The sequence below is a fragment of the Tenrec ecaudatus genome, chromosome 4, assembly GCF_050624435.1.
Source record: "Tenrec ecaudatus isolate mTenEca1 chromosome 4, mTenEca1.hap1, whole genome shotgun sequence".
NCBI classification, from domain to species: domain Eukaryota; kingdom Metazoa; phylum Chordata; class Mammalia; order Afrosoricida; family Tenrecidae; genus Tenrec; species Tenrec ecaudatus.
Window position 1 is genome coordinate 12199594 of NC_134533.1, and position 70280 is coordinate 12269873.

The 70280-nt window shown below is 53.0% G+C and overlaps 2 protein-coding genes and 1 pseudogene across 2 annotated transcripts in view; 2 read left to right on the forward strand and 1 right to left on the reverse strand.

Annotated features, from left to right (window-relative positions):
* FADS3 (fatty acid desaturase 3) overlaps positions 1 to 7242 on the forward strand; it is a 12588-nt gene extending 5346 nt beyond the window's left edge. The window contains exons 2-12 of the mRNA XM_075545628.1: positions 540 to 650; positions 991 to 1188; positions 2105 to 2206; positions 2340 to 2462; positions 2834 to 2894; positions 3358 to 3434; positions 4643 to 4740; positions 5024 to 5120; positions 5244 to 5323; positions 5438 to 5563; positions 6990 to 7242. Of these exons, the coding sequence (XP_075401743.1) occupies positions 540 to 650; positions 991 to 1188; positions 2105 to 2206; positions 2340 to 2462; positions 2834 to 2894; positions 3358 to 3434; positions 4643 to 4740; positions 5024 to 5120; positions 5244 to 5323; positions 5438 to 5563; positions 6990 to 7041 (1125 nt within the window). The 3' untranslated portion in view covers positions 7042 to 7242. The remainder of the gene's footprint in view (positions 1 to 539; positions 651 to 990; positions 1189 to 2104; positions 2207 to 2339; positions 2463 to 2833; positions 2895 to 3357; positions 3435 to 4642; positions 4741 to 5023; positions 5121 to 5243; positions 5324 to 5437; positions 5564 to 6989) is intronic.
* Positions 7243 to 14560: 7318 nt separating this feature from the next.
* Positions 14561 to 46974, reverse strand: FADS2 (fatty acid desaturase 2). The gene is made up of 12 exons (XM_075545630.1): positions 46635 to 46974; positions 33780 to 33890; positions 33164 to 33361; positions 32968 to 33069; positions 29480 to 29605; positions 23566 to 23626; positions 23152 to 23228; positions 17502 to 17599; positions 17228 to 17324; positions 16954 to 17033; positions 16008 to 16133; positions 14561 to 15659 (listed from the first exon to the last, which is right to left on the reverse strand). Exons 1-12 carry the CDS (start codon positions 46839 to 46841, stop codon positions 15608 to 15610), a joined length of 1335 nt encoding a protein of 444 aa, XP_075401745.1. The 5' UTR covers positions 46842 to 46974; the 3' UTR covers positions 14561 to 15607.
* A 15526-nt stretch (positions 46975 to 62500) lies between these two features.
* LOC142446267 (bifunctional purine biosynthesis protein ATIC pseudogene) lies at positions 62501 to 64257 on the forward strand (annotated as a pseudogene).
* Positions 64258 to 70280: the final 6023 nt, after the last annotated feature.

A 70280-nucleotide genomic window follows, 5' to 3' on the forward strand; every position in this document is an offset into this window, starting at 1 on the left:
GCAGGGACCCTGTCAGACAGGGAGGAGCTGCCCCAGGGGGTTTCCAAGGCTGTCAATCATCCTGGAAGCAGACAGCCACCTCCAGTGGAGCGACTGATGGCTTTCAACTGCTGACCTTGCGATTAGCAGCGGCGCGCTTAACCACTGAGCCACCAGGGCCCCAATATTTCGGAGGAGCCCTCTGGAGTCTAGCCACCTTTGAGCTGCTCTCTGGATCACAGGGTTTGGCACACATACCTCCAGGTGCGTTGGGAGGCCCCAGCTCCGCAGGTGGTCCAGGCTGCTCCCCCATCCCCCCAGGGCCCCCAGCTTCCCGGTCAGCCCTGTCAGTCTCGGGTTTGCTGGCCCTCCAGAAGGGACGGCGGCGGCATCTGTATTCCATTTCTGCAACCTCTGAACCACGTGTTGACTTCCTGTCCATCTCTCTGTCTGCCCCAGCAGCCGGCAGTCCTGTGCACTGTACCTTTGCCCGTCGCCTCTGGTGCCGTTCCGTCTGTCTGTCTGTCTGTTCGTCCACCTGACTGTCCGCTCTTCTTCAGGACGCCTTCCACGCCTTCCACCCTGACCTTCATTTCGTGCGCAAGTTCCTGCGGCCCCTGCTGATTGGCGAGCTGGCCCCCGACGAGCCCAGCCCTGCCGGAGTGCAGAATGTGAGCCAGGGCCCTGGTGGAGGCCAGGCCCCTAGGGGGAGCCAGGGATGGGGGTGGGGGGCACGGGCGGTGTTGGTGATGGGGCTGTGGGGACACCCTCCAGGGCACCAGACCTGGCTTGGTCCTGGATGAGCCCCCTTCCTGCTCTGGGACCAGCTTCCCCTCCACTGTGAGGGGAAGCTGGTCTCCCCTGATCTGGCTTCTCCCGCACCCCACAGCCTGCTCCCCAGCTCACACCTGGTCTGGACATCCTGTTGGGGTCCCTGGGCCGGGCAGGGGGAGCAGGGTGGGGCATGTCTGGGGATAGCACCCTGGACCGATGGGCCCTTTGTTGGTGCAGGCACAGCTGGTAGAGGATTTCCGAGCCCTGCGGCAGACGGCCGAGGACATGAAGCTGTTCGAGGCCAACCCGGCCTTCTTTGCGCTCCTGCTGGCCCACATCCTGGCCATGGAGATGCTGGCCTGGTTCCTCGTCTGCCTCCTGGGCCCTGGCTGGCTGCCCAGCACTCTCGCTGCCCTCATTCTAGCCCTTTCTCAGGTGATAGCCAACAAATACTCACCCCCCTCCGTGGACATGTTTGCCAGGTGGATGGATGGATGGATGGATGGGCAGAGGGATAGGTAAAGGGAGGGGTGGATGGGTATATGAATAAGTGAATGGTAGATGGGTATATGGATAGATGGATGCAGGGGTGGATGGATAGATGGATATAGGTAAATAGATGAACAAATGGCTGAGTGCATAGCTAACTGGATGGATGGATAAATGGGTGGGTGGATGTATGGATGTGTAGAAGAATGAGTAGTTAAATGGGTGGATGGATAGGTGAATGGGTGGGATAGGTGAATGGGTGGATGGATGAATAGATACATAAACGGATGGATACATGGGTGGATGGATAAATGAATACGTGCATGGGTGGGTGGGTGGATAAATGGGTGAATGGATGGATGGGTGGAAGGATGGGATAGGTGGATGAGTGCATGGATGGATAATGGACAGGTAAGTGGGTAGATGAATGGCTAAGTGGGTGGATAAATGAATGGGTGTATGGATAGAGGGGTGGAAGGATGGATAGGTGGATGGATGGATGAATGGATGGATAGCAGGTGGGTGAGTGAATGGATGGATGGATGGATGGATAGATGGATTAATGGATGGTGGATAGGTAGATGGATGGATGGCCAGGTAAATGGGTAAATGAATGGCTGAGTGGATGGATGGGTGGATTATGAAGGAATTACATAAAATAAGAGCAAGAGGGCCCATGAATGAAGGAGTGAATGAGCAGAGAGAAATACTTGAATGTCCTGAGTCCCACCAGTCACGTGTTTGTGGGTCAGACTGCTCTTTAAATGAGCCCAAGGGTGTGCTTTGTTTAGGGAAGGGAGTCAGAGGACCCCTGAACACCCACACTTCCCTCTCCCCACCCGCCCCCACCCCACCCCCCCAGGCTCAGAGCTGGTGTCTACAGCACGACCTGGGCCACGCCTCCGTCTTCCGCAAGTCCCGCTGGAACCACCTGGCCCAGCAGTTTGTGATGGGGCATCTGAAGGTGAGTGTGGGCCAGGTGGGTAGGTGGACGGATGGACAGGCAGCCGGGGGCCTGAGGGGGAGCAGTGAGCATCGGGTCTCACTCCCAGCCCTGAGCGCCCCCTTGTCCCCACCCCCGCTCTCGCCCCCCACAGGGCTTCTCAGCCCACTGGTGGAACTTCCGTCACTTCCAGCACCACGCCAAGCCCAACATCTTCCACAAGGACCCGGATGTGACCGTGGCACCCGTCTTCCTCCTGGGAGAGTCGTCCGTGGAGGTGTGCGGTGGGGAGTGGGCACTCGCAGCCACCGAGTCCCTGCCCTGGTCCCCCCCACACCTGCTGGAAAGATGGTCCCTCTGTTAGCGTCTAGAGTAGCCTTTGAAGGTGCTTGACTGCGGATCTCAGGTCGGCTGTCCGATCCCACCAGCTGCTCCGTGCAGGAAAAATGAGGCAGCCGCTCCCATTAAATGTGAACAGCCTGACTCTGCCCTGAGGGGTCCCCAAGAGTCAGAATCCACTTGAAAGCAGTGAGTTTAGAGTTGCCTTTGACCCTTGGCCCCAGCTGGTTCCCTAGAACTTCTGGGGGGTAGGGGGTGCAGCGGGGGCATGGATTGCTGCCCGAGCCCAGCCCCCACCTGTCTCCACAGTACGGCAGGAAGAAGCGCAGATACCTGCCCTACAACCACCAGCACCTGTACTTCTTCCTGAGTGAGTGTCACGTGCCCTGTGGGTCACGCCGGGGCAGGCTCCCCCTGCCCACACCCCCAAGGGCCTGGGCTGCCCCACATCAGGTCCTGCTACTATGCTGGCCCTGCCCTGGCTGCCTTTCTGCCTGGGTGCCTTTGGTTCAGCCATCTGTCCCCGCCCCAAACCCCAGAGGGTCTGGTGCGGACTCCAGGCATGAACAGGCCAGCCAGGGCCCTGACTATGATATTGGTGACTGGCCTGTGAAGGGGCATGGGATGAAGTGGGGTGAGGCATCTCATGGGGGGCTGGGACTCAAGGTGGAAAGTAGGCCAGGTCTTGTGGGGGGGGGTACAGGTTAATCCCAACTGGACAGGACCCACCTCAGCACCCTACTGGTACTCCTGGAGTGACAGAGGCTTCCCTCCAGCTCCACCCCACCCCTAGGCATGGGGCCCTGCTCCTGAGCCGTCTGTCCCCTCCTCAGTTGGCCCGCCCCTGCTCACGCTGGTGAACTTCGAAGTGGAGAACCTGGCGTACATGCTGGTGTGCATGCAGTGGACGGTGAGTGCGTGCCCGCCTCTCCATTGCCGCTGACAGGTGTGCTTCCTGTGCGCAATGGTGCGTGGGTGTTTGCGTGCAAGAGGTGAGCATGCGTGTGTGTGCATGGGGTGTGTGCGCGCGCATGTGTGTGCACAATGACGCGAATGTGCATGTGTTATAGCAGTGTTGTGCATGTGTATGCAGGGTGTGTGTGCACATGGGGCATTGTGTCCATAGGCGTGTGTGTGTGTGTGTGTGTGTGTACAGGGGAGTGAGTATATGTGCGATGATGTGCATGCACAGTTATGGAGAGTGTAGCAGATGCGTGTGTGCAGAGGAGTGAGTGTATGAGACGATGTCGATGCCTGTGTGTGTGCAGAGGAACTGCGTGTGCACCGGGGTGTAGTGACTGTGTACCAGGGGAGTGTATGCATGATGACGGATGGTGTGGCACAGATCCCTGTGCAGGGGGAGGGGACATCTATGTGTGTGTACGGGGGACGTATGTGTGTACCGTGATGCATTGAGTTTGTGTGCAAAGAATGTGAGCGTGAATGCTGGTGTGGTACACATTTGTGTGTGCAGGGGGCGGTGGGATCCGTGTGTACATGATGATGTAATGTGTGTGTACAGGGGATGTGTGTGTGTGTGTGTGTGTGTGTGTGAGCGAGCGCACCATGATGCACTGTCTACAAGGGGAGTGGGTACATGAAGTCTGTGTGTGCAGGGGGAGGTGGGATCCGTGTGTGTATGATGTGCAATATGTGTGTGCAAGGGACATGCATGTGCACAGCATGATGTACTGAGCGCCTGGTACAAGGTGAGTGGGTGTATGAATGCTGGTGTGGTACACGTCTGTGTGTGCAGGGGCGGTGGGATCCGTGTGCAGGATGTAACCTGTATGTGGTGGGGGAGTGTGTGCATGGGGCTGTGAGATCGGTGCGCGCATGCACGCATGATGACGTTACATGTGTGTGCAGTGGGAGAGTGTGTATGGGTGGGGGGAGGATGTGTGGGGCACGGTGTGGGCCTCACCACCGGGGTGCCTTCCCCCAGCTCTGCCAGGCATGAGTCTCCTAGGCAGGGGTCCAGAGAGACAATGGGCACCCCACATGGCCAGCCAGGCAACTCAGGCAATGAAACCCAGAGAGCTCTTCCTCCCTCCCTCCCATTCCCAACACCTGGCTGCCCGGACACTCAGTCTTGTCCCGCCCCCCGCCCCTCCCCAGGACTTGCTCTGGGCCGCCAGCTTCTACTTCCGCTTCTTCTTGACCTACGCCCCGTTCTACGGCGTCCCCGGGGTGCTTGTGCTCTTCGTTGCCGTCAGGTATGGCCAGGCTGGGGGAGTAGGGAGCAGGGGGCCATAGGCTACAGGGTCAGCCTGGCTGCAGGCTCCCCAGCCCCGCCCCATGCTGGGGCCTCCATTTCTCCATCTGCACAGGGCTGCCCCATTTGGCCAGCTGTGGCAGAAGCCGGGGCTGTGGGGCAGTGGAGAGGGAGGTGGGGGGTTCCTTGCAGTCCCTGTGCCTGGGTGCCCACCTGCGCTGGCTCCTCTCCTCACGGAACCCTGCCTTGAGTGGACACAGGGCAGTGCCAAGCCATCCCCACAGGGTCCTGGAGAGCCACTGGTTCGTGTGGATCACGCAGATGAACCACATCCCCAAGGAAATTGGCCAGGAGAAGCACCGAGACTGGGCCAGCTCCCAGGTGGGCCGTGGGGGCGGGCTGAGCCGACGGGGGGGGGGTAGAGGGGGCTGGAGCAGCCAGCAAGAAGGGGCGTGGTGGGGCTGCCAGGCCTCCCCACCTTCCCCCTCTCCCCCCTCCCCGCAGCTGGCAGCCACCTGCAACGTGGAGCAGTCCTTCTTCAACGACTGGTTTAGCGGGCACCTCAACTTCCAGATTGAGCACCAGTGAGTGCGGGCGGGCAGAACCCGGAGCCCCCTTTTGCCCCCCCCCCAACAGAGGTGATGAGTGGGTGGAGCGGCTCCCCACCTCAGACACCAGCATGCACTCCTCTCCCCCAGCCTCTTCCCCACAATGCCTCGGCACAGCTACCGCAAGGTGGCACCCCTGGTCAGGGCACTGTGCGCCAAGCATGGCCTCAGGTATGAGGTGAAGCCCTTCCTCACAGCCCTGGCGGACATTGTCAGGTAGGCTCCTTGGCCAGCCCCTCCTGGTCCACTTCCCTCAGAGCCTCTGTCCCCCGCCCCAGGGCCCCAGCATGCTACGCAGGGTGAGCAGAGACCCTGCCCTCTGGAACCGGGACACTACAATGTGGTGACCACGTGACAGATGGTTGGGCTAGCCGACAAGAGAGGAGGGGGCGTGGGGGCCAGTGTGGAATGGGGGCAGGGGAGCAGAGGCTTGGAGGAGGAGAGGACACTGAGGTGGGTGTTGGGGGTGCAGGGGAATGCTCCAGCCATGGGGAATGGCCAATGCAAAGGCCCTGGGGCAGACTGCATCAGAGCTGGGGAGGGGTCTGTGAGGACTCCCGAGTGATGCGGGAGCCACGGCGGCCCTGAGAAGGGGGCAGCATTGCCTGCCTTGGATGCTAGAAAGACCCAATGGTGAGAATGCATTGGAGGGGTGGGGCTAGGGGGGGAGAGGCTTAGCTGGAAGCCAGTGGGGGCTCCATCCGTGGAGCAGGTGAGGCATGCTGGGGCCCAGCCTGGAGGAGGGCTCAGCAGGAGGATGGGCAGAAGTGGGATTCTGGGACCTTGGGGGCTTAGCACATGCAGTTCCCTGGGCTTGGATGCCCTTCCTTGTTCTGAGCTGGTGCTCAGGCACCTGCTTCCGCAACACCTGGCTAGCCTTCAGGGCATCTGGCACATAGGTCTGCCAAATTCCCGGGGGGGCAGGTACCCTCTCGACAGTCTTGGGGTGGCAGCACCAGGCCAGAACCTGTGTGCAAGGAGGCGGGCCGTGCACATGCAGGCAGCCAGGGAAGAAGGGCCACCCTGCCCCACTCAGGCCTGGTTCTGAATGCAGCTGCCCCCTGATCCCTCCCTCCCCCTCTCCCTCCTTCACCCCACCTCACTCTCCCCCCATACTGTGCCTCCATCCTCCCTCCCTCTCCCCTCCCAATTTCCACACCCTCCCCTCTGCCACTCCCACCTTTTCCCATGTCCCTCCCCTTATACAACCCCTTCCCCTGGCTCCGCACACCAACACCACCACCACCACCACCCCAGTCTACCCATCCCACCTCTGGTCCAGGCTCCCAGGCCGGTCCCATTAATGAGCCAGCCTAGCAGTTACACATTGACTACGACCCCAAAGATCAGTTCAACACCACCCACGACTCTGAGGAAGGAAAGCAGGACTTTCTACCCACAAACAGTTACGGTCTTGGAAAGGCACAGGGGCCCTTCTGCCCTGTCCTGTAGGATCGCTTTGAGTCTGGCATCCGGCTCGAAGGCAGCGAGTCTGGTTGAGTTTGGTCCCAACCCATCTAGTTACCTGCCCCAGGGGCACAGGATGTCCTGAGGGAATGAACACCACTGACCTTGGGGGAGGTGGGATGTGGCTTCCAACAGGCAGGTGAGTCCCTAATACTCCCTCCACACTTGCCTCCAGGTCTCTGAAGAAGTCTGGGGACGTATGGCTGGAAGCCTACCTCCACCAGTGACAGCAGGGCCAGACTCCGGCCAGCAGCCACCGGCAGACCAGCGAGTCCTCCAGCCAGGGCCCCCCGCCTGTCTAGTGGTGGGATCGAGGGTCTGTTGGCACATGAAGCCACCCCGCAGCAGCCATAGCGTGTTTTCCGAGAGCAGAGATTTTGGGGGAAGCTGTTATTTTTCTATTAAATCCAGATGTATGGGGAGCATGAGCTTGGCCTCCGAGTCTCTTTGGGGGCCAGAATGGTGACCTTTGTCCACTCAGCCTTGATCTAGGGCCAGGCCGTTGGGCCTACCCTCTGCAAAACAGATGGGGCTGGTCCCAGCAGATCAGGGCAGAGGGACAGGTCAGCGGGCATTTCTCCTGACCCGTGCGATCGCCTCCTGGGACCAGGGGCCCCAGGACCGAGTACAGGCCACCTGACCACATCAGGACCTCACTTCACATAGTTCTTCCCCACGGTGAAGCCTGAGCCCTGGCTCTCTGCATTCCTGGCTCCTTGGAATCTGGAGCAGCCTCTGTTGACCTCCAGTTGGCCTGTTCCCTCAGGTACCTGCCCCACAGAAAAGGGCGTGGCGCCTCCTGGGGGAAATAGGTGCAGTGGATGGGCCCCGGGGCTTGGCCCCGGTGGTCTGGGTGGGGCTTTGAGTTACCTTTTGGGGAAGCCTCAATGGGAAGAAAAGAGAGCCAAGCACACGGCCCTCTTTGCTTCTTCAACCAGAGCAATGCTGGTCTGTGTTAAGATGTCAGAGCTTCAGAACAATGTCTAAGCCGGGGGCCTGGGGCCTTCACCCTGGTGGAGTGGGTGCTCAGCCCCCACGCACATTGTCCTGCCAGCACTCCGATGCCATTGAGGGGTGGATGACAGGCTATAAACACGGTAAGCCTCTTGTTTCGTGTCCTGGACCCAGGCTGGTCCCAAGGGGCTGAAGATTGAAGAGGAGCCAGATGTCCAGCTTTCCCATGATGCTGTTCAGCGCCATTCCCACACCCCCACTCCCCCCCCCCCCCCGCCCCCACAGCACAGTCTCTCAGTTACCCAGGTCCTATGTATCACTGGGCCGTCACAGAAACTCATGAGACATTGAGAAATGGTGCGCGTGGTGGGGGGTGTCGCTCAGTCCAAACTCCAAGGGTCAGGCGGCAACGAGCCAAAAGCAGGGTCCAGAGCCAGACGCTGTCCCAAAGCCACAGCGGGCCCTCTGGCTTCCAGCAAGACTCAGGCAGGAAACAGGCCTGGCTTTCCGAGTGTGGCGATGGGCGGGTGGAACTGTGCGGCGCACCTCTGCATATCCCGGGAAAACAGTGTGTCCCAGCTCAGAGATGGGATCTTAAAAGGCGTCATCAAGGGAACAGTGATCCCCTCCTCCCCCCTACGCCCCACCCCCACCGATTCACACCCTCCACTGAAGTCAGGTCTTAACTTCCATCCTGCTCCTGCTCAGACTATGTCCTCCACCAAGGAAGTAGGGCCACAGGCAGATAACAGCCAACACTGACATCACATCAGGGCTTGTGGTGACCAGGGCCATCGTACCAACCACCACTCAGCTGCCACAGGGCAGCTCCCAGACCCCAGGTCCCTGAGAGGTACACACACCGGCCAACACCCTCCGCAGCCAGCCCCAAAGTTGGAAGTTTGTGAGTTCCGACCAGAGGCAACTCGGAAGAAAGGCCTGGTGGTCTCCTTCCCCAAAAGTCAGCCCACGAAGAATCCCTGGGACCCAGCTCCACTCTGACACACCTGCGGGGTGGCCAGGAATCAGAATCAACTCGACAACAAGGGGTTGGGGTTGCTGAGTGGCACAAACGCCTTGTGCTTCTCTGCTGACCTAAAGGTTGGAAGTTCAAACTTGCCCGGTGGTGGTGGTGGTGGTGCAGAAGAAAGTCCCAGCGATCTTTTTTGGTTAGGATGGCAGCTAAGAAACCCCTCTGGGGGAGTGTTAATCTATAACACGGGCCTGGACTGAGCCAAAGCGGTAGGACAGCCACTAACAACAGCACAGTGCTGGCAGCATCCACCACTGTCACGCGCATGTGGGTACATGCTCTGTGCAGGGCCGGGGTGACACAGGCCCCTGGACTCCTGGAGCTCACCCTAGCCCCTGGGGAGCTCCCCCTCTGCACCCTCCCACAAGCACATGGCCAGGGTCCCTAAAACCCTGGTCTCATTCACTGCTGGGGGCGGGGACCAGTCTGGTCATGTGCTTTGGGGGATGGGAGGACAAACGGACTGAGTGCTGTGTCCTGCTTCCCACGCCTCCCCGGGCATCGAGTCCTGTGCCAGATGCAGAGGCGGGTCTTCAGGGAATGGCACCCCGGGCAGGCCTCTGAGTCGTGTCTGTCAGCCCACAAAGACAAGCTGAGCGCCGTCCTCTGTTACCGAATGCAGGCTGATGCTGCACACTCACCCCACCACCGTCCTTGCTCTCGTTCATGCAAACGGCCCCTGGTGGCCTCCAGGTCACTGTCTTTTCCTTCTGAATCTTCTCTACCCGCCTCCAGCAGAGCAGGACCCCCGCTGTCTGCCTTGACCCCATAAGAGAACAGAAAACCAAGCCCCTTGCCGTCAGGACAATTCTGGCTCAGAGCCACCCAACAGGACAGAGGACTGGCTCTGTGGGTTTCAGAGACCTTGCACCTTTATGGAAGCAGCAAGCCTCCTCTGTCTCAGACGGTGTGGTTAGTGGTTTTGAACTGCTGACCTTGTGGCGAGCAGCTCAGCGAGCCGCCCATCAACAAAAGGCCCAAAATAAACAAAACCCATCTTGCTGCCATCTGGTCGGAACTCATAAGGACCCTGTAGGACATGGTAGAACTGCCTGTCCTCGTCTCCCCCACCCCACCCCCCAGTTGATTTTCAAGACTGTAACTCTTGACAGGAGTAAAAAGCCTCATCTTTCCCCTGAGGAGTGGCTGCTGGTTTTGAACTATTGATCTTGCCATTAGCAGCCCAATGTATAAACCACTACACCACCAGGGCTATGAGCCCATGGGAGTTTAGTATGAAAGCATTGCTGAGCGACCTCCACAGCTGGTGGAAACATGGTAACCAGTGGCTCCCAGGGCAGTGCCACGCCTGTCCTATCTTAGGTACATATCTGCTCAGTGTGCCAAGGAAGTGTCTCCAGCTACCATCACTCCCAGACTTGGGGCAGCCAGCCTGAGACCTATAATAGCCTCCCAGTTCAGGCAGAATAGGCAGGAACCCCTCTCCCCCGCCGGGGTGGGGGTGGGAAAGCTGGCAGAGGACAGCTGCTGGGGGGTCTAGAGGTTATGAGACCAATGCACTCCACTCCAGCTTGGCCATAGTCAGAGGGGGGCCAGGTACCACCCAGCCCTGTCCCACCCCACCCAAGGGGCTTGTTCCCTCTCTGGGGTCAGACAGGCCTTAGGCTGTGTGATTCAGCCTCTGAACCATCGTTATTCCGGGGCTGGAGATAGAGAAGGGCTTGCTTCCCTGCAAACCCGCCGCACGCTTAGAAGGGGACTGGTTCATAGGGTGTGAGCACCCGCTGGGGCCGGGGGGCTCCATGTTCAGCCACACCCCTTGTTCCCCCAGGCCCTCTGAGTCCCTGGTTCCTCCTGGATCTTCCTTGCCTCAAAAGCTAACTCCTGAAATCCTCACCTCTGCCAGGAGTGTCCACCTGTCAGTCCTTACTGACTCCTGCCACCATACTTACCTGCCTCCACCCACCCCTCCTCCCCGGCAGGAGGGCCCCAGGCGCCACCTTTCCCTTCCCTGGCTGGTCTCATCCCAGTTTGTCAGCTGTCCAGGCACATGCTGGGAGGAGCTAATCTGGAGCTGTGAACTCTGCCCAACCCAGCGGGAATGCTGAGCCTGCAGCGCCCCCTAGGGCACCTGCAGCGTCAGGCCGGCCCTGCTCTAGGCTGTCCCTGGTGGCGGTTGAGGGCACAGTGGCCGCCCATTAGCGGAATTCTTGCCTGCCTTGTGGGAGAACTGGGTTTGATTCCTGACCATGCACCTACCACTCCTCTTGTTGGTGAGGCTTGTGCGTCGTCACTGAACGGGTTCCAGGCTAAGGTAGACTGAAGAAAGGCCTGGTAGTCTCCTTTCAACCAACCAACCAACCAACCAACCAACCGTGAAAGCCCCCTGGATCTCAATGGTCTGACCCACATTGGTCCTGGGAACCAGGGACCGGGCAGCATTTCATTCCATTGTGTTGGGTGTCATGAGTTGGAGCCAACTCAACATCTTTGGGAGCCTGCCCTAAAATAGCCACTGGGGTCTCCCCACATCGCCTGTAATCCCATCCATCGCTGCTGCTGCCTCTGCAGAGAGGACACCCCTCACTTCTCCTGAGCAAAACACGCTCTTCTGTTAGGGCAAGACCACTTCGGTCATGGTGACTGCTCGTGTGTCCGAGAACTCTGCTGCCAAGGTTGCCAATGGTGGTGCCATGTTGCACGCAGGATGCCAGACAGGCCTTTCTTCTGAAGTACCAGTGGATAAACTTGGGCCACCAGCCTTCCCACTGAGAGCCTGTTGAGAGGTCTTCCTAATCATGCTCAGAACAAGTTCAGGACCACCTTGGCTAAATTTGATGGGGTGGGGACCCTATGGCTCGGGGATGCTGGGAGAGAGTGCCTCAGGGAGTCTGGGAATAGGCGGAGGCGTCTGAGAAGGGTGGGAATTCCTTTATGTGCCCAGGAATGCCCCCCACCCCACTCCCCATAGCCCAGAAAGTTTGCTGCTTTCGTTCAGGTTGATTGACAAGGGGCCCCGATGGCATAATGGGTTACATGATGGACTACTGACCACAAGGTCGGCAGTTCAAAACTACCAGCCGATCCCGTGGGGGTAAGATGAGGCTTTCTACTCCCCTAAGAGCTGTCTTAGCAACTCACAGGGGCAGTTCTAGTTTGCATTACAGGGTCGGGGGGAGTCGGAATTGACTTGATGGCAGTGAATTTGGTTTGGGTTGAGCGTGATTGACATTCACCTGCCTGGCCCTACTGCAGCCTTCTGTGACTGGCATACTCCTTGCAGGGATTGGCCAATAGCCTGTGCAAGCGAAGTGTCTGTGGCCTGTCCCAAGGTGCTGTTGAGTTGGATCTCATAACGACCCTCATATAATAGCACTAGACACCCACCGCCTACTCCTGCACCCTGGTCTCCTCGATTGTTATGTGCGAGTCAGCCCACTGGTGCGGCCAGTGTCCTTCCACCTTGTCCAGTGCCTGCCTTTTGGCTGCTCCTCTACTTGACCAAACAGGGCATCCTTTTCCAGGGCCAGGTCTCTCCTGACCAGACGTGTCCAACGTATTTAAGACTGAGTCTTGCCACCCTTGCCTCTGAGGAACACGTGGATGTACTTCCACCGAGTCAGACTGGCTGGTCGCTCCGACCGTCCGTGGTACTTTCGACAGTCTTCGGCGTCATCATTCAAAGGCACCGATTCTGTGGTCGTCCGTGCCCAACGTTCACCGGCATGAGGTCATGGGAAAGACCAAGGCCTGACCAAGGCGCACCTTAGTCCTCAAAGTGGCCTCCTGGCTTCTCAGCCTGCAGCTGCCCGGGAGGGCAGGCCTAGAGATGGCAAAGAACTTGTAGCTATAAACAGCCAAGCCCACGGAGGCATTTCAACTAGGAGGCAGCAGAGTGGAATCTCCTGAGTTGTGACAGGGCCCAGGGCTGGGACCCTGAGGGGTAGGTGAGCCCAGGAGGCTTCAGAGCCAGCACTGACAGGCCAGGTATAAGGGGTTTGCACACTCACGCTGTAACTGGCCTCCAGCGGTGCACCCCACTCAATATGCCGCTTGGCTGAGGCCTGTGAGCCACATGGTCGTGTAGTCTTGAACCCAGCAGAGAACTGAGTGCCGTGGTGGCTGGTAGTGGCAGTGGAAAGGCCGGAGAGCAGTATAGGGCACCCTCCTCATAGGGACCAGCCTCGGGCACATCTCAAACACATCATCCCCCTGTGCAGCTGGGCACTGCCACTGCCGGCACTCACAGGCACGGTAGCCCAGCTTTGCGACACGAGGGTGGTGCTTGGCAAGGCAGGAGTGAGGTCCAGGGGTCCGACCACCTGGACAGGGTTTGTCAGGCTCCCCTCATGGCTGCAGCATGCCCGCCTAGCCCCTCAAAGGCTCCCCCACCCACTGACCCTTCTGTTCCACGCTCCTCCCTCTCCCCATGGTTTGTCACAAGGATGGATCCTGAACTTCCGGCTGGCAGGGGACCTGAACTTCCGGCTGGCAGGGGATACAGACCTGGACTAGTAACCAGTTCTGTTCTGCCCCACCCGGAGGGCGAGGGTAAAGGTCCAACTCAGGCAGGAGGGATGGGAGGGGTCTCCAGCTTTGAGGGTCTCTGAGGGCGAGGCCCTGTGTTCCTGGAACCTTCTGGTCCAGTTCCTTCACTGGGCTGATGGAGAGACGGAGGCCGGGCAGTGGGTAAAGGGGTTCAGGCCTCACCCAATGCCACAGGGAACCAGTGTGGGGCTGGACCTTTGCCTCTGGGCTGCTCGGCACCTCCAGGGAGTCATACACCTCAGCTGGCCAGCCAGCCCCCAGAGGCTGGGCAATACACGGGAGACTCCACTCCGGAGCACGGCCCAGCCCTGCTGGCAGGAGGTCCAGTTGGAGCAGCGTGGAGGCAAGTTACACTGAGCTCCACCTCATCTCTGTGGGATAACCCTGGCTTTCCCAGGCTGCCTGGATGGAGTGAATGTGGACATGGGGACAGGTAGAAGGGCCCAAAGGTTGGTTGAGATTTTGACGTCTGGAGGAAGCCAGGCAACACTGGCCTGTGGACCGAGTGGGTCAGAGAAGGGTGGGGAGCAGGGGCAGGAGGAACTTAGGAAAGGGGCTTGTGGTAGTTACCTAATTGTCAATTTGAGGCTTTATGAGTAAAGGGGTGGAGTCTAGTCTGTCAATAGATCATAGCCAATGAGGCCTCTGTGTGGCCATGGCCTTCTGAAAATTCTAGGAAATTGGTACTTCCTCCTTGGAGGTGGGAGATTCGACCCCTGGCAGAGTTGAGATGTTTCCAATGCCACTGGATACAAGGACCTTCTACCCACAGGCCTGTGATCTTCTGCATTCGGCGTCATTGCATGTGTTTCGTGAGTCTGAAGAGGACTTTATAGATTGGTATTGGACATACGGGCTAATATTGGACTGATGGACTTGGACTGGGCTGTATATTCAATTGCTCTTGCATATAAACCTCTTTCTTATACATGTGGGTCCATGGATTTGTTTCTCTAGTCCACCCAGACATACACAGGGCCTATAACCACCCTGCGATACTTCCTGCAGTCTGGCAGGCACGGGGTTTCCCTCAGCTGCTGAGGGTCCCCGTGGAGGAAGAGGAGGAAGAAGGAAGCAGGCTGGTTCTGGGTCGGAGAGCATTTCTGGGAAGGGTGTTCTTCAGAGCCGAGGCAGCAGCTCTGGGCAGGGCAACCGCAGGGGGCTGCCAGGCGGCATGGGCCTGGCCTGCTGGTCACCGCCCCCACTCCCACCCCCAGGGTTGCCGCCACTGAGTTAGGAAGCCGTGGGAATAAAATTACCTCTTTTATTTCCAAAATCACACAGGGGTTGGGGCAGCCACGTGATAAAAAGTTCCGCCGGGTCCCCACAGAACAAGCCCCTCCTCTGGGGAAGGCAGGCCGTATCTGGGTTGCCATTGCCGTGAGGATCAGGAGACCTTTTAACACCAGCTGGCTAGCTGCGGGTCCCCCCGAGGAGGCCCCCACTCTGGGCTTGTTCACATCCCCCCTCCCCCAACTCCCTGAAGCTAAATATTGATTAGTGGGTTAGGTTTTCAAATGAACAGCTCCAGCGCCTGAGCTCTCTCCCCTACCCCCCCAACATCGGGGCCCCTGGAGGGCCTGTGGTAAAAGACGGATTGTCACCAGGCCCAGGGCCTCTGCCACCCAGTCAGAAGGCACCCTGTAGCACATGGTAAAATAACAAGAGGGAAGATGGGAGGGGGGCCGGTGCCTGTGGAGCCCAGTCACCGGCTGGAGGTGGGGTCCCCGCGCCTGAGAACGCAGGCTCCCCCAGCCCCATAGGCAGCTGCCTGCCCCCTCCAAGCCCTGGCCTCGGCTAAGCCCTCTCAGGGACCCCCTTCATTTAAGTGCCAGCATTGTGGGTACTGGGGTTTGGTTCGATGGAACTGCATCTGTCAGAGAACACGGTCAGGGTTGGGTGGGGTGGGGAGGCCTGAGCATATTCTAGACATTCAATGGGCCTTGATGGGGCACCAAGGGCAGGCCAGCTGTGGAGTCAGGTCTGAGACGTGGGGGCCATCTGCTTGCCCAACACACTGCCCCCACTGGTGGACTCTGGTCTGTCCAGTCTTTAGGGGTGAAGGGTAGAGGCAGAGACACACCCCTGAAGATGACCTCCCTGTGCTCCTGACTGGAGGCTGGAAGGCCAGGGGGAAGGGGCCGGACTGACAGGACAGACCCCCATAACAGAGGGTGGAGGCAGGAGAGAAGGGAAAGAGGAAGAGAAAACCAAATCAGGGGCCCATGAGCCTCCTGGACACCCCTCAGAATGACACCCCACCCTCCCGTTGGCCCGCACCCCCACAAGCAACAGCTTCACTTATGGAGATAGGCATCCAGCCATAGCTGCCCGGACTTCTTCAGTGAGCTGTGGAGAGAGGGCTGGGATCAGTGGCCGGGGGTGAGGTCAGCTCAGGGCACCCCGGCATGGTCCCCCTGGATCCCAGGCACTGCCTCAGACAAGTTTCGTTGCAAGGAGATGCCCTGGTTGGGGGCCCATTGTAGCAAGCAGGCCTGAGACCCCGAGTGGTCGCCACTGTTGCATGCTGGGGGCTCTGCTGGCAGTTGCTCCCTGCCCAGCCTTGAGCCGACAGGGGTCCGTCCTGGAAACTGCCTCCTGGGCCTCCGCCCCCGCCCGGCCCAGTGCTCAAAGGGGTCCCTGCTGGAGAGCCCCTTCTCAGCCCCTGCCAAGTCCAGTGCCCACAGGGGTCCTCACCTGACAATGTCCATCAGAGCCCTGAGCAACGGCTTCTCCTGGTACTGGATGCCATGCTTGGCACACAAGGACTTCACCAGTGGGGCGATCTTGTGGAAGTTGTGCCGGGGCATGGTGGGAAAGAGGCTGGGAGGGAGGTAAATGGGCAGGAACATGAGGCCCAGGGACCCAGACATGACAGCCAGGACCTGCGTTGGGGTGCGGCTCTCCCCAAGTACTCCCGAGGGCACCTGGTGATTGGCTGGCACCGATGTAGAGGGGCCGTTCATGGACAGGGTGCTTACGCTCTACAGCAGAAACCAAACGCACCGCCATCGAGTCGACTGTGACTCACGGCCACCCTACGGCACAGGGTAGAACTGCCCCTATGGGTTTCGGAGACGGATTCTTTACGGGAACAGAAAGTCTCGTCTTTCTCCGGCAGAGCAGGCTGGTGGTTTTGTACCGCCGACCTTGCTGGTTAGGCTCCTGATGCGTGACCACTGATGCCACCGGGGCTCCTTGGTCAGTCATACTGTCTGGAGAGGGATTTGAACCCACGCCACCGGGAGAGGCTGGGTCCTGAACGCAGTGCCTTAGACCCATTGGCCCTCCTGACTCTGCGCTTCAGGCAGGGGACAGTGGGCCTGGGATGCATGCTCATCCTCCAGAGAGGGAATCAGAGTGGGGGCGGGGGAGGGTTGTAAATGTGGCAGAAGGTGAGACAAAGACGAGGGGCAGCATGGGTGGTGGGGACGTAGCGGGCCTCAGTTTCCCCATTGATCGAGTGGGGCCTCCCCATTCCTGCCCTGCTCCCCCGTGCAAGCTCTCGGTGAACTGTGAAAGGGGTGGTTATCACTGCTTCCCTGGGGACACGGCCCCCATGGGCTGGCTGCAGAATCACGACCCAGCATGGGAAGTGCCCGCCCACCGCCTGCTGCCTCCTGCCCGGCCCGCCCACACTCACTGGTGCTCAATCTGGAAGTTGAGGTGCCCGCTGAACCAGTCGTTGAAGAAGGACTGCTCCACGTTGCAGGTGGCTGCCAGCTGCGGGGAGGGGGGAGAAAGAAAGGGGGGAGGCGGTGAGCAGCCAAAGGCAGACCCATGGGCCTCCGTTCCCCTCCAAGCCAGCCCTGCCGCCCTTCCTGGGCGTTGGTCTCCTGGGACTCCATTTCAGGGGGCTGAGAACATGCCCTGAGGCCTGGGCTCTGAAGGGCCCGGCTGGCTGGCGGGGCCCTCACCTGGCTGCTGAACCAGTCCCGGTAGGACTCGCGGTCGATCTCCATGACGATGTGATTCATCTGCGTGACCCACACGAACCAGTGGCTCTCCAGGAACCTACGAGAGGAGAGCTCTGCTGGAGGTGTGGGCGGACCACCACTGGGGGCTCCCAGGGCCCTGGCCACCACGGAGACCCCAACTCGGGAAGTGGAGCCCCTGGGGCCTTCCCTCGGGTGGCCCCCAGAATTGCCCTCCCCATTGGGGTCCCAGAGGAGAACGACCATGCCCGGGCACCTGATAAAGTTGAGGAAGAGGAGGGCTCCCAGGATGCCAAAGAAAGGGCTGTAGGTGACGAAGAAACGGACATAGTAGCTGATGGCCCAGGCCAAGTCCTGCAGGGGAAACAGGATTAGACGCAGGCGAGCCGCAGCCTCCGTGTCATGCGCCGGATGGGAACCACACGTGAACTGAGGGGCAGTGGTGCCTAAGGAACCCCAGGGGCCTCTGGGAACTTGGGCCCCAGCCACTGAGCAACACTCCCCAGGCCTGTCTGTAAGGAAACACACTGGCTGTTCCAGCAGCAGGTGGGCCAGGTGCTTTGTGAAAGAGCAGAGCAAGCGAAGAGGGCAGGGACATTAGCCCAGAGGACAGCCCTGGCCGGGGGCCAGAGGTCAGCAGCCTCTCCTTCTGAAGTACTGCCAATACCAGCCCACAACAGTGGCCGTCCACCACCAACCTTGGATCCCCTTTCACTACCGTCATAGGGCAGTGCAGGTGGCCAAGGGCAATGGACATCATTGGTCCTCTCAGTGGCCTGACACTGCCGGCCCCTTGCCCAGGACAGAGTCCCTTCTGGTTCCCTCCACTCTATCCTCCTGCCCCTCGCAAGGGACTGTCAGGCAGTCCAAGCTCAGGCATCTTCTCTCTTCCTGGGCAAGCGTCTCCCTCTGGCTTCCTCCACTGTCCCTCCTGCACGGCTCATAGCCCATCCGTCTACCTCCTCTCTGCTCTAAGTCCACATGCTGCAGCTAGACCACAGCCTTGACCTTGGGCCCTCAGAGTCACCTAACACCAAGTCGACCCCACCTCAATTCTCCCGCCGCCTTGTTGACCCGGCTCATGTCCACCTCAGGCCGTGCCTGCTTCCCTGCATCTGGTGCTCAACGTCTGGTCCTTCCAGAAGGTTCCTCCCTTCACGTGGCCAGAAATCTTCCCTGGCTGCCACGGAGCCCCAGTGCTGCTTCAGAATCTCATTGGGAGGTGCCGTCAAGTCGATTCCAACTCATGGTGACCCAGTGCACAACAGAACGGAACCCCGCCTGACCATGCGCCGGCTGCGCAATCCTTGTTGCGTGAACCCATTATTGCAGCCACTGTGTCAACCTACCTCCCTGAGGGCTGTGTGAATCTGCATACTTTAGAGAAACAAATCCACAGAAACTCATGTATAAGAGAGAGTTTGATACAATGGGTAAGTGCACATCAAGAGAACATCCCAACCCAGTGCTGCCCAAGCCCACAAGTCCAACACCAATCCACAAAGTCCTCCTCCATCTCACAAAACACACACTATGATGCCAACTACAGGAGGAAAGCCGAATCAGTGAACATGTAAGCATCTCAGTGCTGGCAGGGGTCTCCACACAGCTGCTCCAGCACCCAGGGCTGCATCGGGTAGGTCCATGTGACTTCTCCTTGAGAATGTCTTGCAGGAAGTGAGCCTTGCCAGCTGAAGCAGGGAACTGGCTAAGGCAGCTGCCCCCTGGTCCAACCATCAGAAAGCAAGAGACCCGAGAACTCCAAAGGCGAGGCTCACCTTTCTGTTTCCGTGCTTCAGTTAACCTCACATGTGCTTATCGTCCAGGTTGGCACAATAAACTAACTCAGGGCCTCCCTCCTCTTCACGGACCCTTAATTCTACCAAGCACGACGTCCTTTCCCAGGACCGGTCCCCCTCCAGACTGTGTGGCCCATGTGTGTGAGGCGAAGCCTTGGCATCTTCGCTTCTATGGTGCACGCTGGCTTCATTTCTTCTGAGACAGATCTTTCTCTGGCAGCCCAGGGTCTATTCAATACTCCAGGCTGGAAGTCAAGGGCATCTGTTCTTCCCCATCCTCCCCACCTACTGGCCAGCTTTCTCAAGCAGGGGAGCCAGGGGTGGGATTCAGCTGGTTTGCACCAGTTTGGCGGAACCGATCCCCGACTTTCTGTTGAGTTCCGTGAACCGGTTGTCAAACTGATATTTGCAACCAGGGTTCTTTGTGCGGTGGGTCCCGGGGCAGCTGCCCAACGTGGAGACCACAAACGACCACTCCATTCTCTTTGCGAACGTCCAGCAGCGTATGCAGAGCGCCCGTGGTAATGTTTGCTCCATCCGGAGGGATAAAAATATTAGACAGAACTAGGCCTGTCATGTCGACTTACTCATTCCCTAAGAGTTGTTATCTGATGAGTAACAAGTTTGATGAAATACTGTTTTTTATTCCCTGGCGTTTGATACTCCAGGAAACAAATGTACTCTGTAAAGACAGAGGGGAAAAAATCCCCAAGGGTGACACACTGTCATTCATTTCAGCTCTGTGTCACGCCCCAAATTCCCACGATAGGGTGAGTGAGTTATGGAATTTCCTGAAAGTATTCAGAGAGCTAAATGTTATTGTCAGACCAATGAAGCAGGAAGGGGTTTTTCAATGGAGAACACAGTACACTCCAATACAGCAAACACAGTGACTCCTGTCTAATTGGGCTGCCTCTAAAAGCACAGATCTGTCTCCCACAATGGAAACATCACACAGCAGAGGATGCTCGGATAAAGGTGAAGGATATGCCAATCAAGAAGCAATACGGAAATTAATTAATTAATTGAATTAAAAAAATAGAAATAATATGGAAATAGTATCTTAAGTAGCAGGGTCATTTTTTGGGGGGGACAGAATTTAATATTTTTATTAACATTTAAAAAAGCGTTCTTATAACTTAATCTAGTTTCGGGTCCCTCTTTTATTGCTCTTCTGTCAGTATTACCTGTAGGACATAAGCAACATTCTTTTGTTATGCTTAAATGGTCATTAGTCACGAACCAGTCGTTAACGTATTTGATGGGAGGTGACTACAAAGATCATCTTTGGGGTCAGGGGCACCCCAGCCCTCCGAGGTCTTGTGCATGCAAGAGCCAGGCAACGCATCATGTGATCTCTTGGCTGCTGCTGCTCTGGGCACCGATGGTGGAGCCAATCGAGTGACACCCTTGTCAGCTTCCACACTGTCTCCGTTCATCAGGATGACGCTCCCCGGGCCACGTGGGAGGATCTGGGCTTCATTGGTGTCGAGATGCCGGCAATGCGGAGGCAGTGCGCCTTGGCCTTCACCGGTGATTGCGTCTAGCCCTCTTCCACTGCAGCAGCACGGTTGGGTCACCTGTGTGTGGAGGTTGGTCGCGAGCCTTCCTCCAATGCCGATGCCGTGTTCTCCTTCATCCGCTCATTTCCTGGAGCGCTTGCACGGCGCCCGGGCTGAATAACCTCGGTGAGGGGGTTCGACCGCGAGGCACCCCTTTGCCCCATCTTCAACCACGCTGTACCCCTTGTTCTGTGTGAAGGATGCCCTCTTGGTCTATGATGAGAAGGGCACCCCCAGAATCCTCTAGGAGGCTGGGCTGTGAGGAAGGTAGACTGGGGACGTCACCGGCCCAACGAGCGGCAGGACGACACCGGGAATGTAGCCACTGGTGGCTGTGCCCCAGCCCTGCAGGCACCGTGCACGGGCTGTGCTCTGTAATGATCCCTATGCAAAGGCTTAGGCTCAACGTTTAGCCTACCCCACCCCTCGGCTTTACAGGGGTGTGGCATTGGGGTGGAGAGAAGGCCCGGTGATCAGCTTCAGCAGAGACTGCTGTTTCTAGTGTCAGTTGCCTTCCAGTCTGCAGGCAGGCCATCTCGATCACCCCTCGGCGAACCACGGCCCCAGCCGCAACTCCACTCTGTACCCAAACTCACGGCGACCACCCAACAGAAAAACAGTACCTTCCGCCTCCCCGCCAACACCCAGGTCAGGATTCCTGAGGGAGGGGCCGGGTCTGAGCCACTGAGACCCGGCTTCTCACTCCACGCCACCCAGCACCAGGGCGAAGTCTGTCCACAGACCAACAGGAGAAAAAACCAGAAACCTGCCCGTTGTCCTCAAGCGGCTTCTGACTCCTGGTACTCTGCATGCAGAAGACTCCATATAGGCAGAGGACCCCGGTGTACTGTGATGTTTGGAAGCAGGCAGCCCGGCCTTTCTTCTGAGGTGCCTCTGGGCTGGTTTGACCCTCCAGTCTCTAGTGCGTTGTCAGGCACTGACCCGTTCCAGCCACCTGGACTCCTGGGGAGAGGTTCAAGCAGCTGCTATTTAAACAGCGAACCCCATTGGCGGGCCTGAGCCTGCTCCCAGCGGTGGCCAGGGCAGGGCCATCAGATTGGCCAGGTGGTTACCTGGGCCCCAGAAGGCCTGAGGGGCCTCTCCAATTCCCCTGGGTCTGCTCAGATTCCTTTGTTCCGACGCATCTCCTTCAGGGCTGTCCCTGTCGTCCGCTTTGTCTCTCGGGGGACACAAGCCAGGAAAATGATCAGAGCAGCCGGGCGCAGGCTCCTGTTCCCAGGCTGACGTGGCTGCTTCCAGGAACCAGGGTGCCCGGTGGAAACAGCACTACCCCGAGCTTCAGGCAGCCGCCGGGGGGTGGAACTGCAGCCCCTCGGCCCGTCCAGATACCATGGGCTGTTGCTCCCGCCCTTTGGCCCTCACTGGCCGGAGGAGTAACTGGCAGAAAGTACTGGCAAACGTTCCTTTGTTCAAACCAGCTCACCCTGGAGGAAGACAGGTCCTTCCGCCCAGTGCTGGCTGCCTTGCATCCATCCGGCCGCTTCCTCGACCGACCCACTTGCTCCTGATGTCCCCAGACTGGGTCCCTTTGCCCAATCTCAGTGACGGTTTTCTCAGCAGCATGACTAATGTGTTGTTACTCCTCTGACGTCAGTGACCACACGCGACAGGGCAGCACCATCCCGGCAGAGAGTCCCATGCTGATGTCTTCACAGGAAAAGGACCTCACACGTGGTGAAAACCAAGCCAAACTCGCTGCTGCCGAGTCCGTTTCGACTCAGAGAGCCTGGAGGACAGAGCAGAACTGGCCCCGTGGGTTTCCGAGCCGGGGATGCTTCACAGGAGCAGAAAGTCTCATCTTTCTCCCTCGACGGGGCTGGTGGCTTCGAACTGCTGATCTTGCCATTAGAAGCCCAGCATGTAATCACTACGCAACCCGAGGAAGACTCGGTGAGAGGGACTGATCCAGTGGCTGTTAACAATGAGCTCAGACACGGTCACAATTGTGAGGGCGGAGCGCAGGACCGGGGGAGTGTTTCAGACCAATTTGATGGCATCTAACAACAAACAGCGAAAATACATTGCTGTCCATGAAAGCCGCTCCCTTTTGATACCCGCAGTCGGGGCACGAAGAAACCAAGATCGGGGGCCTGTCTTATAATCTCAGAACCTCAACATCCTCAGGTGTGAAACAATTAAAAATAAGTAACAAACGGCCAGCCAGGACTAGGAAGTGACTGCTCACTTGTCTGTCCTGTCCTGTGTCCCCATCAGTGACCCAATCTGCCATGCCAGGTTCTGCCTGGGTCCAAGGCAGGGAAGCTAATCCATCTGGGCATGTTCTCCTTTTAGGGGAAACCAGGCCTGTGCACCTTGGTAACCCAGAGACGCCTTGTGTGTGGAGGGCAATGAACTTTCTCAGGAGCTCTGGCGCGTGTGTTGGGGGAATGCTCTTTAGGACTGATGCACAGAGGCATAGGACCACCAGGCACACACTCGCGCACACACACCCCACCTCCCCCAGATCCATTCACGCTGGCCGCCCTCCTCCCATCCCCCCCGCCAGGCCTGCCCCTCCACTCACCACCCAGTCTCTGCGGACGATCATGGTATTGATGATCTGATACTGGAAATACAAGGGGATGAGCAGCGGAGGCCCAACTGCAGAGAGCAGAGAAGGCGTGTTTGCACTGGCTCGCCCGCCTGCCCGCCGACTCTGAGGCTCGGGGAACAGACTGGTGGGTATTGTGCAGGGCTGGGTGGGACGGGGGGGGGGGTGGAGGGGGTCGCGGGGCTGGGGCCCTCTTCGACGACAGGACGATGAGCAGACAGCTTCCACCCCTCCCCTTGCTGCCCACAGATCATGGATCACTCTAGCCTCAGTGTTGCCATCTGTAAAACGGGGCTGGTGGCTGTGGGGCTCCGTTTTGGACTAGATGGGCTATGTCAATAGAGGGGGACGGGCACTTGACGTGTGTGTGGGAGGAGGGGCACTCACTCAGGAAGAAATACTCATGCTGGTGGTTGTACGGCAGGTATTTCAGCTTCTTCTTGCCGTACTGTGGAGAGAGGGGAGACCGTGAGCCCTCGGCGCCCCCAGGTCTTCCCCTCCAGGGAGGAGGCGCCTCTGGCCTTCTGGCCAAGCTGTACCTGGTCTCATTCTGCCCACCCCCAGTCCTCCCGGTGGATCCTTCAGGGGCTGCAGCTCCCAGCCAGTCACTGACTCAGGTCATGCTGGGAACCCCAACCTGGAGCAATGGTCTCGCGACAGCACGAACCCAGCGAGCAGATCCATGAATGAAGGTGCAGGGGCTTGGAACACGCAGGGCACCACCACTGGAGGGAGCTCTGGAGTCGCCCCCTTGGGAACAACCCCACTGGCCCTGTCCCCCTCTAGGCCATACATACCACGCGCCTCCCCCCACCCAGATCAAAACAGATTTAAAAAATCCACAGACGACCAAAGATGACAAGCCAGGTAAGAGCCCTTGGCTTTGCAGTGTGGCCTCCTGCAGAGAGGCAGGATTGGGGGGGAGGGGGTCATTCCCAGTGGGGGCGGGTTTGGGAGGGCCTGGCAGTGTGTCAGGTGTCTCTTAGTTGATTCTGATTCATAGCCAGCCCCTGTGGCAGAGTAGAACTGCACCCCCTAAGGTCAGCTACACTGGATCTTCACGGGGGCAGATCATCAGGAGAAGCCTGGGCGGGTTCGAACCATCAACCTTTCAGTGCACCGCCAACAGTTCACTGCTGCACCACCAGGAGGCCTAGGCACTGCAGGTGCGTCCCTGAAATGGTCAGGCTGGGGGACCTGCAGCAGCTGTGGGGCCCAGGAAGCTTATGGCCCACAGCAAGAGTCCTCAAATGGGCCACATGCATCCTGTCTGGTGTTTCCCAACCCCTTTTTTTAACTTCAAAATAAGACATGTGCAGTGTGCATAGGAATTTGTTCATAGTTTTTTTTAAAACTATAGTCCGGCCATCCAAAGGGTCTGAGGGACAGTGAACTGGCCCCCTATTTATTTTATAATCATTTTACTTGGGGCTCATACAATTCTTATCACAATCCATCCATACATCAATTGTCTAAAGCACATTTGTACATTCATTGCCCTCATCATTCTCAAAATATTTGCTCTCCACTTAAGCCCCTGGCATCAGCTCATTTTTCCCCCTCCCTCCCCGTTCCCCCCTCCCTCATGAACCCTTGATAATTTATAAATTATAATTTTGTCATATCTTTCCCTGTCCGTTCCCTGTCCGACATCTCCCTTCACCTACTCCCCCAGGGAGGAGGTTCTATGTAGATCCTTGTTATTGGTTCCCCCTTTCCAACCCACTCTCCCTCTACGCTCCTAGCATCGCCACTCACACCACCGGTCCTGAAGGGATCATTGGCCCTGGATTCCCTGTGTTTCCAGTTCCTATATGTACCAGTGTACATCCTCTGGTCTAGCCAGACTTGCAAGATAGAATTGCGATCATGATAGTGGGGGTGGGGGGAGAGAAGAAGCATTTCGGAACTAGAGGAAAGCTGTATTTTTCATTGTTGTTACATCGCACCGACTGGCTCATCTCCTCCCCGACCCCTCTGCAAGGGGATCTCCAGTGGCTGACAAAAGGGCTTTGGGTTTCCACTCTGCACTCCCCTCCTGATTCACTATGGTAAGATTTTTTGTTCTGATGATGCCTGATACCTGATCCCTTCGACACCTTGTGATCTCACAGGCTGGTGTGCTTCTTCCATGTGGGCTTTGTTGCTTCTGAGCTAGATGGCTGCTTGTTTATCTTCAAACCTTTAGGACCCCAGATGCTATATCCTTTGATAGCCAGGCACCAGGTGCTGTCTTTACCACATTTGCCTATGCACCCATCTGTCCTCAGCGATCATATCGGGAAGGTGAGCACACAATGATATGATTTTTTTTCTTCTTTGATGCCTGATACCTGATCCCTTCAATACCTCATGATCACACAGACTGGTGTGCTTCTTCCATGTGGGCTTGGCTGCTTCTCAGCTAGATGACCGCTTGTTTACCTTCAAGCCTTTAAGACCCCAGATGCTATATCTTTAATAGCCGGGCACCATCAACTTTCTTCACCACATTTGCTTAATCATCCGCTTTGTCTTCAGTGATTGTGTCCGGAGGGTGAGCATCATAGAATGCCAATTTAATAGAAGAAAGTATTCTTGCATTGAGGGAGTACTTGAGTGGAGACCCAGTGTCCTTCTGCTACCTTAATATTAAACCTATAAATATATGCACATAGATCTATTTCCCCATGCGCATATAAAAATATATTTGCATATGTACATATCTTTATCTAGACCTCTATAAATGCCCTTTATCTCCCAGCTCTTTCCTCTATTTCCTTTGACTTTCCTCCTGTCCCACTACCATGCTCAGTCCCCACGAGGGTTTCAGCAATTCCTCTTGGTTACATTATCATGCCCTGCCAGGTCTCCCACACCCACCTCACCACCAATTTGGATTACTTGTTCCCTTGTCCCTGGGTTTGTTAACACCACTTCCTTTCCCCCCACCTCACCCTCTCCCATATCTCCCCCCGGAACTGTCGGTCCCCGTTGTTTTTTCCTCCAGCTTGTTCATCCAGCCTATCTTATTTAGACAGAACTGTGGAGATAATAACATGCACAAAAACAAGACAGAGCAAAACCAAGCAACAACATACAAGAAAACAACAAACCAGTGACAAAAAAATACCAAAACAAAACACAACAAGAAAGAAAAGCTTGTAGTTAGTTCAAGGATCATTTGTTGGCCTTTAGGAGTGTTTTCCAGTCCAGCTGTTGGGGCACCACGCCCTGGTCCCAAAGTTCACCTTCAGCACTCCCTGGGGACCTCGCTGCTCCATTCCCTTGCTGTTCTGTTGCACCCTCTTAGTGTTTTGCCTCAGTGTGCCAGGATCAGATCATGTGCAATTCCCACACTATGTCTCCGGTATTGTCCCCTGTAGGACTATGGGTCAGTGAGGGGCATCATATCTCATAATGGGGCTGGCTATGTGGTCGTCTCTATGGACTGGCTGCTCTAACTGGGATCATGGTCCTCAAGGCCTGGTGGGCCAGGTGGCCCCGTTTAAAATGTTTGAAGACCCCTGGCCCACAGAGCAAGTCTCCCAGTCCTGCGCCAACCTCTTTCCAGAACACCCTGCCCACTACATCTCTGGCCCAGCTCCATGGAGGAAGTGAGTGGTCCCGGAAGGCCACTCCAAAGAAGGGCCTGGCAATCTGACTCCAAGCAATGAGGCATTGAGAAAGCTCTGGAGGATCGTCCTACTCAGACAACACGGGGGGCCCAGTCACCCTGAGTCGGCATGGACAGGACACCAAGTGGGCTTTAGTGCCACAGCAGGGGAGGGGCCGGGAGACAGCAGCACCGCACCTGCGGGATGTAGATGAGGGTTAACAGCTTGGGGTGGCCAGACTACTGGTAGGACAAGCCTGCCCACACAGGACTGGCCTTGAATAGGACTGCCCGTTCCCAGGATGAGGTGGACAGCAGAGGACTCAGGCCAGCAGCAGAGGGAGGACACTGGGCTTCCCAGAGGAGGGCTGACCCTATCGTTTGCCACCCCCCCCCCCGCCCCGAAGGACAGCCCACTCCCTCCTGGTCAGGATAATGGATTGTTTCCCTGTAGGTAGGACCGCCCAACTCGGACGACCAAGGTTAGACTACCATCTTGACCGGAGAGTCCACCATCTTGCTACATGTGTTCCTTCCTGCCTGTCACATGCGTGCCCCTAGTACCCCCATTTCCTATTACGTGCACAGCCCGAGTTCGTCCCCTTGCTGTCATGCGAATGCCTATTGTACAACCCCTTCCTGGTATGCATGTGGTTACCTGTAGTTAGGGGCGCTTACATGCCCCGAGTGTGTATAAGCCTTGGTCGGAAATATATTCTTTCTGCATGAATCGGGCTCCTGAAGTCCTGGTGATCCTGAAGGTGAGCACCCACGTGCTTTATCCTGTCTGATGCCTCTTTACTTTTACCCCTCAACTGCACAACCACCCGCCCCTGGACCCGTTCGATGTGGAAGCGGTACCCCACAGCGTCGCGGCTACACCCCAGCTAACCGAAATTCAATAGCTCGAAACTACCAGCTGCTCGAGATAAACACGGGGCTTTCTATTCCTGTAATTAGTCACAGTCTCAGAAACCCAGTTCTACCCAGTCCGGTAGGGCCACTGAGTCGGCACCACCCCGAGGGCAGCGAGGGATCAGGACGACAAGAAAGAAGAGGCTGCATTTCTCTTGAGTCCGGAACTCAGCTGCGCGATCGCCGCCACGGAACCACCAGAATCCAAACCATGGCAGCCGCCGAGAAACCATCAAATCAAGAAGAGACACAGCGCCGGGACCTGGAGTTCAATTCCCGGCCACGTCAAGGACAGGGTAGCACTGCCTCCGTGGTTCTCTGAGATGGCGACACTTTTCAGGAGCAGAGAGCCTCGTCTTTCCCCCGAGGGGCGGCTGGTGGGTTTAAACTGCTGACACTGTGGCTGGCCACCCAGCACATAACTCATTCTGATCCTGCGACTCCTCTGGGTGGATTCAAACCTTCAACCTTTTGGCTAGCAGGTCAGTGTGTTCACTATGTGCACCGCGTGGGGACCCCTGAAGGTCTAGCGTTAGAGTTGGAGGTGGTCCCTCTCGGGGCCTTGGCAGCGAGTCAAAGAAGGCAGCTAACAGACTGACTGTCTTATTGTGTACACGACCGTGGGGTTTCAGGCTTCTAACACGCACGCTCTATCTTTACAGTAACACCTGACACGGGATGGTAGCAGGGTTGTCCTCTACACCACCAGGTCCCATCCGGTGGCAGAGCAGTTGAGTGCTTGGCTGCTAAGCCAACAGCTGGTGGTTCAAACCCACCAGCCAACACTTTGTGGGAGAGAGCTGTGGCAGCTCGTCTGTCCTGCGCAGTCCTACAATCGGAATGGATCCCCAACCCCACCCCCGACATAGGAGCCTCACTTCTAGCGGAGATGGGTTTTTCCATCTTCCTGGGGGTGGGCCGGACTAGGGTCTCCTCGGGAGCCCGCTGCCTTGGTCCAAGATTGCCAGGAAGGCCTCTTTCATGGGAGCTGGCCTAGTGGGAACTGAGTCTTGACTTCCTGGTACCGAACTAAACCAAACTGACTTATACTGACCCTACAGTACACGGTAGAGCTTCCCCTGTGAGTTTCTGAGACTGTCACTCTTTACGGATGCAGAGAGCCCTGTCTTTCTCCCATGGAGTGGCTGGTGGTTTTGAACAGCCCAACAGGGAACCACTTGGTCCCTAGGGTTCCTGCCTTCCTGCTAAGCGGGTGCACCTTTCCCGCACTCTGGGGAGAAGCAGAAGCCGTCAGTGGTTCAGGGTTGAACCTTGCACACGGAAGACCCATGTTCGACTCCTGCCACCGCACCTCGCGGAGCCCCCACCTGTCTGTCCGTGGAAGCTTACATGTCACTGAGGATGCCGGACAGGCTATAACAGAGCTTGCAGACTAAGCTGGACCAGGAAGAAAGGTCCTGGCGATCTACTCCTGAACACCAGCCCATGGAAAAACCTAGGACCCAGATTCATGACCAACTGTATGTGAGTGTGTGTGTGTGTTGGGGAGTGGGGGTGGGGAGGGACATTGTATGCATGATCGCCCGAGGCAGATGCTGGCTCAACAGCAGGCAGGCGATGCTCCCAAGCCCCTGGGGAGCGAGGGAACCGGGAAGTGGCCAGTGCTCAGAGAAGGTACATCCATTATGGATGCGGTGGTCATGCCATGCAATCCCAGCCTGAATTATTCAGCATGTCTAGGAGAGGACAAGGGCTCCTCGGGTTGAATATCCACCCTGGCAACTCCCTCCCAGCTCCCCACGCCATGTCCCCAGGGCCCCCACCACCTACCTCGACAGGCTGCCACTCGCCCAGGACAAACGTGTGTAGCATGTTCACATCCGGGTCCTTGTGGAAGATGTTGGGCTTGGCGTGATGCTGAAAGTGGCGGTGGTTCCACCAGTTGGCTGAGGCACCCTGTGGAGGGAGGGACTGGCAGTGAGGGGGGCGTCCTCCCAGGGACCAAGCACCCCTGTGATAAGGCGCTGCCTCAGGAGCCGCAGCCGGCTTCCCCAAGGGCCCTCATGTCAGTTGGCCAGCCTCCATGGCCATGACTCCCGAATCAATACAAGTCTGGTGACACAGTGAGGAAGCCTGGTGTTGACATCATGGTGAATGGAGTTTGGTTTCTAGTTTTATGGATACCCGCCCTGAGACCAGGGAGAGTGGCAGCTGCCTCACCTTGGGGACCCTCATCCCCATAGCAAGTGGCCCACTTTCTCTGTGCTCATGTCCCCCTCTCCTCACACATATGGTGGATATTCTCTAACCAGCATGCTTCTTTGAAACCTGCCCCCCCCAAACTTTGTGTGCCAAAGACCCCCCCCATTTGATTCTTCCTGGGATTTCTTTTTAATATATCAAGCAGACTACTTTGGGGATGTGTGACTCCCACCAGAAAATGACCCCAAGACCCCTTTGTCAGTAACATGCTAAGTTCATCTGCCAACGTGTATGTCTAAACGTGTGTGTGTACAAGTCCACGTGTGCCTTACATGGCAAAGGCCACAGCTGTCCAACCCGAGGCCTCTGGTGTCCACAGGCAGGATTTTCAAAGACAACATTTGCACCAAGATACACCCCCTTCCCCCCCCCCCCCGCCTCCGCCGTGAGATGCTGGTTTCAGCAGGAGACTAGCCAGGGGCTGTCACCCTGCGCCTGGGAGACTTGGGGCTCACACTCAACACTGGCCCGCAAGGCCCAGAGACAATGAAAGACATGTCCAGCAGGAGACACTGGCACAGAGGGAGAGGGCATGGCAGGATAAGGGGACACTGGCTGACAGCGAGCAGCTGACCGGCCTCTCAAGACACAGGCCCTCTCCTTACTCAGGACCAGAGATGCTTGTGCAACCTCTGTGTTGAAGAGGGGCTCAAAGGACACTCCCCTTTCCTTGCAGTCAGTCCTTTTTCCCAGAGAGGGGAAACGAGACACAGATGGATTCTTAGGCTCTCTCACTGGTGCGTGATTGGGGCTCAGCCAGGGCTGTGGCCCAAACTGTGACTACCTGGGGAGCCTGGAAAAGCAAGGTGACCAAGAACCTAGGTGGCAGGGGCTGGAAAAATCCTTCCCTGACCTCCTGCCCCTGAGCCAAGCCTCTGCTTTTCACCAGTCCTGTCTCGGCCTTGTTCTCCCTCCGAGGCCAGCGCTGTGCTCCGTCCGAGGCCCCTCAGGGACCGAGTCCAGGGTCTTGGGAGCAGGGCACAGGCCATCTCTGTTGCATGTGGGGGACACCAGGAGCAGGGAGGAAAACGTTACTTGCTGACATTGACGACTTTTATGTAACAGCAAGGAGCAGACCGGGAGACAAAGCACGCTTTCTGAGGAAATGCTGGACCGAAGCCAGGCTCTCAGGCCGCCTCGGACTCAAGGCCAGGCAAACTGCTGGCCGAGCACTGGCCACTCGGGTGGGGGCGGTTCACCCTCCTGCGTGGGGCGTTCACGCTGCACCTCGGGGGACGCTGCGTTGCCCCGAGTGAGTCAGGGGCGGCAGGAATGGGAGTCTTCCTGGCTGGCCCAGAGGCACTGCTCCCTGGGATTTGCAAAGCTGCGAGCTTCCAGGAGGACAAGGCCGGGCCTGACTCCCGAGGTGCCCGTGAGAGGCTTTGAAGCAGCCAGATGCCACGTGGGCAGTGCTGGGGCAGGAAGTAGACCGCAGCAGAGGCGTCTCCCCCAAAGCACCCATCAGATGAGCACAAGGTCACGGGCAAGTCCAGCTCGCCTTTGGCCAAACTTGCAAAAGCCTAAACGCTTCTGCAGGTCTTCCCATCATCTATGGGGTGAATCCAAACCCAAACCCGCTGCCCACGAGCTGACCCGACGCAGTGGGACCCCCGAGGGCAGAGCAAGACTGTCCGTGAGCTCCCGAGACCGTGACTCTGCGAGGGGGAGAAAGACTCATCTTTCTGCGGTGGTTCCCAACTACTGGCCTGGTGGGCAACAGACCAGTGTGACCCCATTGCACACCAGGGCTCTGGTGGGGAGGATGGTGACAGTAAACCCTCTCGCCTTCTGGTTAGGCTAGTTCAAGGTTGGCAGTTCAAACCCTCCAGCCATTCAGAGGGAGACAGATGAGGCTGCCCGATCCCTCTCGTAAAGGCTCTCAGCCTTGGAAACAGTGCGCAGGGCTCCTAAGAGCCAGAATCAATGCCATGCCAGTGGGTTTGGGCTGCTTAATGGCTCAGTCACCCTGATCTGTAAGGAGTTAGGTAATAACTGGTGTCTCCTTATCCCCCCACGCCCTCTCCCTCTGCGCCTTCACTTCCATTAAGTCCATGCCTACGCATAAAAAACTCCCGGCAGACTCATAGTGACCCCCTGTGGGTTCTGGGACTACAAATTGTTTATGGGAGTAGAAAGCCCCGTCTTTCTCCTGTGAAGCTGCTGGTGGTTTCGAACTGCAGACCATTCGGAACTCAACCCAATTCGAAACCAGGGCTCTTCGATCCTATAGGACAGGGTGAAACTGCCTCCTGGGTTTCAGACGCTGAGCCTCTTTATGGAAGTCGAAAGCCTCGTCTTTCTCCCACAGAGCAACTGGTGGTTTCGAACCACTAACCTTATGGCGAGCAGCCCAACCTGTAGCCCGATATATCACCAAAGCTCCTGCTCTGCAGACTCAACACACATCCAAAAAGGTTTGAGAAGGCTTACAGTAAAGGAAGGAGCCCCAGTATCACAATAGGGTACGCGTTGGGCAGCGGGGCACGCAAGGGTGGCAGTTCAAACCCCACCAGCCGCTGCCTGGGGGAAAGACGAGGCTGCCTGCTTTCCAGTCTTGGAAACCCTGTGGAGCAGCTCTGCTGTGGTCAGAGTCCAGTCTTCCACAGTGAGTTAGGTTTCGGAAGCAGTAAAGAAAACACCACCAACAAAAAGCCTTCCTGCTATCGAGAGGGTAGGACTGCCCCTGTGAGCTTCCCAGCACCCGTCTTTCTCCAGCAGAGCTGCGGGTGGTTTCGAACTGTGGATCTTTCAGATCGCGGCCCAAGCCTTAATCACGGAGCCGCCAGGGCTCCTCGAAGCGGCAAGGGACAGTGTGCCGTGGAAAGACTAGAACAAAGATCACGGGGTTAGATGACGTGTGATGGGGGTCGAGGGCGAGCGTCTACAGCCAAGTGCGCACGCACGTACACACACGCACACCAGACCAGCGGCCGCCGAGTGTATCCAGACTCATGTGTTTCTGAGAAGTGCGTTTAGGGCTTTCTCCTGCCCCCACCCCGCCCCACCCTCCACCCTCCCGGAGCGAAGTGAGATGGTGCAGGCCCTGACTCCCTCACCTTCAAGTGGCCGATGATGAACTTGTGGATGAGGTGGTTCCACCTGGACTTCTTGTAGACAGAAAGGTGGCCGTAGTCATGCTGCAGCCACCCAGCTTGGGCCTGGGGAGAGAGGGCCAACGATCCCCATTACCCAACCCGCCGGTCTCCCCCAGCGGTGGGAGGGCAGCGTGGGCAGGGTCACAGTGTGCCACACCTGCGAGGTAGCCAGGATAAAGGCGGTGAGCATGGTCGGGATCCAGCCATTGCCAAGGTACGCCATGACAAACCACGCGAGGGTCTCCATGACAATGATGTGGGCCAGGTGAAGGAGGAAGAACAGGTGGTTGGTCTTGAAGAGCTTCATGTCCTCGGCTGTCTTCCTCAGCGCCCGGAAGTCCTCGGTGATCTGAGCCTGGGTCAGCAAGGGCCCAGGGGAGGGAGTCAGCCTCAGCCGCCCGGCCACCCTCGAGAGGGGGCCCTCCGGTGACCACAGTGCCGTCTGCCAGCCCACAGGCAGGAAGGGGTGGACTGGGGCTCCCTCCCCAGGAGGGTGGGTGGAGGGTGGGCGTTGTGGAGGTGGGGGAGACACAAACAGGAGACAGCCCCTAACCCCCTGGAGGACAGAAAGGAAAGCAGGATCAGACTTGGGGATGGGGATTGAGATGCGCCACCAAGAACAGCTCTGGGAAAGGGCAGCGTGGCTGGGAGACGGAGGACGCAGGCCCGAAGGGGCACAAAAGGGAGGCAAAGGGACGAAAGGCAGCCTTAGGGCATGGGCAGGGCGCGCCCCCTCCCAGAGGAGATACCAGCTCAACCCCCACCCCACTCACGTTCTTGCCGTGGTCTTGGCTGGGCTCGTCCGGCGCCAGCTCCCCCATCAGCAGGGGCTTCAAGAACTTGCGCACGAAATCGAGGTTGGGGTGGAAGGCACGGAAGGCGTCCTGCGGGGCAGAGGGCCCGGCTTGGAATCGTTGCTCCAGCCCCCAATGGGGGTGCTCTCTAGCCTCAATCCTGGCAGCAACCTCTCTGTCAGCCCCAGCTGCACAGCCACCAAGTGTTTGCGCAGGCGTGGGCACACAGCGCGCGTGCCAGCCCATGTGTGGCTGCCACAGGGCACCCCAGGTTCTGAGCTGGGAGCCCCACCAGGGCATGAACACCCCACCCACCAAGGGCACAGGGCCTAACCCACATCTGACCTGATTATCCATGACACAAACCCACTGCCATTCAGCCGGTTCCGAGTCCCGGTGGTGTTGCGATAGGGCAGGGCAGAGCTGCCCAGGTGGGTCTCTTTAGGGGTGCAGAAAGCCTCTTTTTCCCGAGGCTGGGCTGCTGGTTTCAAACAGCCGACCTTGCTTGCGGTTAGCAGCCCAACAAGTAATCCGATCTACCTCCAGGGCACTCGTATAAGCGATGACAAGATAAAAAATGTGCTTGGCACCCAAAACACCCCCAAAGGTCAGCCTTTCAAATAAAATCTATCCCCCTGGAGTGCTACACCAAACACATAGCCGTGGGAGTCGATGCCAACTCAGAGCGACCCTTTAAAACAGGATAGAACTGCCCCTGTGGGCTGAGTAGAAAAAGTCCCACCTTTCTCCAGAGGAGCAGCGGGTGGTTCTGAACTGCTGACCTTGTGGTTCACAGCCCAATGCAATGAGAGCAATGATGAGACGGTTAAGGATGCAGAGATGCCAGCTCCGTGTCTGAACAACGGAACCCCAGTGGGCTACGTAAACCCTCATGGAAAACACGACCGTATTTTCTGTAATACAACAGAACTAACACAGAGGATGTAAAATGCCTTTTGGGGAAAAAGTCAGGGAGCATCTTACCTGTGATGGTGTATTAGGGGTTGAGACCCTACTTTAATAGCACCCAACTTTCTGTCAAAGCATTGTATTGTTTAAAAATAATGGCAATTGGACATCCCCTTGCAGAAGGGTCTCAGAGAGGAAACGAGCCAGTGAGGGTGCAGCGTAGTACCGATGAAACATACAATTTTCCTCTAGTTCTTGAATGCTTCCCACTATCATGATCCCAATTCTACCTTACAAATCCAGCTAGACCAGAGGATGTACTCTGGTACAGATAGGAACTGGAAACACAGGGAATCCAGGCCAGATGAACCCCTGAGGACCAGTGGTGAGTGGCGATACCGGGAGGGTGGAGGGAAGATGAGGGAGAAGGAGGGAACAGGTTACAAGGATCTACATATAACCTCCTCCCTGGGGGATGGACAACAGAAAAGTGGGTGAAGGGAGACATTGGACAGTGTAAGACATGACAAAGTAATAATAATTTATAAATTATCAAGGGTTGATGAGGGAAGGAGGATCAGGGAGGGAGGGGAAAAATGAGGAGCTGATATCAAGGGCTCAAGTAGAAAACAAATGTTTTGAGAATGATGAGGGAAACAAATGTACAAAAGTGCTTGACACAATGCATGTATGTGTGGATTCTGATAAGAGTTGTCCAAGCCCCCAATAAAAATGATTTAATTATTTTTTTAAAATGGCAAAAAGGTATTTCCTGTCGCCCCGTTTGAGAACGTGCACCTTTGCGCAGAATACAGTGAAAGCGGTGGAGCCTCCCGCCCAGCCCTGCAGAGACCAAGGTTAAATACTTCCTTCCAGACTTTTCCCAGGCATATGCTGGTTGTCCTTAAGTGCCTGTCGGCTCTGAGCGACCTTGACCTTACGCACAACAGAAGGAAGACACCACCCCATCCTGTGCCATCCTCACAATTGTTCCTGAGCCTGAGCCCGTGGTGGCAGCCGTGGCGACCATCCCATCAAAGGCCTTCCTCTTGTTGCCCACGCCTCTACCTGACCAAGCACGGTGTCCTTCTCCAGGGACTCGTGTGTCTCCTGACACCATGTCCAAAGGATGTGAGCTGAAGCCTCGCCACCCTTGCCTCTAAGGAGCACTACTCTGGCTGAATTTCTTGCAAGACAAGATTTCTCAGCCCGTGCTGGGTGTTAAATCAGGAATCTCTGTGAGAGAAGCAAGCTGAGCCACGGGTCCCGGATGGGTGAATCCAGCAGTCAACAGCCTTCCCCTGCACGGGGCCCAAGAGCGGCTGGGAGAGAGGAACAGGGCAACGACACCATGAACAACTATCAGAAAAAAATTAATGCATTAAAAAGGGTCGTGTGTCCTGGTCCAGATTTGTTTTTGTGTTTTTTAAAGAGGAAAAAAAACCCCCAAAAGTTAAAAACGCAACGCTTGAAACTTCAAAGGCTCTGGTTAAAGAACAACGAAACCCAAACAGACACACGCCATTGTTTTGGTTGAATGAGACAGTCTGCACATGAGTCAGTGACTTGGTCATGTTGTTGTCAAGAAATGTCTTCCAGTTGTTTCCAACTCACAACCCTATGGACAACATGCTAAGAAACACTGGCCGGTCCTGTGCCACCGCACAATTGTTACGTCTGGGGTCAACCCATCTCGTTGAAGGTCTTCCCGTTTTTCGTTGACCGTCTATCCACTTTACCAAGGACGATGCCTTTTCCAGGGACTGGTCTCCAAAGTACCATCCTCTTCTCTCGAGAGCACATTCTGTCTGTACTTCTTCCAAGATAGACTGGTTTGTGCTTTGGGCAGCCCATGGTACTTTCAAGATTCTTTGCCGGCACCACAATTCAAAGGCATCGATGGATTCTTCTCTTGTCCACATTCATTGTCCAGCTCTCACAGGGATAGGAAGAGATTGGAACCCCTGACCTTTCAGCTTGCGCCCCAATGTGTAGCCCGCTACCCCACCGAGGCGCCTTCTCCTGTATCGCTGTTACCACACAATGGTGTATTCAACTGTTGCCTGTAACTCAAGCACAGAAGCCCCAGTAGGTGTAGTGGGTTATGCACTGGCCTGCGATCCACAGGATCGGCAGTTCGGGACCACCAGCAGCTCCCAGGGAGAAAGGCTGGGCTTTGTACTACCATAAATAGCTAGCCTTGGAAACTCACAGGGCATCGCTGTAGGTCAGCATTGACTATGAGAGCGAGCTTTTTTGAACTTTTACACTCCTGTGTCTCCCCACCCCCACCCAGCCTCCATCATGTGATGCCAGCCCTCCACTCACTGACCCGGCCTTTCCCTTCTCCCAGTTTAACTCCTGTCTACCCCTCCCCTGCCCCTCTTAGCCACCTCTCAGGCCTGGAACTGAACCCGCCCCCTCCCCCAGCCCTCCCTGCTGCTCAAATTCCAGCCCTGCAATGGGCAGGCTTCTAAGGGGAACAATAAGGGCAGTGTGGCATTCACACGGGTAGGGGCGGGGGTGGGGTGGTTGGAGAGTATTAATCGGGGACAAAGTTCAGCAAGATTCGGAGAGAAGAAGGAAGGGCGCCAGGAAGCAGGTGGGATGCATGGGGGTGCACTGTGGGGATGACAAGGGATGCATGGATGGTTGACCATGACACCGACGATCCGCTGTCAACCCTCCACTGATCGACAGCAGAAAAGACTCAAAACCAAACCAGCCCAGAAACAGTCCACATGTGTGCGCATCCACCCCGCCACCCATGCACATGGAAAGAGGGGAAAAGCCAATGTGGCCAAATAGTAAGATGAGTGGGCTTGGGGGCTCTCACGGGGTTCACTGATTCTTTCCGCTTTTCTGAATGCTCAGAAAACTCACACGCACACACTGAGAGTAAAACGCCATCATCAAACTCCTCCGACCCAGCCTACACCAGGCTATTTCTCAAAGGTAACAGCCAGTCTTCTCCTGTCTCCTTACCACATCCCGGTCTTTAGAGCCCTTTGCCTGGTCTTTGCTCAGCGTGTGTCTAGAACACACTGACAAAGTCATGGAAAAGTGGGCCCAGGGCTGCTGGTTACTTTGTTTCCATTTTTAAAGCATCGATTCCCCTCAAGAAATCCCAGCTCACTGCCACCACATCGATTCTGGCTCACAGCACCCCTGCGGGACAGGGCAGAACTGCCCCTGTGGGTTTCCGAGACTGGAACTCTTTATGGGAGTAGAAAGCCCGGTCTTTCTCCCGAGAAGCGGCTGGTGGTTTCGAACTGCCTTCCTTGCAGTCAGCAGGCCAAGGCATACCCCACTATGCCACCAGGGCTCCACTCTGCTCCCCTAGGGCCTACTCAAGAGGCCCTAGTCGAACCCTAAAAGGGCAGGAGCCCTTCGTTGGTGGCAAAAACAATGAAGCGTTCTAGCTGGATGTCCAAACCCACACAAAACAAAAAGCCTTTTTCGTCACCTCCGAGGACAAACCCAGGATTCCGGGGAGGACCAGCTCTCAGGGACTCAGTGTAATGCAAAGTACAGGCCCGTCCACCTTGGAAAGGCCGGCATGCTTCCAAATGCAGGCCCCAGGGTTGGCCTGCAAACGCCTGCTCATTGGCTCCCCTCGTGTCAGATGACAACGTATGTGCTCAAAGGGGGAAGTCTGGTAAGGCAGCCGTTTCCTCAGAAATGCTGTGTCAGATAACAGCCCCCCCACCCCGTGAGGTATAAACAGACAGCCTGCCTTCTCCCAGCCCCTCAGGTCCAGGTCCCCCTTCTGAGGCACCCCCTTCTTGGCGGGGGGTCTAGAGGAGGAGACAGGTCCTTAGCAGATGGACTCTCAATCAGGACCGGAGGGCACTCAGCCCTTTCAGGGCAGGCGTGTGGCCCACAGGGAGTCTGGAGCTCTGCCACACGGGAAGCCCCAACGCCTTCCCACTCAGGTGAAGAATCGGAAGCTCAGAAAGTGGGTTGGGTGGGGGTAGGGAGCCAAGCAGACAAGTTCAAGTTCAGACTCCAAGGACCACTCTTCACCACATGCCGGATTCCTCCCACACAGATGTGCGCCCCAATCTCACCCCAGAGAGGCAATCCCCAGCCACCACCCCCGAAATGGTGGCTGTTAGCTGTTACCAAGTGGGGCCCTTGACTCACGGTGCCCCCACGCACAGTGGGGGTGAAACTCTGCCAGGTCCTGGGCCATCCCCGTGACCAGCGACAGCTGGGACCCACAGGGCTTTCTGTGCCTGATTTCCACGGGCTAGATCACCAGGCCTTTATTCTCTCTCCCTTCGTCCTCTACCTCTGAAACCTGGTGGGCACCAAGCCTCCCGACAGAAAGGCGGCCGCATGCAGGGCATCAGCGACGAGTCCCCGCTTTCCCTGCGGCACCACCGGTTTCCTCTTCAGAGCCATTGTCATCACGCTAGAAGACAGGATTTCTCCACTCCCTTGTTGGACTTAAGCTCCCGAAGGGAAAGCCAGGTGTGTCTTCCTCGCTGTAGTGACCCCAGTGCCTACCAGTACGTAACAAACGGACTTGGAGCAGAAGGGCAGGGACGGACCCATCTGCACAGCCCCCAGCCCCGGGAGCCTCGTCCGGACCCCTCTCCTGAAGCGTTCACATCCACCAGCGTCTGCCTTGGAAACATCAGAATTCCTGGCCTTCTCCAAATGGGGCATCTTGCAGGCATATCCCTTCAGAGCTCCACCAAACACTGGTGGGTGGTGTTAGCCAAAAGCCGTATTCGTCATCCTTAGCCGATTTTGACCCATAGTGATCCTATAGAAGACCCTATAGGGCAGGGTAGTGCCGCCCCTGTGAGTTCCCGAGACTGCAAATCTTTACAGGGGTGGAAAGCCCACCTTTCTCCCCAGGAGCAGCTGGGGGTTTCAAACTACTCGCCTTGGGGTTAGCAGCCCCAAGGGTTGGCGGTAGTGTGAGGTGTGTCACGCCCATGTTGCCCCACAGCGGGCAACCCCATGTGTTAGACTACAACTTCCCCAGAGAGGCTCCTAGGCGGCAATCTTTAAGGAGAGGAGTCCTGCTGGCATAGCAGGTGGGGCACTGCGGCGCTAACACAAGGCCGGTGGTTCAAACCCTCAAGCTGCTCCTCAGGAGAAAAATGAGACCAGTCTGTTCCCGGTTCAGTTTTAAAGCCTCCGAACCCCTACCATCTCGCTCTTCTGCCCTAGGGAGCTGGGGAGTCAGTTTAGATTTTTAGGGTGCTTATAGACTCCCAGGTCTTTCTCTCGCAGAGCTGACGGGTGGGTTCAAGCCGCCAGCCTTTCTGTTAACAGTGAGCGTGGAAGCACAGCACCCACGGTCACACGATCCAGTCAAAGGAAGTGAAGTGGTTGCCCAGAATTACGCTTGAGTCATACAGAGACACCCTCTGGGTCACTTCAGTGAGCCCCCTCCTCCCAGTGCAGCTCACGTGCGGCACCAGCCAGGCAGAAGGTTCCAGGGCAGGCCTCGGGACAGCATGGGTCAACCCTGATGTTGATCTTGGAATGAGAACTTGGAACAAGCCACCTTCTTGGGTGGCTAGGAGAGCAGCCAGCGGGCTTTTCCAAGAGGGGCCTGGGGCGTGGGTCAGGGGAATTTGCTTGGAGGGGCAGACAGGTGGAGGGTAGAAAGCAGAGGGTCAGTAGGGGTGGGGGTAGGGTGCTCAGGCAGCAGGAGGATGAGTCCTAATACCCAGGCTCCTACGAAGCAGACACCATACTTACACTACCTGTTCTTGGCCAGTTTCAACTTTTGTCGACACCAGTTCCACTACCAGTCCACTTTGGGGAAACAGGCCCTGGCTAGGCTAGGAGCCAGCTCGGAGTGTGAGGACCAAGTGCTTACAGGTGGTGGGGAGGCAAAGGAGAGCTCTCTGCTCACCACTGACCCCTAAGTGTATGCATTGCTTTAAATGGGTGCCATCTCTGGCAGAAAAGGGGGACCTTGGTGGAGTTGTGGTTCCATGTTGGGCTGCTAACCACAAGGTCAGCAGTTCAAAACCACCAGCAGAATCTCAGGGGAAAGATGAGGCTTTCTCCCCCATAAAGAGTGTTAGAGTCTCAGAAACCCTATAAGGTTGCTATGAGTCAGCATCAACTCGACGGCAGTTGAGTTTTGTTTTTGTTTCATTTGCTTTTGGCAGAAAAACTCCCGATACCACAGGCACAGGACCCCCGTTGGCTCAGTAGAACCTTCGCAAGCTGGGGACCTCCCTGCCCAAGCCAACATTTAGACCCTGGATTTTCAAGACCACCAGTTCTGAGAATGATGATGGCAACCAATGTACTTGACACGATGGATGGATGGATTGTAATAAGAATTGTACGAGCCCCTAATAAAATGATTTAAAAAAAAGATCACCAGTTCCTCCTCCCCCCAACACCCCAAGACATGTGAGCAGCCGATAAGGAGTAGCCGCCACGAGCCGTGTATTTAGCTCGCAGGGCTTTGCCCTCCACGGAGTGAAGATTGCAGCGCCAAGAAGACTGAAGTTGTTACAGAGCCCCCTTGAAGGAAGTCCCCGGCACAGCCTCCTGCTGCCTCCGCTGGCGGGGGAGGGCCTGATCTTGCCCGGAGTTTGCTGCTAACTGGCTGGTCAGTTTCTTCCGGGACCTTCTTTGTAACCTGCGAGTTTTCCATGTCAGCATCTTGGGACATGGGTGTCGGCTCTTCTTAAAGTCAAAAGAGAAATGGCAGAAGACCGAGAGGTAGGAGAGACAGAAGGGACTCAGTGGTAAAGACCTTGGTTTAAATCTGAGCCCACAGCTGGGCCAAGGCTTTCACACAGCGATGGAAGACGTCAGAGAGCTGGTTTAAAGATAAAGGCACCCTGGCAAAGCTGGACAATGTGTGGGAGACCACACAGGGCGGCCTCTGGAGGAATGGTGCAGGACCAGGCAGTGTTTCGCTCTGCTCTGCACAGGGTCCCTATGAGGCAGAACTGGCCCAACGGCACCTCACAGGGTCCTGGGAGTTGTCAACATTGAGCAAGGTCACCATCACAGGCAAGACCAAGTTCTAACTGATGCAGAAGGGTTCAATGCCAGCTGCTCTGCCCCTTCTTGAAAGAGACCCCCACTGGGTCCTTGAACAGCCTAAGGCTCACTTCCCCAGCCTCAGGCCTCTCCCTCCTGCAAAAATGTCCCTGCAGGTAAATTCCTTCCTAACACGGCCCTGGTGCTCAGTCAGTCCAGGTCCCCATACATCGTATTTGGTCTCTTCATTCCTAGCCTGTTCCTGTCTCTCTCCAAGTTCTCGATGATCCTTCCTACCTGGTCCCAGAAGGTTAAAACCCCAAACCAAATTCGCTGCCATCGAGTCAATTCTGACTCACAGTCACCCTGTAAGACACGGTAGAACTGCCCCTGTGGGTTTCTGAGACGTGAACACTGGACGGGAGGAGAAAGTCTCACGTTGTTTCCAAGGAGCAGGTGGTTTTGAACCGCTGACGCAGTGGTTAGCAGTCCAGTGCTTAACAACCATGCCGCCTGGGTTCCTAGATGGTTGAAAGGAAGAATGAGTCAAGGAAGGAAGAATGAGTCAAGGCAAACCCAGCAGCATGAACATAAGGAAGAAAATGTTCAGAAACTGATGATATCAATGATTGTGCAAGTCTTCTGGATACGACTGATTGACTTGGATGACATGTGGTGAAGTGCCAAGAAAACTGTTTTAACATGTGACCTCCTCCCTGGGGGATGGACAACAGAAAAGTGGGTGAAGAGAGACGTGGGACAGGGCAAGATGTGACAAAATAATAATTTATAAATTATCAAGGACTCCTGAGGGAGGGGGGAGCAGGGAGGGAGGGGAAAAATGAGGAGCTGATGCCAGGGGCTTAGGTGGAGAGCAAATGTTTTGAGAATGATGAGGTCAATGAATGTACAAATGTGCTTGACACAATTGATGTGTGTATAGATTGTGATAAGAGTTGGATGAGCCCCTAATAAAACAAGTAAAAACAACTGTTTTGAAATTTATGGAAATAGGGCAACCTATTGGGAAGTTTGATTTGTTGAACACAAAAATGATGATTGACTCAGTCGATCTTGATAAGAAACTTGAAAGAAAAAAAAGCACACCAAGAAGGAAGCCCAGTAGCAGCCTTATTACTTAACCGTTCCCCTAGGCGATGTAGTGTACGCCACACCTCTACCTCCTCTGCCAGAATAGAACTGGACACCACAGGGTTTCCAACAATGGATTTCTCCTCAGTCCATCACCTGCTCTTTTTACTGCGGCACTTTGGGGTGGGCTTGAACTGCCAACTCTTCAGAGCCCACCGGCCGCTGGAAGAAAGAGCTGACCCTCATGTAGTTAGGTTAAAAGGTAGTCTCTAATCATGTGATCTCCTTTTTGACTCATTTTAGAGATGTTTCCGTTTAAAAAAAAATGAAGAGGAAATACACATGGATCAAGGCGCTGGTGAATCCCCTTTGACCACAGAGCCGGGGCCCTGAATTACCTCGCTAACATGCAGAACGCACTGGACTGTGGCAGACACAGTTAGGCTAAAATTTAGCACCCTATCATTTGATCTCCCTTATGATCCACTGAAACTTGTTCTAGTTTTTAATATTTCCTTTTTGGTTGAAGTGCTTATCTGTTTTACTGTGTCTTTTGTGTTAGGCGTAAGAAAAATGTTTTCCTGTCTATGAAATCCAGGATTGATAAATCTAGAAGCAGTAACTGGATTAATGGTTCCTTGGGGGTTGGGGGGGAGGTGGAGGAGTTCATAAAGATGAGTACAAGAATGAAGAATGTTCTAAAACTGATCGTGGGAATGACTGGATAACTCTTCTAGATGTAACCGAAGGATATCGAATGGTATAATACATGAATTATAGCCAATAAAACTGTAGGCAGAAATTTAAAAAAAGAAAGATGTGCCTGTCAGCTTCCATACTGATCATTTACAACCTTAGAAAAGTCATGACTTGCAGGGCAGGCTTGCTGACCCCCTAGAGTCTCTATGAATTGGGGTCCATCAATGGCAGTGGGTTGTTTGCTTTTTGGATTTTATTTGGTGTGTGTGTGTGTGTGTGTGTGAGAGAGAGAGAGAGAGAGAGAGAGAGAGAGAGAGAGAGAGAGAGAGAGAGAGAAAGAGAAAGAGAGAGAGAGAGAGAACACTCAGTGGATGAGCCCAGGGACCAGCCATTGGGCTTCAGTTCCAGGACTTCCTGCTCTGGCTCCCTTCCCATCTTCTTACAGGACAGCAAATGTCAAGATACCAGATTAACAATCAATGAGAGTCATGCAGATAGCAGCTGGGGCAAGGTCAGAAGTCAAAAGATTGGTCTGTGTTTAGCTCAATGAGTAAACAGAGAAGGAACAGGCACCCTGACAGCTAGATGGGATGGAGCTGAGCACTGGTTTGGAAGGGAACTCACATTTCCGTTCAGGCAAGTCCTGAGAATACCTTGTAGGAACGTGAAATCATCGGATGCCCTCATTTAAACGATCAAGTTCAAAGTCAACGGCAGGCAGGCTGAGTCCCACACTGGAAAACTCGGTTGCTTTAAGGCGATCGATTCTTCAGGCCAACCCATCACCTTTGATTTCTGCTATGAAACTTTTGGGAAAGACTGGCCGGAGCAGCGTCTTCTAGAACCCTAGGACATCATCAACCCACCTGCACAAACCCAGCAACATAGGAGGGCTGGAAAGATGACAAATCTTTGTTGTTTTTTTTTTTTACATTTGCTGCCCTCATCATTCTTTCTCTTTTTAAAAAATCATTTTATTAGGGCCCCATACAACTCTTATCACAATCCATACATACGTCAATTGTGTAAAGCAGTTTTGTACATTCACTGGCCTCATTATTCTCAAAACAATTGCTCTCCACTTAAGTCCCTGGCATCAGTTCATTTTTCCCCTCCCGCATGAACCCTTGATAATTTATAAATTAGTATTTTGTCATATCTTGCCCTGTCCGACGTCTCCCTTCATCCGCTTTTCTGTTGTCCGTCCCGCAGAGAGGGGGTCTCGTGTAGATCCTTGTAATTGGTTCCCCCTTTTCAAGCCACCCTCCCTCTGCCTTCCCAGTATCACCACTCACAGCACCGGTCCTGAAGGGATCATCCGCCCTGGATTCCCTGTGCTTCCAGTTCCTATCTGTACCAGTGTACATCCTCTGGTCTAGCCAGTCTTGCTGGGTAGAATTGGGATCATGATAATGGGGAGGAAAGAAGCATTTAGGAACTAGAGGAAAGTTGTATTTTTCATCGTTGCTACATCACACCCTGACTGGCTCATCTCCTCTGAGACCCTTCTGTAAGGGGATGTCCAGTGGCTTTGGGTCTCAACTCCGCACTCCCCACATCCATTCACTATAAGATTTTTTGTTCTGATGATGCCTGATACCTGATCCCTTCGACACCTCGTGATCTCACAGGCTGGTGTGCTTCTTCCATGTGGGCTTTGTTGCTTCTGAGCTAGATGGCGGCTTGTTTACCTGCCAAATCTTCTTTATTGGGACTTATCCTTCCCCACCGCCTCCCTGGGTGGCCCAAGCACTGGGTGGATGGCGGTTCTAGTCTACCCTGCAGTGCCTCTGAAGAAAAGTCTGGCAATCGCCAGGAAACATCTGCCAGCGAGAAGCCCTCTGGGAGGTCGGTACTAATGAGTCCCCAGGGGCAGTCAAGAGCGGGAATCAACTTGCAAGTCACTGGTGACCAGTGCCCAATCTCCTTACGGGTTTGTGGGAAGGTCCAAGCTAGGTGGCATCTGGAAGGCGAGTGAGTGATAACTCGAATCCATCTAAATGAAGGTTGGCCTCGGCAGCCGCGGGAAGGTATAAAGCAGCGTTCACAATCCAGTAAGGGGACCAGATGCTGTAGAGGATAGAGCTGACCGGCTACTAACACTTGAATAAGCCTTTCCTTCAAGAAGTGAAGCGACCCACCCACCCAAAGAGACTCATTGGCAGCTAAGGCTCACAAAGGGGCCAGCGCACTACACATCCAGGCGGAGTGACCTTCCTCAAAGAGTTTGTCCCTTCCGTCAGCCCCCCGCTCCACTCCAGCTAGTTCCCACCTCCCTGCCACCAAAGGAAGCCCCCTTCTTTCCCCTCCCACCCACGGGAGTCCAAGGGGCCCCGCATGCACCTAGAAGAAATGGTGCAATGGCGGACCCCCCATTTGGAGCGCACCGGCGGTGGAGCCGCGGCCCGGAGGCCCACTCCTCCCGGAGCGCTGGAGGCGGAAAGGGCGTTCCCGGCCGGTTTAGCCGCTCCGGGTCCTGGAGGAAAATGTCCGGGAGTAACCCCGGGGCCAGCTGCGATGCGACCGGTTCCAAAGCGGGACGGTGCAGCTAAATTCACCAGCTTGAACTGGGTTTGGCAAATTCTTCCACCAGGTCCCCCGGCCACTCCCCAAGAAGGTCGGCCTTCGGGGGGTCGCTCCGGGCCAGTGTTTCGGAGCGTGGGAACAGGCAGCCCCGTTCCCAGGCAGCCATGGCGGACCTTCTGCAGACAAGAGTCCAAGCAGGGGCGAGCCTCGACTCCGGGGTTGGCGGGAGAGCGCAGGACGCGCGCCCAGTCCCCACACCTGGATGCCTCGGCCCTGGCTCCTGCCTTTGGCGCCCGAGGCGGCCATCTTCCAGCGGGGGCGCGTCCCAAACCTCCCTCGGGGAGCCGCCCCCCCTCCCTCCTTCCAAGGCGCGGTTGAGGGTGGCGGAGCGCGCCGAAACTCCAGCTAGGTTCCCCGCCGCGACTCTGCGCCCCTACCCCCAAAGGGACTCGGTAGTCCCGGGGGAGGCGTGCACGTGGGTGCAGGCGCAAGGGACACGTTTTCCTTCCCTCCCGGATGCACAGAGCTCCCGGTCAGCGCCGGCGAGCTGGTGGGTTGGCGTCCAGGAGTTTCAGGGCGCCCGACTCCCAGCGGGAGCCGAGTAGGGTGGGAGGGGAGCACCCAGATCCTTACCGTAGCATCTTCCCCCGCGAGGTGCCCGATGACCCGTTGGCCTCCCGGGTGCCGGCTGGACCATTTGGTGATGTTGTAGACCTTGCGGTCGACCACGAGCCACCTGTCGGTGCGCAGGTTATGCTTCTGAATCTCCTCCCAGCTGAAGGTGGGAATGGGCGCCTCGCGCTCCGGGGCCCCCTCGCCCTGGTTGCCCCCCTTCCCCATGCTGCCTGCCGAGCGGGACTCCCCTGCGCTGCGACCTCGCGGCACCAGCAGACCCTCCTGCCCGAGTGTGCAGACCGGGCCCGACTCGTTTTCCGCTTTTGTTTTCTCCTACTCCGCCTCCCCCTCACGCCCCCTCCCGCAGCCCGCACGTCTCCCTCGGAGGCTCCTCAGCCTCCCGCCCGCGCCGAAACCCAGGCTTCCCAATGCCCCCTCGGGCTCCCCTCCCCTCTGGCCCGCCCCGATGGACTTTTGCCTCCAGTAAAACTCCAGTGGCTCAGCCGCCCCCCCTTCGCGCCCCTCCCCGCCCGGGGCTCCGCATCCTCCAGCGTTCCCCGCCGCCCGGGTTTCCACAGTGATCAGCAGAGCGCCTGCACCAATCCGAGTGCATCCCCCGGCCTGCCATTGGCTCAGGAGGATCTTTCGAAGGCCAGCGGGCTGGAGCTGCGGGTCCCCGGCTCCCCCGCCCTCCCGCCCACGTGGACTCGGCCCTGGAGCAAGGCCGGCTACGTGTCCCGCAGCCTCCCTACCCTGCCGTCGCTCGGGGCGCCCCGGAGGTTCCACCCCACCCCCACCCCGCCAAGCTCCCATCCCCACCCAGAGCTGGGGGCCCGCACAGGGGCGCCTGGCCCGAGCGAGGCGCGAGCTCCAGGCGCAGGCGCGCACGACCCGCGTCCCTGCTCTGGCACCTGATGCCGGCACAAAGGGGGCTTCGGGCGCGCGCCCCCGAGGGGCTGGGGGCGTGGAGTCTCGGGGCGCAGCTCAGCTTCCGACTCCCTCCGGGAGGGGCGGCCCACAGTGGCCTGGTCGAACCGGGACTTTGTCTGCGCTCTGACCATTACTAGCCCGCCCCCCCCACCCCCCCGCTGCAGCCTCCCGGAATTAACAAACCGCCCTCAGATCCTACTGGGCTTCAAGCCCTGAAATCAGGCAATCTTAGAAAAACACGCAAAGCCTCTGCCCTGCAGCCTCCAGGTAGGTGTCCAGAGTGGGTGGGGTGCAAGGCTCTAAAAAGGGGTTGTATCTGGAAGCACGGGTGAAGAAAGAAGAAGCCCAGGTGGTGTCGTGGGTCACCTGTGGGACTAACCACCAGGTTAGTGTTAAGCGGGAACTGGTGGGGCAGCGCGCAAAAACTCCTGATGAGGCCCTTTATAACCCTGATGCGGAGGAATGGCAGCTCCAGGTGGCATCGCTACATTGTTACTGTGTTACTCACTGCCCACCTCTTAAAACAGCCAGTCGCAATGGAAAATTCCCCAGCTACATCCTCCCAGAGACCCGGGCTATAACACTCCACCTGAACCTCACCTGGGAGCTCTGGAATAAACCTTGTTAACGATTTTCTCTCGCTTTCCCAGTCCCCTCCGAGCTGTGCCGAAGCGGAGGCTCTGGTGTGTTCAAGATTTCAGTCCCACCTGTAACCCACCCGCCACGACCGAGGAAGGCATCTCTGCTGGAGGTGTCATGGACGTCAACACTATAAGAGGCCCTGAAGGCTGCCCTCATCCACGAGGGCCTAGCACGTGGAACTTGGGAAGCGGCCAAAAGCAGGGATCCTCAAACTTTTTTTAACAGGGGCCCAGTTCACTGTCCCCGCAGACCGTTGGAGGGGCGGACTATAGTTTAAAAAAGAACTATGAACGAATTCCTACGCACACTGGATGGGTTGGCTGCTAAGCAGGACAGGCAGAGGCAGCAAAAACACCTGGTGGGCCAGATAAATGTCTTCGTTGGGCCGCATGTGGCCAGTGGGCCATAGTTTGAGCCCCCCCCCCCCTCCGTCAAAGCCTTAGACAAGCGCCAGGCTCATCTTTGTGTGCTTGCATCCAGTTGTGATGAGCCTTAACACCACATCGACCTCATTAAGGTTCGCGACAACAAGAAACTAGGAGAATGGGCACTTTGATAGAGAAGGAAAACTCTGGAAAGTGTTCGCTTGCAGTTGTGGGGTTAAGGACCATGGCAAAGAATCTCAAGCCAAGGATGTTACTGAAGAATACTTTAAATGCAAAAATGACTTTGCGAATTGTTTTAACAAAACAAAACTATTTTCTCCCTCTGCCGTCTTTCTCGCTGTCTTTCTTTCAGTCGTCAAACTACCTTACAGTTAGCCATTCCAAACCACCAGCCACTCCTTGCCAGAAAGATGAGGTTTTCTAAAGGTTTCGTTTCCAGTAAATTTGAGACTCTGTCTTGGTTTGTTATGAATCAAGATCAACAACTTGATGGCGGTGAAAGTGTCCCACTTCCCACCCCCCTCACGCTACCCCCAGGGCTGAGGAATAAGTGGAGGAACTGGTTGTGTAGGCTGGAGGTCAGTTCAGAATCCGCTCTATGAACAAAAGGCTCAGTTGGAGAGGAACCTGGTTTGAGTCTGGAGAGTGGGCTGGGAACCAGGGAGTAGTAACGGTGAACAGAGGGAGGTGGTGTGTGGAAGTCTTTGGGGACAGAGAGTGGACAAAGGGCCCTCATCGTTAACAGAGGGGTGTGCACATGACAGCGTCAACAATGACTCATGGGATGGCAAGACTGGGCAACTTTGAGTTGTTCTGTTATGTAGGCTGCCACCAGGAGTCACGGTGGTCAGAGGACAATGAATCAACGGTCTCAGGGTGCTAGCACATCCTTCTCTGATTTTTTACCGCAACCGGGAGGTCAACAGAGCCCACCTTGTTATTCCCATGACCAGCGAGTTGGCTCAGACTCAGGGTTTCCGAGACGGTACATCTTTACAGGAGCATCCAGCCTCAGCTTCTCTCTCAGAGCAGAGAGTGAGTTTGAACCAGTGATCCTGCAGTTAGCAGTCCAGTGCTTACCTGATGCCACCACCCAACTTAAAAAGGAAGAGTCGAGATGAAATGGTCAAGTTTGCATACTAGTGACACCAGGTGATTCCCTTCCAGTCATTGTTCTGCCTCTCTTACAGAAGTACAGCTAACCCAGCGTGAAATCTTCCATAGGGGAGAGTGGGGTACAGCCTGATTATGGGTGGGGGAGGTAGATGGATCCTTATGACTCACTGCTGGGGGACAGTGTCCCTTCCTGACCATGTGTATAGTCATTCCTTGCCTCTGTTCATGCATACATCCGTATGTCCCCAGCTTGCCTTCTTAACTCTGTCACTTCTGTTCACCCATACATCCTTATGTCCCCAGCTTGCCTTCTTAACTCTGTCACAACAGCTTTCTAGGGCTGATGTTATGCAACTTATTAATTCCAGATACCAGGAGAATACACCCTTGGCTTTGAGGAATGGCAGCAGCTGTCCAAAGCCCAAAACCCACACCAGAAGAGAAAAAAATCAGCGCCATTGACTCAATTCTCACTCCCGGTGAGCAGTAGAGAAGGGAAGAACTATCCCTATGGGTTTCTGAGACTGTAACTGCTTATGGGAGTAGAAAGCCTCACCTTACTCCCACAGAGCCACTGGTGGTTTCGAACTGCTGCCCTCGCGGTTAGCCACCCAACATGTAACCACTACATCACCAGAATGAAATACCCAGAGAGAGGGTGCTGAAAGGGAATTACGATGGTCCTTTATCTTTTTTAAAAAGGTTCTCCAAACAACGATGTATAAATTACCAAGGGCACATGAGGGAGGGGGGAATGGGGAGGGAGGAGGGGAAAAAAAAGAGGACCTGATGCAAGGGGCTTAAGTGGAGAGCAAATGCCTTGAGAATGATTGGGGCAGGGAATGTATGGATGTGCTTTATACAATTGATGTATGTATATGTATGGATTGTGGTAAGAGTTGTATGAGTCCCTAATAAAATGTAAAAGAAGAAAAGAGAAAAAAATGATTAGGGCAAAGACTGTACAGATGTGCTTTATACAATTGATGTATGTATATATATGAACTGTGAAAAGAATTGTATGAGCCCCAATAAATTGTTAAAATTAAAAAAAAAAAGACAAAAAAAAAAAAGGTTCTCCAAAGGTGAATCAAGACAGGAGCTACAACTTGAACGCCAACGTTCACAATGTGCAAAACTCAGGGAAGGGCGTGAGATTGAGATGGAAAGCCAAGGACTGGCTGCTGGAGTACCCTTTCGGGCTGCGGAAGGCGCGGTGGGGATGTCCGGGGACCCCACATGGGCAGTGTGTTTGGGACAGGTGGGAGCTGCAGGGCTTCTAGCAGATTCCAGCACAACACGAGCTTGACTGGAAGTGGTAGTGGCTCATAGCAACACATGCGTAGAACGGTGCTATTGGGATTTCTAGAAATGGGTTAACCGTTGGGTTGCTAACCGAACGACCGTCAGGTTAAACCTACCAGCCACTCTCCAGAGGACCGAGGAGGCTGTCCACTCCTGCAAAGAGTTAGTCTCACGCTCAGAAAGCCTGTGCAGAGTCGCTATGGGTAGAAATCAACTCGATGGCAGTGTGGTTTTTAGCAAACTCGGATTTTATCTTCTACGTGGTCATTGGGTGGGTTAGAACCCCCAACCTTTAGGCTGATACCAGGCAGACACCAGGAACCCAGCGTAAGTCATGGAAGCATTTGAGGGAGACAGGAGTGAATGACCAGACCATCGAGGGATGGCTCTGATGAGCCCCACGGTGGGCAGGGTTCCAGCGTCTAGTATTCCAATGTGTGGGCTTTTATCCCAGAGGCCATGGGGACCCTTTGGAGATTCATAAAGCAGGGACGTGTGAGGATCCGATCTCGGGCCCAGACAGAGAGCTGCAGAGGCAAGGCGGAACTGGAATGGGTGGGAGGGGAGAGACAATGGAAGCAGCTGCCTCCTGCAGTGCTCTGGAAGTGAGAAGAAGAGGACTTAAATTAGAGGGAGCTTCAGGAGATCTGTCGTGGTTGAGTGTTGGGCTGTGATCCGCAAGGTCAGCAGTTCAAAACCTCTAGCCGATCTGCCGGCGAAAGACAGGGTTTTCTGTTCCTCTACAGAAGCACAGCCTTAGAAACTCACAGGAACCGTTCTACCCTGTCCTATAGGGCCACTGTGAGTTGGCATTAAATCAGTGACAGTGAGTTTGGATTTTAGGAGGCTCCTGGAGCCTGAGGCACGGACCCTAGAGGATACAGACACTGCCTTGCCCCCAGCTACGCTCTGCCTGCTCTAGTATTTATTGCTATCACTATGTGAAGAGACAATGGCATAGAACTACAATATGCATCAGGCCCTGGGGTGACTTAGGAAAGGGAGTGGCTTCAGAGACAGACCAGGTTCCCATGACTTCCTCCTGCCTCGTGAGAAGTGTCTTCCACCCTAAGAGCAACACAGAGAACTTCAGTTTTCCAGGAACCTGGCCAGAACCTCATTGGCATCATTGCCCTTGACTGAGAACAAAAGAAGCCAGGCTGGGAGGCTTAGAGCCCAGGCCCAATGAACCAGCCAAGTGGGTAAAAGGCTGGCTGGGGTGGGGAGGGGGTTTAGAAGACAGGGGTGTAGGAATCTAGCCAGTTGGTCCTCTTTACATGGAGTCGTCCGTCATCCATATTGAAGGCTGCCATCATCGCTCATCCTCAGCGAGGGCCTCAAGTCCTCCCAGTCCTCCTCACTCTCAGAGACGAAATCCTAGGGCTCCCACACGGGAGGGGCCTCTTGGAGACCTGGAGAGAAAAAGTAGCACACTTGCCGTATGAATCCATGGCGGCCTTCGCCTCTTACTGCTCGTTGCTGGCAAGTCCGGACCCGTGGAAACCCTGTGTGTGCAGACAGACGTTTCCAGCACTCGGACCTTTCCTGGTACCAAGGGCTCAAGTAGAAAGAAAAGGTTTTGACAATGAGGATGGCAACATATTTCCAAATGTGCTTGACACACAATGGATGGATGGGTTGTGATAAGAGCTGTACGAGCCCCCAATAAAATGACTTCAAAAAAAAGCAGACACTGACCTTTCAGAAACAAATGGCCAGACCTGTCTTCCCAGGCACCTCTGGGGTGGGTTTGAACTGCCAACCTTTTGGCAAGTAGTCAGCACTTGGACATTTGTGCCCCGGAGTCTTCACCAAGTGGGAAAGACGTGTTCAGAATGACCCGATGACACCCAGTCTATGGGCCTCAGATAATTGAGGTTGGATGGGATGTGTCTAAGATCACACATTTGCTACGATCCTTCTTCAATTTCCATTTCCTCAACCGAATGCGGCACTGTGGACTGGCCCCAGAGAATACTGACCTTCTGTTAGCTGCATGGCCGGTCTTCACCGGGACTTTTTATTTCTCTGAGCCTCAGCCTCACCTGTAAAGGGGAGGTGATAACCTCCACGGCCTCAGGGGACTATGAGATTACATGAGAGCAGCGGTTCTCAACCTGTGGGTCGCAATCCCTTTGGGGGTTGAACGACCCTCTTACGGGGGCCACCGATTCTTCACAGGAGCAAAATGACAGTGATGAAGTAGTAACGAAAATCATGTTCTGGTTAGGGGGTCTCCACAACATGAGGAACTGTATGAAAGGGCCGCGGCATAAGGAGGGTTGAAAACCGTGGCATTAGATGAATGCAATAAAAAATAAAAGCCTATGGCCGTCGGCAAAACAATCTGCCCAACACAAGGCCGTTCCTATTGTCACTGCGGAATCAGTAGGGGCCGTGGTAGAACTTGGTGCCACTCCCAGTGTTTCTCTGTCTGACGCCACAAAGTCATTCGACTGTGTGGATCCTCGAAAATTGTAGGCAACATTGCAACCAACGGGGATCCCAGACAACCTAATGACGCTCCCGTGGAACCTCGAATACACCAAGAGGCAGCCAGTCAAGCCAAACAGAGGGATACTGCAGGGTGCATTAGAGCTTAACTTCTGAGCCCTGGGCTTGTGGAAGGCTACGGTCTACAAATGTGAGCCTTACATCCTTTTTAAGTTTTATTAGTTTGTATAAGTAAACCTTCCTGTGACACCTGATCTGGTGTCAATTGAAGGATTAAGAGTGTGGGGGTGGAGTCTAGGCTGTCAATCTGGAGATAGCCAATGAGACTTCTGTGTGGGCCTGGCCTTCTCCTGAGAATTCTGGGAAATCTGGGACTTCCTTCTTGGAGGCGGAAGACACACACTCTCTCTCTGCTACTTCCTGGCAGACATGGCAGAAGACAAGCCACATGGACGCAACCAGACCTCGGAACCTGGAGAAGCCACAGAGAGACCCCTGCCAGCGTGAGATGTTTCCAATGACACTGGAGCCAAAGGCTTTCTACCCACTGGCCTGTGATCTTCTGCATTCGGCATCATGGCATGTGTTTCGTGAGTCTGAAGAGGACTTTATAGATTGGTATCGGACATATGGGCGAATATCGGACTTATGGACTTGGTCTGGACTGGGCTGGGCTGTTTTCTCAATGTTCAGTTGCTCTTGTACATAAATATCTTTCTTATACACATATGTGTGGATTTGTTTCTCTACTCTACCCAAACTAACACATTTCCCATGTATTTCTGCTGGCTAAGTGTCCTTTCTATTTCTCTCGCCAGTATTTGAAATCTATACTGTTGGCTATATTGATGATGATATTATTATTAGAATCATCAGTGTTATATGGAACTTCCTTATATGTAAGTTCTCTGGAAATTAGTGTTCTGCCTATGAAGTGAATAAAAATCATATATGGCTTTATAAATGGCCTGATCGAAGAATAAGTAACTCTTGTGATGTGGATCTGCTTGAATTTTACCCTCATGAGGTAATCCCTGAAGATTTGGCAAGTCCTTATAAGATGTGACTTATTATAAAGTGAGGTAAAAAAGGAATCAGATCACGCCTGGCTAGCCAAAAAGAATAATGTCTGGGATCTAAAACAGGAGGTCATCTAAAAGGAACATTAATTAGTCCGTGCAGAAGAAAACACAACAACCAACCTAAATGTGATCAAAGGATGTTTAATAAAATGCATGATCAGAGGAGGGCATGTTGAAGATTTTAGAACTTAAGCATTGCAGGAAGCTGCAGCTTACAGTTGTTGCTGCTGTTAGGTGCCATCTAGTTGGTTCTGATCCCTAGTGACCCCATGCACAACAGAACAGAACACCGTACAGTCCTGCACCATCCTTGTCATTGTTCCCAGGGGCAAGCCCATTGTTGCAGCCACTGTGCCAATCCATCTCATTGAGAGCCTTACCCTTTTCACTGCCACTCCACTCTACCAAGCATGATGTCCTTCTCCAGGGACCGTGGAGGCCTAAATTTATTCTGAGTGTCAGCATAAATTCTGCATCCATTAAGTTCTTTCAGACTATTGACCAGCAAGGTGAAACACATCACCTTCAGGCAGAATGTGTTTGCTGTGAGTCCCCTGATCAACCCAGGAACAGATAGTCTTCCACTCAGGGAATTGCCTCAGCTTGCTCTTTTGGAAACTGGGTACCAGGGTGCCATGGCGATGATTCATGCCCCATCTCAGAAGGTTAGAAGGTCCCAGAACCAAGCCTATAAACTTTTCCAAGTTGTAGTACTGTGTGCAGCCTAAACACAGCCCCTTTCCTGCCTCTGTGGTCCTGCCTGCAACTGTGAAGAATGTAACAGCCACATCATGATCTTATGATGAATTTCCAATGGGTTCCATGTTTTGCATAAGTTGCACATAGCTGTAAATCCTTTGGACACCTATGGCCTCATGCTGATGGTTTCTTTCATCCAAATGATCCATTTTTGTCTTTGTCTTATATTTACCCAATTTAAAACTTAATACAGAGGTGTCAATAACATATATTTGAATTGGGGGGCTTCTTTCTCTATAAGACATTGTGTCACAATTGGCTAGGGTTCTATTCTTTTTAAATCATTTGATTGGGAGCTCATAAAATTCTTATTACAATCCATCCATCCATCCATCCATCCATTGTGCCAAGCACACTTGTACATTTGTTGCCATCATCATTTTCAAAACATTTTCCTTCTACTTGAGCCCTTGGTATCAGCTTCTCATTTCCCCTCCCTCCCTCACGAACCTTTGATGATTTATAAATTATTATTATTTTTTCATGTCTTACACTGACCAATGTTTCCCTTCACCCACTTTTCTGTTGCCCATCCCCCTGGCCAGGGGTTATAAGTAGATCATTGTGATCTGTTCCCCCTCTCTCCCCCCACCTTCCCCTTAATTGGTTAGGTTTCTTTCTTTCTTTTTTAAAAAAATATTTTATTAGGGGCTCATACTACTCTCATCACAATCCATACATACATCAATTGTGTAAAGCACATCTGTATATTCTTTGCCCTCATCATTTTCAAAGCATTTGCTCTCCACTTAAGCGCTAGCATCAGGTCCTCTTTTTTCCCCCTCCCTCCCCGCTCCCCCCTCCCTCATGAGCCCTTGATAATTTATAAATCATTATTTTGTCTTATCTTGCCCTGTCAGACATCTCCCTTCACCCACTTTTCTGTTGTCTGTCCCCCAGGGAGGAGGTCACATGTAGATCCTTGTAATCAGTTCCCTCTTTCCAACCCATTCACCCTCTACCCTTCCAGTATCGCCACTCACACCCTGGATTCCCTGTGCCTCCAGCTCCTATCTGCACCAGTGTACATCCTCTGCTCTATCCAGACTTGCAAGGTAGAATTCAGATCATGATAGTTGGGGGAGGGGGGAGGAAGCATTTAGAAACTGGAGGAAAGCTGTATTCTTCATCGGTGCTACTTCACAACCTGACTGACTCATCTCCTCCCCTAGACCCCTCTGCAAGATGATCTCCAGTATCCGACAAATGGGCTTTGGATCGCCACTCTGCACTGCCCCCCTCATTCACTATGGTAAGATTTTTTTTTTTTGTTCTGATGATGCCTTATACCTGATCTCTTCGATACCTCGTGATCGCACAGACTGGTGTGCTTCTTCCATGTGGGCTTTTTTGCTTCTGAGCTAGGTGGCTGCTTGTTTACCTTCAAGCCTTATAAGACCCCAGGCACTATCTCTTTTGATAGCTTGGCATTATCAGCTTTCTTCGCCACATTTGCTTATGCACACATTTGTCTTCAGCAATCGTATCCTGGAGGTGTGCACCCAATGATATGATTTTTTGTTCTTTGATGCCTGATAACTGATCCCTTCGGGACCACGTGATCACACAGGCTAGTGTGTTCTTCCATGTGGGCTTTGTTGCTTTTGAGCTAGATGGCCTCTTGTTTATCTTCAAGCCTTTAAGACCCCAGATGCTATATCTTTTGATAGCAGGACACCATCAGCTTTCTTCACCACATTTGCTTGTTGACCCGCTTTGTCTTCAGCGGTTGTGTCTGGAGCATGAGCATCATAAAATGCCAATTTAATAGAAGAAAGTATCCTTGCATTGAGGGAGTACTTGAGTGGAGGCCCAATGTCCTTCTGCTACCTTAATACTAAACCTATAAATATAGGCACATAGATCTATTTCCCCAACCTCATATATATATTTGCATATGTACATGTCTTTGTCTAGACCTCTATAAATGCCCTTTGCCTCCCAGCTCTTTCCTCTATTTCCCTTAACTTTCCTCCTGTCCCACTATCATGCTCCGTCTCCACCTGGGTTACAGCTATACCTCTTGGTTACATTACCCTTGATCATACCCTACCATGCCTGCCACACCCACCTCACCACCAATTTGGATCACTTGTTGTTCCCTTGTCCCTGAGCTTGTTAACACCATTTCCTTTCCCCCCACCTCTCCCTATCCCATGTCCCCCCGGCACTGTCAGTCCAGTTGTTTTCTCCTCCAGATAGTTCATCCAGCCTATCTTATTTAGACAGACCTGCGGAGATAATAACATGCACAAAAACAAGACAGAGCAAAACCAAGCAACAATATACAACAAAACAACAACAACAAACCACTGACAAAGAACAAAACAAAACTCAACAGGAAAGAAAAGCTTGTAGCTAGTTCAAGGGTCATTTGTTGGCCTTTAGGAGTGTTTTCCAGTCCAGTCTGTTTGGGACACCACGAATTGGCTGGGTTTCAAAGCCAGCTGACCTGGTGACATCCCTGGAGGAGTTTTTATGGATTGACCCCAGAGAACGGGGTATTTTACCCACCGTATTACATGGAGTCCACGACTCTTTAACATTGAACTATCTCAAACTTGTGAGATTGGGAAGTGCCATATCTAGGGACAATGGGTTCTCTTGTCCAATAGGCCACAAGCACTGCTCAGCACGATCTTGTTTGGAACCACTTAACCAAATCAAATGTCTGGCGTCTCCCTTCACCCCCTTCTCTGTTGTCCGTCCCCCAGGGAGGAGGTCACATGTAGATCCTTGTCATCAGTTCCCCCTGAGATTCTGTCTTGAAGACTTCAGGCTGCATCTCAAGAGCACCCTTCCTCCTCGAGGTTACACTAAGCCTCAGCTGCACATAAGCTCTCTCGTGACTCTAAATTAATCAGTCCATTTGAAGAGCGTGCTGTAAAAAATAAAATGCTTTTAAACTTATTTTGATCGGTATAACAATGTCTTCTAAAGCAAAACAAATACGAGATGTACTTTTGACCTCTGGATGGTATCATCCCATTAGATAATTTTGAAAGAAGTTCTGTTTCAATTTTAGGACGCGTGTGTGTGTGTAATGGGGAGTCCTGGTGTGTAGTGGGTTATGTGTTGGGCTGCTAACCGCAAGATCAACCGTTCAAAACCGCCAGCTGCTCCACAGGGGAAAGATGAGGCTTTCTACTCCCCTCAAGAGTTACAGGCTCAGACACCAGAGGGGCAGCTCTCTGTCCGATAGTGTCACTAGGAGTTGGCTTAGTTGGTTTGGTTTAGCTTCAGTGCGGGTAAAGAAACCAGCGTGCCCAAAAAACAGCAGAAGGAGAAGGAGAAAAGGCTGGTTGCCTATTACTTTAACAATCACCCGTTTTGTTTTAGCCCCTGTAATGTTTTGCAGCCTTAGAAACCCAAGGGGGCAGTTTTACTCGGTCCTATAGGGTGTCTATGAGCCAGAATCAACTTCATGGCAGTGGTTTAGGTGGGTTGGAGTGGGGGTCAGTTTAAATATATGCAAATGGACAGGAGGATGGAGGGAGGGTGGGGGGGAAAGGGGGGAACCGATTAGAAGGATCTACATATAACCTCCTCCCTGGGGGATGGACAACACAAAAGTGGGTGAGGGGAGACATCGGACAGGGCAAGATATGACAAAATAATAATTTATAAATGATCAAGGGTAAATGAGGGAGGGGGAAGCGAGGAGGGAGGGGGAAGAGCAAGGAGCTGATGCCAAGGCCTAAGTGGAGAGCAAATGTTTTGACAATGATGAGGGCAACGAATGTAGAAATGTGCTCGACACAATGGATGGATGGATGGATTGTGATGAGTTGCATGAGTCCCCAATAAAATGATTAAAAAAATATATATATATGCAAATGAACAGGACTGTTTGTGCGGTTTCCCCCCCTTTGATTATAAGCCAAAGATAAGGGAAGGACCTAATTCGGGTTCATCTCTCTGTCTCTCATTGCTGACACACTGAAATGATGCATCAAAACTTCCAACACAAAGAGGACTAGATTGAATGTATGGAAAGGGCTACTCTTTTTAACTTGGGGTGCCCCCAGGCTGAGTCCAGATCTCCAGAACTTTGGAAGGTGAACACGGTTCACAAACAATAACAGATCCCCAAATTTCCGGGAATGGAAATTAGCCACTGAATAGGTCAAAATGTCACAATGGATCGTGGTGTGTATATGTTGCAGGGAGAATAATGTGGGGGTGGGGGGTTAAGGGTCTGTTCTCAAGACATAAGAATCCACTTTCTCTTTTCTCCTAACATGTCTAACAAATGGGGTGAAATGTTCTAACCCTCTGATTAGAAGTTCCTGTTGGTAAATTTAGCAATTTGGGGAAATTTGTAAATTTGTGAAAACCACGATGCGGGGCGGGTTGAAGTTCAAGCTGCGATTGTACAAAGTAGAATGACAGTATGATTTCGGGTTAAGTCTCCAAAGGAACGGTTTTGTGTCTTAATAGAGGACAGCTGTTGCCTCCGTATTTCATATACAACTTCAAGCTTTTCTGGATGGAGCTCTTCCCAAGATTGCTCCTTAAGAACTCACTGCCACCAGGTCATCTGTTCTGACTCACAGCAGCCCTGCAGGGCGAGTCAAACTGCCCCTGTGCGTTTCTGAGACTGTAAATCTTTACGGGAGTGGAAAGCCCCCTCTTCCTTCCTCAGCGTGGCTGTTGGTTTTGAACTGCTGACTTGGCGCTTAGCAACCTAACGCATATCCCCCTGTGCGTCCGGGGCCCCTTTCTTTAATACAGATACATGTGTCATGGATCCTATAATTCTTGGACCAGAGCCCCGACAGTCTTGGTTTTGTGGGCTATTGGCCTAATATTGTTGCTCATATTTCGTTTCGACCTCTAGCTTTCATGGAAGTTAGGGTGACCCATACAGACCACCATCTCTGGAGGGCCCTTTAAATATTGGCTCTGGGTTTCCTCATCGGGATGATTCATCTTTAGTCTTTGTCTTGTATGGGTCCTGTGTACGGCTCAATAAGGAAACAACAAGAAGTACAAGAAGAAAATGTTCTGAAATTGATTAAGGTGATGTACAAATCTTAATATAATTGAATGATTAAGTGGTATGATACGTGAGGTAGATGCCGATAAAACTATTTTAAAAAAAGACTCCATAAAGGGAAACCTATGAAATACATTTGAATTTGGCCTCTTTTTCCCCTTAGAACAATGATTTTAAATCATTTTGATTTAAAAACAAAAGATGAGGAGTCGGAAGCAAGATGGCGACCTAGTAGCACACACGGGAGGGACTCTGAAGAGACCAGAGCTGAGGGGCCATGGAGGCCTCTTTTGGTTGGGTCTTCATTTTTTTAAACTCCTTTGGTTAGCAGATAACACACACAACCTGGTGCTTTGGGAAGGTATTAGCATACAAGTAGAATCGGCAGCAGTGGTTTTACAAAGTACAGTCAGGGAGTTTGGGTATGAGGCAAAGAAGGCCCAGAAGTCGGGCCCACCTCACATACCTCGCTATTTGCTACCTGTTCCATGACTCCAGCTCCAGGTCAGCACCCCAAGCTCCTCAGATAAACAACCTGCCTTCTGACTAAGCTTTTGCTTCTTTCCTGCCCCCAGGTATATACTCCACTCCCCCACGCTGACCTGTCACCTCCATCATCCAATAGGAGTGAACCCCACCCCCTCTACCTGATCCATCAGCGCTCTATTCCTATTAGGTAATTCACCTAAATCATAAGCACACCGGACTCTCAGCCATAACAGACACCATATCATCCCCCAGTCTCATTATCAAACCTACCCGGAAATCCTAAAAAAGCAATAAGGAAGTAAAACAGCATACTACCAGATATTGTCCCCAACTGCTCAGAAGACCTCTGCTTCATGCTGTCCTGATCCCCCCCCCCCCAGGCAAGGTTCTTTTGCTGGTCTTGTTATTCTATCATTAAACACATGCACGGCTCATAATTCATCCTTAATCAGGTCTTCCTCATCGGTCGTAAGCACAGGGGAAAAATTATTAGTTACTTTTTTGCTTTCAATTTACTTTGTTTTCTAGCCCCTCAACACACCATCATTCCACAAGGTAGCACCCACATCAGAGACAGAGCTCCTGGAGAAGCTTAGAGCCCCTACAAATGTACACTAACAGCCTTCTGCTTCTGACTCTAGTATTATATTTTTCTATTTTAATTTTGATACTGTTGTCTCTTACCCTTTCCTTCTTTAATTTTACGCCTAAACTTTAGTTTACAGTCTTTACCTGTCTTTTTTCTCTTTCTGCTCTCATTAAGCCTTCTCTTCTCATCCTCATAAAACCAAAAGCTAACACTACTCTTACAATTTTTCTTTTAAATACTGAATTAGTTAAAGTTTATTGTGCCAACCTGGCCGATAAACACATGTGGGGTTAATTGAAGGGTGGAGGGATAAATGGCTCAGGGAGCCTTGCCTTTCTAGCTCTCAGGTCTCTTGCTTTGTGTTGGTCGGACCAGGGTGCAGCTGCCTTAGCCAGTTCCCTGCTTCAGCTGGCAAGGCTCACTTCCTGCAAGACATCCCTGAGGAGAAGTCTCATGGATCTACCCCGATGCAGCCCTGGGTGCTGGAGAAGCTGTATGGAGACCCCTGCCATTTCTCTGTCATTGCAAAATAAGGCATTTTTGTTCTAATTTCTTTTCTTTTAAATTAAAAAAAACTACCAATTAAAACGACTTGCTCCCTCCTTTTTTACTTTCTATCTCTTTCCTCTAACACTTCCTTTTCCACTCTTTAATTTCCCTGCTAACATTTAATCTAATACTCTGCCCAGGATACTTAATCTAACTGTTGACCACCCCTCTGTTGCACCACCTAACAGAGTTCACGCTCTAACGTAACACCACCTAACATCTCTAAGAGCTCCATCAAGATGCCAAGGAAACAACAGAAGGTATTGTTCACACACACACACAAAAACAAGAGAAGCAGACACAAATAACCGAACACCAACCAGACGTCAATGAAATGCCTGAAACTGAGCAGTCTCCCAGGAAAAGAATGTAAAAGAATGATGGTTGCACTCATGCGACAGATGAACGTAGAGTCTTTGAGGAAAAGCGAGAAAATAGAAACCTCACTCATACCTTACAGACAGGAACACTACAATCGCAGACTTACACAGTCTATAAAAGAGCAGGGAGACCGACCGGGCCGCCCGCCTCCTGCGCATGTGCTGTCCCCGCCGCCCGCCGCCTGCGACCCTCCGCCCGCAGCCATGGTCCCCAGCCAGCTCGCCTTGCGTGTTTCCGACAAGACCGGGCTCGTGGAGTTTGCCAGGAGCTTAACTTCTGTCGGCTTGACCTCGTTGCGTCCGGAGGGACTGCTAAAGCCCTGCGCGATGCCGGCCTGGCCGTCAGAGATGGCTCTGAGCTGACAGGGTTTCCGGGAATGTTAGGGGGCCGGGTGAAAACCCTGCACCCCGCAGTCCACGCAGGAATCTTGGCTCGGCATATCCCAGAAGATGGTGCGGACATGGCCAGGCTTGATTTCAATCTCCTAAGAGTTGTGGTCTGCAATCTCTATCCGTTCGTGAAAACGGTGGCTTCTCCAGATGTCACTGTGGAGGCAGCTGTGGAGCAAATTGACATTGGTGGCGTCACCTTACTGAGAGTGGCAGCCAAAAACCACGTGCATGTGACCATCGTGTGTGACCCAGAGGACTACGCGGCGGTGTCCCGGGAGATGCAGAGCTCTGACAGTAAAGACACCTCCGTGGAGACTCGGTGCCAGCTAGCCTTGAAGGCGTTCACGCACACCGCCCTGTATGATGAAGCCATTTCCGATTACTTCAGGAGGCAGTACAGCAAAGGAATGTCTCAGCTGCCCTTGATGAACCCTCATCAAACTCCTGCTCAGTTGTACACACTGCAGCCCAGACTTCCGCTCACAGTTGTAAATGGCTCCCCTGGATTTATAAACTTGTGTGATGCGCTGAATGCCTGGCAGCTGGTGAAGGAGTTCAAAGACGCTTTAGGCCTCCCTGCCGCTGCCTCTTTCAAACACGTCAGCCCAGCAGGTGCTGCTGTTGGGTTTCCACTCAGTGAAGATGAGGCCAAAGTGTGCATGGTCTACGATCTCTACCCCACCCTCACGCCCATTGCTACCACGTACGCCAGAGCAAGAGGGGCTGATAGGATGTCTTCATTTGGTGATTTCATTGCACTGTCTGATGTTTGTGATGCCCCTACTGCCAAGATCATCTCCAGAGAGGTATCTGATGGCATTGTTGCTCCAGGATATGAAGCAGAAGCCTTGAAAATTCTTTCTAAAAAGAAAAATGGAAACTACTGTGTGCTTCAGATGGACCCTTACTACAAACCAGATGAAAATGAAGTTCGAACTCTCTTTGGTCTGCGTTTAAGCCAGAAGAGAAACAACAGCGCCATCGACGGGTCATTATTTAGCAATGTTGTTACCAAGAAGAAAGAATTGCCGGAGTCTGCTCTCAGAGACCTCATCGTCGCCACCATCGCGGTCAAGTCCGTGTGCTATGCCAAGAACGGGCAGGTCATCGGCATTGGCGCTGGGCAGCAGTCTCGCATGGGACAAGGCAAACTCCTGGTGGCTTAGACACCACCCGCGAGGGCTTTCCATGAAGTTTAAACCCGGAGTGAAGAGGGCGGAAATCTCTAATGCCATCGATCAATATGTTACTGGAACCATTGGCGAGGAGGAAGATCTGAGAAAGTGGAAGGCGCTGTTTGAGGAAGTCCCTGAACCACTGACCGAGGCCGAGAAGAAGCAGTGGGTGGACACGCTTAGTGAAGTTTCCATCAGTTGTGATGCCTTCTTTCCTTTCAGGGACAATGTAGACAGAGCTAAAAGAAGTGGTGTGGCGTACATTGCCGCTCCTTCCGGTTCTGCTGCTGACCAAGTTGTGATTGAGGCCTGCAATGAACTGGGGATCATCCTGGCTCATACCAATCTCCGTCTCTTTCATCACTGATCCACCTCGTGCTGTTCTTTTGTAGTTTGTTTATGTGGCTCTGAACAATCAGAAATTTTCATGTGTTGTGTTTTTAACCCCCTCCCCAAAATAAAACATTAAATCTTAAAAAAAAAAGGAGCAGGGAAAAAACATTGAAGAGATGGAAACCTGAATTAGTGAGCTTGAAGACAAATCTATAGACTACAATCTAAAAGAAGAACAAATAACAAAAAATGAAAAAGAGTCAGAAAAACTTGAGAACAATGTGGGACACAATCAAAAGAAACAACTTACTTCTTACAGGGATTTCAGAAGAGGAACAAACAAACAAATCCACAAAGAGAATAGTTCAAGAAAAATCTCCTCAAAGCCAAAAGATGAAAAGATAATTATTCAGGAAGCCAAAAAATCCCAATCAAGAGAGAACCCCAAAAGAAAACTCCCTAGCAGATTGTGGTCCAGATGTATAACAGCAACAAAGGGAAAGAATTCTAAGAGCATCCAGAGAAAAATTAACAATTACATACAAAGGGTTAGCAATGAGAATACCTTCAGATTTCTCCACAGAAACCATGCAAGCAAGAAAACAGTGGAGTAATATATGGAGAGAGAGAGTCTTGAAGGGAAAAACTTTCAACATAGAATCTTCTATCACCCAAATGTAATGGAGAAATAATGTAATGGAGAAATAATGTAATGGAGAAGTTTTCCAAGACAAGGAAAAATGAAAAGAATGAACAAAAACAAGATCGCCATTACAAAAAATACTCAATGGATAACTGGGGAGTTGGGGGGGATTGACAACACACAAACCTGAAATCAACATACAAGACAGTCCCTCACCAAAGAAACCAACACACACAGAGAAACATCCAAAGCAATGAGGTAATACAGGAAGAAAAGAATAAATTAAACACAATGCACACACACACACACAACATGCACAAATATAATGCAAAATCACAGTAACAAATACATATCAATAATTTCACTGAACGTTAATAGGCTAAATGCACCGGCAAAGAGACAGAGAGTAACAGAATGGATAAGGAAACCAAGTCCATCAATAAACTGCCTACAAAAAACACACCTCTTTTTTTCCCCTCCTCCCTCTCCGGAGTCTCCCTTCCCCCCTTCTCTGCTGTCCCTCTCCCAGGGAAGAGGTCACATGTGGATCCTTGTAATCAGTTCCCCCTTTCCAACCCACTCACCCTCCACTCTCCCAGCATCGTCCCTCACACCCTTGGTCCTGAAGGTATCATCCACCCTGGATTCCCTGTACCTCCAACCCTCATATGCACCAGTGTGCAGCCTCTGTCCTATCCAGCCCTGCAAGGTAGAATTCGGATCATGGTAGTTGGGGGGAGGAAGCATCCAGGATCCGGGGGAAAGCTGTGTTCTTCATCGATACTACCTCACACCCTAATTAACCCATCTCCTTTCCTAAACCCCTCTATGAGGGGATCTCCATTGGTCGACACTTGGGCCTTGGGTCTCCACTCTGCACTTCCCCCTTCATTTAATATGATATATATATACATATATATACATACATATATACATATACACATATATACACATACATACACACACTTATATCTTTTTTTTTTTGCATGATGCCTTATACCTGGTCCCTTGGGCACCTCGTGATCGCACTGGCCGGTGTGCTTCTTCCATGTGGGCTTATTTGCTTCTGAGCTAGATGGCCGCTTGTTCACCTTCAAGCCTTTAAGACCCCAGACACTATCTCTTTTGATAGCCGGGCACCATCAGCTTTCTTCACCACATTTGCTTATGCACCCATTTGTCTTCAGCGATCCTATCATGGAGGTGTGCAGTCAATGATATGATTTTTTGTTCTTTGATGCCTGGTAACTGATCCCTTTGGGACCACTCGCTCACTCAGGCTGGTGTGTTCTTCCATGTGGACTTTGTTGCTTCTGAGCTAGATGGCCGCTTGTTTATCTTCAAGCCTTTAAGACCCCAGTCACTATCTCTTTTGATAGCCGGGCACCATCAGCTTTCTTCACCACATTTACTTGTTCACACACTTTGGCTCCAGCCGTTGTGTCGGGAGAGTGAGCATCATAGAGTTCCAATTTAATAAAAGAAGGTATTCATGCATTGAGGGAGTGTTTGAATAGAGGCCCAAGGTCCTTCCGCCACCTTAATACTTGACCTATAAATATAGACACATAGATCTATTTCCCCATCCTCCTATATATATTTGCATGTACATGTCTTTGTCTAGACCTCCATGAATGCCCTTTGACTCCTAGCTCTTTCCTCCATCTCCCTTGACTTTCCTCCTTCCCTACTACCATGCTTCATCGCCACCTGGGCTAGAGTATACCTCTTCTCTAAGCAACCTTACACTTGATCATTTCCCACCAGGCCTGCCACTCCCCCTTCTCTACCATTTTGGGTCCCATGTTTTTCCCTTGTCCCTGGGTTTGTTAACACCACTTCCTTACCCCCCCTACCCCCCCACCCCAAGTCCCCCCAAGAGGACCTGATGCAAGGGGCTTAAGTGGAGAGCAAATGCCTTGAGAATGATTGGGGCAGGGAATGTATGGATGTGCTTTATACAATTGATGTATGTATATGTATGGATTGTGGTAAGAGTTGTATGAGTCCCTAATAAAATGTAAAAGAAGAAAAGAGAAAAAAATGATTAGGGCAAAAACTGTACAGATGTGCTTTATACAATTGATGTATGTATATGTATGAACTGTGAAAAGAATTGTATGAGCCCCAATAAATTGTTAAAATTAAAAAAAAAGAAAAAAAAGAAAAAGAAAAAAGTCATCTTGGGCAAAAAAAAAAAAAAACACACCTCACAAACACAGACATGAACAGACTAAAAATCAGAGGCTCTCAACAGTGGACAGCCAATGCCCATCTGCAAATAGATATCCCCTACACATGGCTCCCAGGGAAGAGGTGAGCCTGTCAGGGTGAAGTACAGCACTGATGGAACACACGACTTTCCTCTAGTTCTTTGGTGCTTTCTTCCCCTTCCATCATGACCTCAATTAAACCTTACACTTTGATTAGACCAGAACACGCACACTGTACAGATAAGAGCCCACAACACAGGGAATCCAGGACAGATAATCACCCCAGGGCCAACAATGAGAGTAGACATACCAGGATGATTAGGGCAGGGTGGGGGGAAAAGAGGGGAATCAATCCCAAAGATTAATCTATAACCTCCACTCAGCGGGCTGAACAGAGAAAAGTGGGTGAGGGGCGACGGAGGATGATGTAAGATATGAAAATAATAATCTATAACTTATCAGGGGTTCATGAGGAAGGGTTAGGGGGCAAGGGGGGAAGAAATGGGGAGCTGATATCAGGGGCTCAATTGGAATGAGAATGCTTTGAAAATGATGATGGCAGCACATGTGCTTGACACACTGGATGAATGTATTAATTGTGAAAAGAGCTGTAATAGCTCCCAATAAGGTATTTAATAAATAATTTTTAAATAACTGGTTTTGTGATAAGAGATTTAAGAGCCCCCAATAAAAGTATTAAAAAGAAAAAACAAAAACACAGCCTATGAAGAAGACAGAAACCGAAAGAAAGCAGGGGTAACAATATTAACCTTTGAGCAAATAGACTTCAAGGAAAAAGCAATAAGAGACAAGAACGGACGCTGCATAATGATCAAGGGAACAATAGCCCAAGAAGTCATAAAAATAATAAACATGCATACACCCAAAGAAAGACCCTTGAAGTGCACCAACTAAATTCTTACGGAATTGAAAAAGGATGTAGACCCCTCAACAATAATTAAAGGAGACCAAGAGGCAACGATCAAGGAGAGACAGAACATCAAGGAAAAAACCTCAAAAAAGACACATAAAATCTCAACAAAATCGACCTCAGAGACATATACAGAACATGCCATCCAACAAAAGCACAGTACTTGTTCTTCTCCAACACACATGGGACATTCTCAAGAATAACCACATACTAGTATGCCTGAACAAAATTTTAAAAATTGAGGTTCTCCAACCTGTTTTCTCAGACTACATCCTAAAATTAGAAATCAACAATGAAACGTAACAGAACATAAAGATAAACACATAAACATAAAGACAAACACATGGAGATTTAACAACATAATACACAGAAATGCTAGGGTAATAAAGTAAATAGAGTATGAACTAAAAAAATTCCTGGAGAAAAATGAGAATGGTAACACGACATTTACACTTAATAAACGTTTACATTTACACTAAACATACCATTTACAATAACCACACACAAAAATGAAATACTTAGAAATAAAATGGAAGAATATACCATGCTCGTGGATAGGCAGGCTTAATATTATTGTAGCAGTTACATAATATATTGTCAACTTGAGACTTCAGAGTGAAGGGGTGGAGTTTAGCCTGTCAATCAGGTCGCAGCTTGATGACCTCATTTGGAGGAGATAAGGAGATAAATAACTCACTGGACACACACTCACGCCCTGAGAGACATTCCTGTTGACAAGCCACATGCAGCTATGCGGATGGGAGCCAGAGCCTTGGAACTGGAGGAGCCATGCGGAGACCCACGCCAGAGCTAAGATGCTTCCACTGCCACTGGATCCACAAGACTCTCCACCCACTGGCCTGTGATCTGCCCGCACTTGGCATCATTGCATGTGTGCATGAGTCTGAAGAGGAATTTAGAGACTGGTACAGGACATATGGGCTAATATCGGACTATGGAATTGATCTGGGCTAGGATGTCTTCTTACTATACACTTACCCTTTTATATAAAACTCTTATACATACATTAGTCTCCCTAGATTCGTTTCTCTAGTCTACCCGGACTAACACAATTGTGAACGTATCAACACTACCTAAAACTATCTAAAGATACAATGCAATCCAGATCCCAAATATATCCTTCAAAGAAATGGAAAAACTAATCACCAATTTCATACGGGCAGGCAAAGGATCCTGGAGAAGAAAAGAGCTTCTTATGAAGAAGAACCAAGTAGGAGACCTAGCACTGCCTTTCCCTACATACCTACTACAGAGCCACCATAGTCAAAAGAGCCTGGTACTGGTACAACAAGAGATCTACACACCAATAGATCAGAACAGAAAACCCAGCCATAAATGCATCAGCCTCAAAACAACTCATTTTGGACGAAGGACCTACAGATAGCCAATGGGGCAAAGACAGCCTCTTCTACAAATGATGTTGGAAAAACTGGATTTCCATAGGCAGAAAATGAAACAAGTTCCATATCTCTCCCCACACACCAAAAGGAATTCAAGTTGGATTAATGACCTAAACGTAAACCCCAAAGCTCTCAGCATCAAGGAGAAAGTTGGAACAAACTTAAAGACCCTCCTGCAGGGCACACATAGACTACCAAGTCTAATGGAGGAGGTATACACAGAAGAAGACGAGATAAATGACTGGGACATGCTGACATTACATCACTTACGTACATCAAAAGACTTTCTCAGGAGAGCAAAACAAGAGCCCTCAGATTGCGATGATTTTTTTTAACCAAAGGCACATGGGACAAGGGTTTAATTACTAGAGAGGATATAGAGAGATTAGGACTCATATACGCTGTTAGTGCTTGCACCCACTATGGAAAACTATGTGGCATTACTTACAGTGATTGGAAATTAAAATCCCAAACATTCCAGCAATACCACTATTAAGCATATGCCCCAAAGAAATAAGAGATAGATCATGAGTGGCTGCATGTCTCCCATGTTTAGAGCTGTACAGTTCACGGTAGGAAGAAATTGGAAGCAGCCCAAATGCCCAACAGTGGAATCAAGAAATGATGGTACATACACACAAGAGAATTTTATGCATCCCTAAAAACCAGTGATGCAACCGTTAAACACCGCATGACATAGAAGGACTGGGAAGCCATTATGCTGAGTGAAGTTAGTCAATCACAAAAGGGCAAACATTGTATGAATCCACTACTACCAGGAGAAACACCAATTAAGCAAGTCTTAGGAACCAATTCCCAAACCAAGGGGTAGAATGTCTGCCTACCGGCCATAAACCATTCATCACCCCCCTAAC

Excerpts from the sequence above, each read along its gene's own strand:
- FADS2 (XM_075545630.1), bottom strand. The coding sequence starts at position 46,841 with ATGGGGAAGGGGGGCAACCAGGGCGAGGGGGCCCCGGAGCGCGAGGCG. Across the intron at positions 23,627-29,479 it reads GCGAGTGGCAGCCTGTCGAG|TACGGCAAGAAGAAGCTGAA; the intron begins GTAGGTGGTGGG and ends CTCTCTCCACAG. Across the intron at positions 17,325-17,501 it reads CTCTTCCTCAACTTTATCAG|GTTCCTGGAGAGCCACTGGT; the intron begins GTGCCCGGGCAT and ends CTCCTCTCGTAG.